The following is a 72,089-nucleotide window of genomic DNA, read 5'->3' on the forward strand; positions in this document are numbered from 1 at the left end:
AATATTACAATAGCATATATGCAATGGAATTTATATATATATATAATGGAATATTACTCAGGCATCAAAAAGAATGAAATCTTGCCATTTGCCATGACATGGATGTAACAAAAATGTATTATGCTAAGCAACAGGAATGATTTTAAAGGCTTTTGTTTCTTGTAATAATTTTTTACCCAAAACAAAAAATCATCAGTTCAGATCTTCTAGAAATTTTTAACTTGCTTGAATCATAGAAACAGTTTTTTCAAAGTTTCACTCATTCATTCAGAAACTTGAAATAAAGTGACTACTATATGTCAGGGAGCTGGCTATATTCTATGGGGACCTTAAGGAAATAGATGTAAATGTTATCTTCAAATAGCAGATCCTTACTTTTAGATCAAATTTAGACAGTATTTGATACTAATGCATTTTATATGTTTACATTATAACACAGAAGGATCCTTCATAATATTATTTTCTAACTTAAGTTATTAAATCATTAAGTCACTTTTTCTGAATTCATAGCTAATTTGAGCATAATTTAATGATTTTAATACTTAATGCATGGACATATTTTCTTATTGACATATGTGATGAATTGACACTCTGGTCGGTAATTTATATGACACTTGGTCCTGTATGGAAATGTACCTTTCAATAAGTGTATAATTTCAACAAGAAAAACAGAATCTAGTCATATATATCATATTTTTCACAATTATACAATGGATCAATTGCAGAACTGGTGAGATATTTTGACACAGAGTTTGTTTTTTATGATAATGAGAATCAATACTGAGGTTCAACTGTATTTTTCCAGTTTTGTTCATTTTTAGCTGATATGTGTCAAAATTATTTTCTACTATTCATTTTTCTTATTGTAACTTTTTATATTGAAATAGTTTAAAACTCACAAGAATTAGTAAAAAATATTTTAGAATCTTCATATACCCCTCACTCAGCATCTGCCAGTTATCATATCTTCATTACCATTTTACTGGTTACTCTTTGAAAATCTTCAAGAATTTTTCTTCCCCCAAGATTATCATAATTTTATCTAATCCATTTGCATTGCATTTCTTTATATCTCTAGACCATCCCTTAAAGGAAATATACCCAGAAGAATCTTGAAATTTCATTATCATTGTAGTCCTTTTTTAAAGAAATATGGAGTGATCTTGAAAACATTAAATTATCTGATGATATTTATTTTTTTATTATTATTTTTTGATATTCTTTTTTTAATTTTATTTTTTATTTTTTAAAATTCACCTCCAAATTAGTTAGGATATAGTGAAACAATGATTTCAGGAGTAGATTCCTTAATGCCCCTTATCCATTTAGCCCATCACCCCCTCCCACAACCCCTCCAGCAACCCTCAGTTTGTTCTCTATATTTATTAACAAAAAACTAAGTTGGACACAGAAAAACAAATACTATATGATTTCACCTATATGTGAAATCTAAAACAGAAAACAAATGAATAAACAAAGAGCCAAAACACACCTATAAATACAGGGAAAAAACTGATAGTTGCCAGAGGGGAGGGTGGGTGGAAAGGGATGGGCAAAATGGGTGAAGAGGACTGCGAGATACAGGCTTCCAGTTAAGGAATGAATGAGTCACAGGAATAAAGGCACGACACAGGGAACATAGTCAGTGGTATTGTGATAGCGTTGTATGGTGACAGAGGGTAGCTACGCTTGTGGTGAGCACAGCATAACATATAAACTTGTTGAATCATTATGTTGTATACCTGAAACTAATGTAACACTATGTGTTAACTCAACTATTTTTTTATAAAGGAAAAATAAGTGAGTTTTATAATCCTAATGGATTGTATTTTCCTTTTCAGAAAAAAAATTATCGGTACTTGACACTTCAAAACAAACTTAGTTGTAGTAGGATTTCTTTCCTTCCTATTTAAGTACTAATTTTTGGTAGAAGGAATAATTTTAATTGCAACTCATGTGGAGAGGGAATATAGTAGAGAATGTCATTGCTTATCAAATGATAACCATGATCCATTTTTTCTACCAGATGAATTATTTTTCCTACTATGACCCACTGCGTTGACTTTACTAAAATTATTATTAGATGCATAACTAATTACGTAGTAGTTTTTTAGGAGAAAGAAAACAAATTTTTGTTCTGAATCGCTGAAATCTATTAAACTTTCTTTCAACCTGTGTAGATTGCTTCAAATAAAAAAAAATGTGTTTTCTTTTTGTTCAGGCAGAACACCTGCAATGTATAGTACTGAAATTTAAATAATCAAATTTAAATAATGTATGTTAATGATGTCATTTTAGCCCTAAAGAAACTGTTTATATCACTTTAAGTGACTCCCTTGTTTCAGTGTGTAGCCACCAGCACCACAATCAGCGCACAGGCAGATGCCTAAGATTGGGTACAAATTCCGGGATACGGTTTGGATCCTGAACTCTAACACAAATCACAGAATATTGCTGAGCAAACCTAGAGGTAACAAAGGCTTTACTGAAGAAATATGATATGCTATTCTTACTTTATTAATTTAACTTTAAGTATAAAATAACCAAGAACAGTTTTGTTGATCTTAGCAGCTAAATTCCCCTCTGTGTAGTCATAAGAATGTACCGTGGTAGATGGCCCGAGAAAATATTTCAGAATTGCAATGGCTGTCAGTAATATCAGCCTAAAATATTCAGTGTTCTGTGATATTCACTGGATATTGGAAAAGGCATAACAATGGTCAATTTTCGATAGAGTCTTCTGCTCCCTGCAAAATTAGCTCTTTGCTTACCTATCTCCTGTATAAAACAATGAGTGCCTCAGAAATAAAACTCTTTCGTGTTTCCTTCCCCATTACTGCAAAATACCCTGCATGTATCAAATGATCAATAAATATTTACTTTTTGGTTGGATGAAGAAAGGAAGAACGAAGGAAGGAAGGCAACTAAGGCAAGATAACCACTCTAAAAACAGAATGCATGGTTGTTCCACTTAAGAAGTTTTAAGTGTAAGGGAAAAGTCACTCATCTCATCTCAAATATGAAAAATTCAAGAGCATTTGACAGTCCGAAATAAAACAGCTCCAGAAAGCAGTTTCTACTCCATCTTATTGTAGGCCTCTAATTATCCCTGCTTCTCTCTATGCCCCTGCTTTGTTCAACTCAGCCAACAGGTATTCTCTGTTCCTTGGTAGTTCCAGCTACCTCGAATCTGAAGCTTTCATCTGGCATTTCAAGACCTCTCTGGTCTTGACATCTCAACTGTGGTTTCCGACACTAGTGGCCTGATGTACTCAGCATGTGTCTGCATCCGTTTAGCCGGGCTCACGGTAGTCTCACTGCATTATTCGGTTTGCTGCTCTCAGCGCTCATGGGTAGACTGTGCTGAACACCAACTCCAGACAGAGTAAGCCGTGTCTCGCCAGCCTTGCTTATATGACCCGCGTCCTCCTACTACTTCTCAACCGCCCTTTCTCCTTTGTACTGGCTTTCATTTTTGTTTTCATGAACTCTGCTGAAATGATGTCCTTTTGGTGTAACAGTCACCGTGAGAACTTGAAAAATCAAGGGCCATGTAGCCATATACCGCACAGAAATTCTTCTAGAACTTTTCTGAGAGCCATTCAAATTAAGTCAAAAGTTATTATTATTCATAGAGGAGATATATTTTTGATTAATGTGGTTAATTAATTTTGATGAATGTGGTTAAGCATCTTCTGTGAACTATAAAAACCATAGTGTAAAGGGAGAAAAATGTATAGTGATTAATAAAGCAGTACATTTAGATACCTGAATGAGTCTAACTGATCCCTGGATTGGATGGAATACTTTCCATGGACTATCTTCCTTCAATTTTGGCATATAGAGAGATACAAAATTAAGTCGTCAGGAGTTTCTTTGAAGAGATAACTAAATCCAGTTTGTATTTATAAATTAACTATCTCATTTGAGGACATTTTAAATTTATTTCTCCTACCTGTTACAAGCATAGAAATTAAAAGAAAAAAACGGATTGACCTTATTGATTGAATCAGTAATAAACCATAATTTTGTGTTAAATGAACTCTAAAAAATAGTATCCTCACCAATTTTTTAGTGTTTATTTATTTATTTTGAGAGAGAGCGCATATGTGCAAGTGGACGAGGGGCAGAGAGAGAGGGGGATGGGGAATCCCAAGCATGCTCCCCACTGTCAGTACAGAGCCCCTCATGGACTCAATTTCACTAACCGTGAAATCATGACCTGAGCCGAGATCAGGAGTCAGACACTTAACTGACTGAGCCACTCAGGCACCTCAAGATCCTCATTAATATTTTAATTAATCCAAAATAAGTTATGATTTACTTTTTAGTGTGGTTAATTTAGATGTAATAGTCATTTGGCTTTCAAACTTTACCAGGATGCATTAGATATACACAAATACTATCTTGAAGAGAAAGTAATACATTGTATTATTTATTTCTTTGGACTACTTGCTCTGGGAACTAGCAGTCCTCCAAAACTGTAAATTGAGCTATTTTTGAAATTACATTGTCTGACATTTGAGGGAAACTACGAGCTAAAGAAAGAGAGAATTATATTGTTCAAATTATCGTTAATGAATCCGAATTTACTCCAGGCTCTTGAAGTCAATTTAAGGGGAATAGTTTGGTCTTTGTCTTCTGTTATACTGTATGCAAACACTACACTACATACACACACACACACACACACACTACAAATTTGCACTGTAAGTCGGTCTGTGACTGGTTTTCCCTTGTATTTTTCTATATTACCATTTTTTTTAATGGAGCGGATGCTCTTCTGCTTGCTTTCACGAAGTTTAACAACCATTAACTCTTCTTTCATTTCAGATTCTTCTTTCAAAATGCCGCAGTTTTAAAATTCTCAGCCAATTCAAGGTCTGTGTCATTCACCCCCTGAGTTGGCATAGTTATTGAAGTAAGAGGTGATTACTCTGTTGGTGTTCATTCTCTACTTAACTATCTATTGAAAACTGCTAATAATCCAGTTAGCTTTACTTGGATGTTTATTCTAGCACCATTCTGTTGCTAAAAAATTAATATACTCTTGTAGTAGATTTTTTTTTTAATTCTGAGGCAGAAATAATGTTCTTCTCCATCATCTGGATACTGCTGTGACTTTTAGTGCTGTGCCTTGGATACTCAGGCACATAAGGGTGTCCAGGAACCTTATATAGTGCCATTAAGCTATTTCCACAATATTTTCAAAGTATTCCTTAAATTTTAATTGAAACTTACCTGGCAAGATTTGTGGCATATACTCTTTTCTAGAGGAAAATATTTTTTACTGAAAATCAGTTGCTTCTGTATTTGTTTATTTGTGTGGTAAAATTTACTGTACTTTAAATCAAGTTTTATGCTGGAGTTTTAATTGTGATATTTATTCACATAGGGCTGGTTTCATAGGGCCTAGTAAGCTCTTCCTCAGGGATTCTAATACCTTCTACCTTCTAAGATTATTTAGCCTTAAGCTTCCTCACATAAGAGATTATTAATTGCATTAAGGAAGCTAGTAGATAGACCCATTCAATCTAGTAGCCATAAATTATGGTGGTTAGATGTTGTGTATGTGATTAGAGTGTAAGAAAGGAAATAAACTACTAAGAAGGGAGACAATATTTGGGATTGGGAAGTAAACGAAAAAAGAAGATCGTCTATTAATTGACATACATTAGATTCCTTCTCTTTCTCTTTGTGCCCAATCTTTGCATCCTCTCCATAACAGTCAGGGTTGTTTCAGGATTCTTGTATTCTTGGGAGCCACTAGAGTCCTCACTACTGTGGTGTTTAGATAGGTCACATCTATACATATGTAGTAGATCTTCATTATCCATTATGGTCAAAGAAATTGATTTTTCCACAGAAGCGCATACTCTTAACAGTGTTATTGCCATTCAAGTCCTACTAAAAATATTCTCGATGGACACATTTTAACATAGTTTCAAAGTAGTTTAACTATTTTTGATGACTCATATTCGTTATTAAAAATTCAGTGGTTGGGGCGCCTGGGTGGCGCAGTCGGTTAAGCGGCCGACTTCAGCCAGGTCACGATCTCGCGGACCGTGAGTTCGAGCCCCGCGTCGGGCTCTGGGCTGATGGCTCAGAGCCTGGAGCCTGTTTCCGATTCTGTGTCTCCCTCTCTCTCTGCCCCTCCCCCGTTCATGCTCTGTCTCTCTCTGTCCCAAAAATAAATAAACGTTGAAAAAAAAATTAAAAAAAAAAAAAATTCAGTGGTGAGCACACAATAGTACAGTTGTGTGTCAACCTCCTTGTCCCTTCAGAGAAGTCATGCGTCTTCTGTATCTGATACATTTAAATGATGTCTGCTAAATTCTGGACATTCAAGAGTGCTCTGAAATGTGAGTGTGAAGGGCCAGAATGCTCAAAAATATTTGATCAGTTTGACTTAAACTGTTAACAAATAGAAACGTTGTCAGAGTCAATTTTTTTGACAGTACATAAAAGTTGAAATTAGAAATAATAGTTATTAATTCATTGAGTGATATGTGAGGAGCCATAAGTTTGAAACAAATAATATATATTAGGTTACTGATATTTTGGGACCAATTAGAAGAAAAGGCAGTACTGTGTTTTAGGTTAATAAAATACAGTTTCTTTTATCTTCACAATTATTTTTTTCTTAGATATGTTTAGAATAGGCATATTGTTTTTATGAGAGTTCAAATGATTATGTATAATAGCATATTATGCAAATGAATGTTTTTGTCTACTGAGAAAGGTGAAGATACTTATTTAGAATCTTTCAGGTTAATGGGGCGCCTGGGTGGCGCAGTCGGTTGAGCGTCCAACTTCAGCCAGGTCACGATCTCGCGGTCTGTGAGTTCCAGCCCCGCGTCGGGCTCTGGGCTGATGGCTCTGAGCCTGGAGCCTGTTTCCGATTCTGTGTCTCCCTCTCTCTCTGCCCCTCCCCCGTTCATGCTCTGTCTCTCTCTGTCCCAAAAATAAATAAACATTGAAAAAAAAAAAAAGAATCTTTCAGGTTAAGCGTTTGGCAGATTAAGGATGTTTAAATATTTAAATGTGTTTATGGGGTAGAATGCCTAAAACCAGGCATTGCCTATTATGCAGCACTTATGCATTCCTAGTTTATAAAGTAATTTTTCTTTAATTACTATTCCTGATAGGAAACTGAAAAGATCCAATTTCCATGTGCACTGCAAATTTTGAAAACATGTTTCTGCAAAGGGGCATTGGTACGTTTAAATGTTATTATTGTCTGCAGTGAAGATGAGACTAAGGGAATGCTTGAGGAGTGAAAGTCAAAAGCTTCAAGCAAAGCATTTCTAGAAGAAAGATAGACCTACAATAGTTGCTAAAATTGTTCCATTCCTCCCAGGAGGCACGTTTAACACGCACACCTCAGGAAGCATGTAGAAATATTAGGGTGAAAGCAAGGGGATTTTTCTTTTGGTAATATGGGCATATTAACATTAAATATCTGCACTGTATATTTAATGCCTTGTATGTAGGCCTGGTCACCTGAAGAGTAATCCTAGACGAAGGCTAATGCATCTGAGTGGAGTTCGCTACTGAGCTGATTGAAGCTGACAGCACTTTGCTGTTTGCGAGGAAAACTTCACGGGGAGTTAGGAGCAGATGCTAAACAATATGGCACATTTGATTTCATGCTGCTCACGCATGCCAGCCCCTGGCAGTCTTTATGAGGTCAGAGGATTAGTAAAATTGCAGTCAGCAGGAATACAGGGCCTATAAGTAGAAAGAGCCAAGCAGGTGTGCTAAAATGAGTTCGAGGTGGGCTTTCCCCAGGTGTGTCTGACTTGCCCTTCAGCATATGGCTGTAGGATCATAGGGGAGAAGTTAATGCTTAGAGAATTCAGTCCAAATAATGCAAGCAGTTAGAGTTTTATACATGTTGAATATGAAATATACATGTGTGTCGAACTAAACATATGCGGAAGTTAATTTTAATGTTTCCTTAAAAGTCTAAATTTTGATGATTATTCATAAAAATACATCAGTATAAAACAAGAAAATATGTTGATGACAAGGAATTCAATTTTGGTTACCAGTCATTTTTTGTTCACATGGTTCTGGCTTTTATGGTCTCAATTTATTAACCTATAAAATTAGGATATTGGAATGAATGATATATAAGATTCAAAGATCCCTTCCACAGATGAAAAAAAAATGCCTGTTTTATAATTCTCAGTATTAGAGTTGGCTTTGTTAGTTTTATTTATTTATTTGATTGGTTGGTTGGTTGGTTCTTGTTTTGTTACATTAGACAGGGGTGCAATTAACCCAGTGGTTATCAGCTTGGAGAAGGGAGACATTTGGACCAGAGAAGTAGGGCCTTGTCATCCTCTTTCCACTATAAATGTCACTTTTGTCCTATAAGTTATTAACGGAATTCTGCTCTGTAGTTTGGTTGTGTTTAGAGCAAGGAGCTGGGGGAATAAAACTGATAACCACTGAGAGAGTTTATTTTAAATAAGAAGAAACTAAGTCCCCAGATAACTATCACAAAGCTAGATGGCAACACATTCGGAGTTTATATGACATTAATTTGGTAAGTGTTGTTCTGTCCCACACTGGCTCTTTGAATCTTTCTGAATCTTTCTGAGATCCTAAACTGAGAGAAAGAAGTGGTTTGGAGTGGAGTGACAAACGCCACACACATATCAGCTACGATCTCAATATAACAATGTTACTGAAGTCTGTTCCTATCTTTTCATCTGCTCTCTGCTGTCTCCTGCCTCCAGGGAGCAACCTGTGCGAAGGAAAGCAAAAAGTGCAGATGGCATAATTCATTTACAAATTCGTTGTCGAAAACTCATTCCTGCTCTTTTTCCTAAACTTGAGCAGGTTTTGGTTTGCAGTGGCTCCTTTGGTACACATGACATAATTTGGCATCAGTCTGTTGCTTAGGCTTCTATTCTATATGTAAACGAAAAACAGAGAGGACTCTGAACGGAAGCATCATGTACAGCAGCAACATACGGGTGGATTAGAATTGATTTTGTGATACTAAGAAATGAGATACATTTAGGAGATGAGTGAGAAGTCCCCTCTCCTCTACACTTGTAGCTATTTTTGAAATGTGAAAATTTACCCTTCACAAGCAATAGCTTCACAAGTGTTGCTGCTCACAGGGTATTCCTGAATAGTCTCTCTCTCTCTCTATTTTTTAAAAATGTTTTTCTTTTACTAATTTTACTAAAGATGATCACATGGTAGAAGTTGCTAGAAGCTCAGTTTGGTTGTATGTGGTACGGATCTGTCTTAGAGAAATTTTCCGGTCTCAGTCTTAAGGAGAAAGGACACAAACCTCTTGAGAACAAAGAGTTCACATACTAGGAATTTGTGTGACATTTCACACCATCAGAGCAATGAAAGTACCAGTCAACAGTTTTACTCAAATATTCCCTGGGTAACAAAAAAAGGCTATAAGAGATCAAGAAATGCACTCACTTGAAAAACAGATATGTATCTTTTGCACAGAGGAAAATAATTTTTTTATTAAGTGTGTGTAGATAAATATAGAGAAAGAGGACACAAATTATATTTGAAGTCTGCCAATACTGAAATTCAAAGGTAACACTGGTGTAAACGATATTTCTAAACTGAGGTTTACAACATTTCCATATACTTGAGCTCTTTGTGCAACGGTAAGTTTTATTAGTTTCTTTCACCATCCGTTCTGAATTTTGGGACACCTTGCCTCAGAGAGAAAACAGTTATGGCTGTTGTATGTCAATTACTAAAATTTCATCATATACTGACAGATCTAGAAATAGAAAAGAGACACAGCATATCAGGATTATGTGAAAACTTTAAGATTTCTGATCAAATTACTGCTAAGTATTATGCACTATATTATATTAGTTCTAGGCATGAGAAATCAAGGTTAGTAAATTTTATAGGAGATAAACACAACTAATGCCTGTAAGTTTGGTGGCATAAGAAGCATTAGCTCATTGTATCCTCTTATCAAAATTTCTGTCAGGTATCAAAATACAGTTTTAGAATATGGTCAGAAAAATATCTTACAAAAATTTCCAACTAAGCATTACAAGGACCAAATATTAATGCTTTGCGGTTATTTTTTTTTAATTTTTTTTTCAACATTTATTTATTTTGGGGACAGAGAGAGACAGAGCATGAACGGGTTTTTGCGGTTATTTTGTTGACAGGATATTCTACCTTGGCTGCCTCTAACTTTGGCTTGTTTCTATTCAGGGTATTAATAGCTAGAGACTAGTAAAATACATCCTTTTTTTTTTCTCTGCAAAATAATGTCCCACGACTACATGTTCAGGATTTCTGGATCACCTTATATTGTTCTACGTCTTGTGCCTGTCTGGCTTGTGGGGACAGCTTGCTACCTCTTTTAGGGTTGATTGTTATTCACAATCAGCTAATCAACCAGTGATTGAACTCTAAGATTTTTAATTAGCTAGAGGACATTACTTCTTCCCTTGAGAAGGTCCATTAATTTGGGTTATATTTGCTTTTTTTTAATGTTTATTTATTTTCAGAGAAAGGGAGAGAGTGCAGGGGAGGGGCAGAGAGAGACAGAGAGAGAGAATCCCAAGCAGGCTCCACACTGTCAGCCCAGAGTCTAAGGCAGGGCTTGATCCCACCAACCATGAGATCATGACCTGAGCTAAAATTGAGAGTCAGACTCTTAACCGACTGAGCCACCCAGACGCCCAGATATATTTGTTTTTTAATGTGTTGGTTAATGTTTTTTTCTTTATGTTATGACCAGGTAACTATATAAGTAAACATACATAAATGGAAAGATGTGCAAATACAATTATAGGGAATAGATGTGAAACAATTTTTTTAAAAAGTTGTCAACTTTCTCATAAGATACAACAATTACCCTTACATGTAAGCAGAACTTTATTTTGCTCAATTAATAGTTATATATTAGGAGTGTGCTAGAAAGATGAAAGTAAAGTACAAAATAAGGGTACACTTTTTTTTTTAAAGAAAATGTTCTGAGTTGCTTCAGAAATGTTGGAATCAGTTTCTAATAAGATGGGGGAAGACTATTTTATTTTCCAGAAGAGGACATAAATTTTAGTCCACGTATTTCAGGAACACAAAATAACAGGAATATCTGTCTCAAGAAGCAGGAAGCAAGGGCTTTTCTTTTCTTTTCTTTTGTTCATTCTATCTATCTATCTATCTATCTATCTGAAAAAAGGCAAAAACCCCAAGCAGAATGATACTGAGTCAAACATACACTTGGAGTACTAATTGATTTCTTAAATTATCTTATGAGAAAGCTTGATAAGGGACCCACATTAGGACGAGAAGAGAATCTTGATGAGTGAGGTCAGAATTATATTACTATTTTTTTTAATGTTCATTCAGTTTTGAGAGAGAGACAGAGAGACAGAGAGAGCATGAGCAGGGGATGGGCAAAGAGAGAGGGAGACACAGAATTCGAAGCAGGATCCAGGCTCCAAGCTATCAGTACAGAGCCCAATGTGGGGCTTGAACTCATAAACTGTGAGATCATGACCTGAGCCAAAGTCTGATGCTTAACTGACTGAGCCACCCAGCCACCCCCAGAATTATATTACTTTCAGACAAACTATATTATATACTTTACAAAACAAAAAGTAGATATATAATGATTATTAACATTAATTATGTAGCCTTCCACCTTTTACCTAGTCCTGGAACTAAGTACAACTAGAAATCTTGAAGAGTGGTATTATGGAAGGTGCAGTGGGGCACTGGGGTCAGGTGGGAAAGAGACTTCTGCTCTAGTATCAGTGAAGGTGTGTGATGAACAGTTAAAGGAACTTCAAGCCATAATGTAGGGGAAGTATCAGTGGGGACCTAGTGGGAAAATAGAATCCCTATCCCTGCTCAGAGTGATGAGGACTTGCCTCAGTGGAGGAGAACCTGGGCTGTCAGGCCTGCCTGAAATTAATGAGGCAGCACGTGCCTTTTATCTTGCTTGTGTGGTGTCAGAGAAAGCTAACTAAAACAGATTTAAATAGAAACCCAAATCTCATAACACAGTACTAAAAATGATCGGGTTTTAATCAGAGATCCTTCGGGACACCTGGGTGGATCAGTCAGTTAAGGGTCCGACTTCGCCTAAGGTCGTGATCTCAAGGTTGGTCAGTTTGAGCCCCACATCAGGCTCTGTGCTAACAGTTTGGAGCCTGGAGTCTGCTACAGATTCTGTGTGTGTCTCTCTCTCTGTCCCTCCCCAGCTTGCACTCTTTATCTCTCAAAAATAAATAAACTTTAAAAAAAAGGTATTAGAGATCACTCAACATGTCAATAATCAGGAAGATATTAAACTACAGTAAAAAGACAATCAATAGATGACAATTTTGAGATTACATATATGTTAGAATTACCTGACAAATCTATGAAACCAGACATAATAAAAATGGTTCAGTGAGCAAATATGAACAAAAAACATACAAAGTAGCCTCAGTAAAGAAAGAAAAAACCTTAGCAATGAGTTAGAAAACATAGACTCAAATGGAAATTTTAGCATTAAAAAATGAAATAAGAGAAATAAAGTCAGTGAAGAGCCTCAACAGCAGAATGGACAGAACATAGAAAAGACTCAGTAAACTCAAAGATAGAAGAATGAAGGAGTATTGGGAAAGAACTGGTAAACTTAGAGTAGAAATTGCCCAATAGGAGAAACAGAAAAAAATAAACTGGAAAAAAAAACAGAGGCTCAAAGACTATTTCAGTTAAAACAATTTATTTGCCCTTTGTCTCATCACTATTCCTGGAGGAAGAGGAGAAAGTGGGCTGAAAAATTAGTGGGAGAAATGTCTAAAAACTTATTTTAAAAAAAGTTTATTTATTTATTTGAGAGAGTGAGCATGAGCAAAGAAGGGCACAGGGAGAGGGAGAAAGACAATCCCAAGCAGGCTCTGCACCATCAGCATAGAGCCCAACATGGGACTTGAACTCATGAACTGTGAGATCATGAGTGGAAATCAAATGCCAGACACTTCCACCTGAGCCACCCAGGCACCCCATGATTGAAAATTTATTAATATTAATATATTAACATATAATATATTAATAATATTATAATATAGTATTATATATAATTATAATATATAATATATTATATTATATTAATTATATTGTATTATAATATAATATATTAATATATAATTAATATATAATAATTAATATTAATATAGAATATTATTAATATATTCTATAATATATTCTACAATATAATATTAATATAATTTATACACATACACACACACACACACACACACGAAACCATGGAGGAAATAATGAAGTGCTATAATACTTTTTTAAGTTCTGGAGGAGGGGCAGGGGGGAGGTACAAAAAAAACACCAAAAATACCATGTCAACCTGGATTCCTATTTTGAATGAAAATACCATTCAGGAAAAGACGGGTAAATAAAGACATTCTCAGATGGAATAACTGACAGATCTTTCTACAAAAGGCTTGTTTCTCTATCCTAAGGAAATTCTCTAAACAGAAAGGTAACATAAAAGAAGGAAATTTGGAACATCAAGAAGGAATATGGTAAACAATAACGTGGGTTAATGTAGTAGACTTTTCTCTCTTCTAGAGTTTTAAATTATGCTTAGTGGATGTAAGAAAAATTACAGTATTAAAATGGGATAAATTATGTATATATTGTAATACCTTGAACAACCACTAAAAAGAAAAAAAAAACCCACACAGAGACACAGATTCAATATAGATAAATAAAAATAGATTTATACAAATGAAAATATAACATATCACATTGTCTGGAACTCAAGTAAAACACTATCCAGATGAAAACTTACAGCACTAAGTGACTACATTAGAAAGTATCACCGTTGGGATGCCTGGGTGGCTCAGTCTGTTAAGCATCTGACTCTTGATTTCTCCTCAGGTCATGATCTCATGGTTGGTGGGATTGAATCCTGCATGGGGGTCTGCACTGACAGAATGGAGCATGCTTGGGATTCTCTCTCTCCCTCTATTTCTGTACCGCCCTCTCCCCAACACACAAAATAAATGAAAATAAAGTTAAAAAAGAAAAGTATCACTAATATCAATAATTACACCTCCCACCTTAAGAACCTAGAAAAAGAAAAGCAAAATAAACACAAAGAAGCAGAAGAGGACTAATGGAGATAGAAGAAATCAGTGAAAATAAAATTGGAAAAATAATACAAAAAATACAAAGTTGGTTCTTTGAAAATATTGATAAAAGTGAAAACTTCTAATAAGACTAATACAGGGAAAAAAGAGAAAAGACACAAATTACTAATGTAAGGAATGAAACAATAGGAAATACTCTAGATGCTGCAGACACCAAAAGTATATAAAGAGAAATAATATGGACACCTCTCCTCACAGTTGAAATAGACCAATTATTTAAAAAACTCAAGCTACCAGAGTTCACTGCAATTAAAATAGTATATTTGAATAGCCCTATAACTATTAAGGAGATCAATATTTTTATTTTGAAAGTGCAGAATTATATGTCTTGTCCAAGATGTTTTCACTGGAGAATTATACCAAAGATTTAAAGAGGAATTAACACTAATTCTACATTATCGCTTCTAGAAAATAGAAGAGGGAACACATGTAAATGTATTTCATGACTCTATTATTAATCTGATACCCAAACCAAACAAGGACAGTGCCAAAAAATAAAACTACAGACCGATACTCCTCATGAATATAGACATTAAAATCTTCAAGTAAATATTAGCAAATACAGTAATATTTGAAAAGTATTACACATCATGACCAAGTAGGGTTTGTACTAAGGACTCAAAACTGTTTCAATATTTGAAAATGAATTGATGTAATCCACTAAACAGACTAGAGATGCAATGTCATGTGATGTTATCAGTGCAAAACAAGCATTTGACAAAATTCAACACATGATTAAGCCTCCCAGAAAAAAACAGAAATAATGAGGAACTTTTTCAACCTGCTAGAGAACATCTATGATAAACCTATAGCTAAATGTGTACTTAAATATGAAAGACTTAATGCTTTCTCCCACAGATCAGGAACAAGGCCATAATGTTCACTCACCATTCCTATTTAACATAATGTTGGAAGTTGTAGCCAGTCCAGTAAGGCAAGAAAAGGAAATAAAAGTTTAGGAAGGTTACAAAAGAAGAAATAAAACTGTCATTTTTAAATGACATGAATGTCTATGAAGAAAATCCCAAGAAATCTTAAAAACTCATAGAACTAATAAATAAGTCCAGAAAGGTTATAGGATATAAGATAAACATGATAAAATATTAATATTTTTATACCATCAAGTGGATATGTTTACACGAAAATTTAAAATATATCAATTATAATGGCTCAAAAATGAAACGCTTAGGTAGAAATATTTTTTTAAATGCACAGTACTTGGGACACCTGTCTGGCTCAGTTGGTAGAACATGCGGCTCTTGATCTTGTATCATGAGTTCAAGTTCCATGTTGGGCACCGTGCTCACTTAAAAGAAATGTACAGCAGGGGCACCTGGGTGGCTCAGTTGGTTAAGCGTCCAACTTTGGCTCAGGTCATAATTTTGTGGTTTCCACGTTCAAGCCCTACGTCTGGCCCTGTGCTGACAGCTCAGAGCCTGAAGCCTGCTTCTGATTCTATATCTCCCTCTCTCTGCCCCTCTCCGATTCATGCTCTGTCTTTCTCAAACAATGAATAAAATATTAAAATTTTTTTTTAAAAATACAGCATTTGATGCTGAAAAATACAGTGACAATGAAAAAAATTAAAATATCTAAATAAAGGAGAGACATCTTATTAATGGATTGGAATAAACAATATCAAATATGTCAGTCCTCCCCACATTGATATGTATTTTAACAAAATTTCTGTTCTTGGACATATGGTTAAGATTCTTCTAAAGTGGATTTAGAAAAGCAAAAGAAATATAATAGCTGCAACAGTTTTGTCAAAGAATAAAAAAATGAGAGGAATCAATCTTACTTTTTAGACTTAAATAGCTACTGTAATCAGGGCTGTGTGATATTTACATAAGGATAGATGGATGCATTAATGCAGTGAGAAAGAGAAACCAGAAATAGATCTACACGAAATATGCCCAAGTGATTTTGACAAGGATGTAAAAGCAAGTTAATAGAAGATAGATATGCTTTTCCACCAATAGTGTTGGAGTAATTAGACATTCATAGAACACGACCAACAAAAAGAACCTAGACTTATGTTTCAAACTTTATAAAAATGAGGTGAGATCACAGACTTAAATATAAGATGTAAAATTGTAAAACTTCTAGAAAAAAAGAAAATGTTCAGGACTTAGGGCTGGTCTTTAGACTTGCCACCAAAAGCATAATCTCTAAAAGGAAAAATTCATTAGCTGAGCTTCATCAAAATTAAAAACTTTGCTCTGCAAAAGACTCTGTAAAGTGAAGCAAAAGAGAATCTGCAGACTCAAAGAATATATTCCCATAACATGTACCTGAGAAATAAGAAGTATCTGAAATATATGTAGCATTCTCAAAACTCATTAATAAATATATACACACACAATCACACACAAACACACACACATGCACACACACACAAATGAGAAAAGGACAACACATTAAAAAAAACATTTCATTGAACAAAATATATGGAGGGAAAAGATGGAAAGATGTTCAATGCTATTTTCTGTAACTGAACATGGGAAGATGTTCACTGTTATTTTCTCTCAGAGAAATGCAAGTTAAAGCCACAATTAGTTATTGCTGCATAGTTGAATGGCTAATGTAAAAAAAAAAAATAGTGTCACTACCAAAGTAGATGAGAATATAAAGAAGTCGGATCACTCCATTGCTGGTGGAAACCAAAAGTGGAACAGCCACTCTGGAAACTAATCTAGATGTTTTTAATATAAAACAAAGTATCTGACTATCAAATAGCGTAATTGCACCCCTGAGCATGTATTCTAGAGAAATGAAGACTTATGTTCACATGAAATCTGTACGTAAAGGTTTACAGTAGCTTTATTTGTACTGGCCAAAATTTGAAAACAGCCCAGTTATCTTTCAATACATTCATAGTTGAACAAGCCAGAGTACCGCCATACTGTGGAATACTACTCACCAGTAAAAAGGAATAAATTATTGAGACACACAAAAACCTGGATGAATTTTCAGGAAATTATACTGAATGAAACAAGCAAAAGGACCTAAAGTTGTATTATTTATTATTCCCTTCATATAACATTCTTGAAATGACAAAATTATAGAAAATGGATGAAATTGAGGTGACCAGGTATTACAGAGGAGGGAGTCAGTAGAGAAACATGTGAAGCTAACACAAGCAACATTCAGGATTCTTCTAATAATGGAAATGTTCTGCATCTTGAATGTTCAATGTCAATATCCTGATTGTGGTATTTACAGTTTTATAACATCTTATCATTGGGGGAAGCTGAGTATAGGGTACACAGGAACTCTGTATTATTTTTTACAAACCTGCGTGTGAATCTACAATTACCTCAAAGTAAAACTTTAATTAAACCAATCAATCATTTGATTTTACTATCGCTAAGTTTAACTGTTTTTTTAGCAATTGCAAACATGCTTATTATATAATGTCGATTTTTGAAAGTAGAACTCAAAAATGTATTCTAATTATTACAAGGAGAGAGAGGCAGAGAGAATGAGGAAAAGAGAATGTACCAAAATAACATTTCTGAATACAATAATAAGGTCCAAAGAAGGCTAAAATTAGCAGAAGGTTCCTTTTGAATGTTTCAGATTGAAAATGGTTCATTCTAATATATATTTTTCATGCTCTCAATCCTTTTGTGTCACATCTCTTTTATTTTCATGTAGAAACCTATTATGCCTTCATTCTTGCTTCATTCATTTTGTTAAGTGACTGTTACATGACAATTTTTGTTTCAGAACTGTTGCATCTAGGAAGGAAACTGATGTGTTTTGTATTGTTATTTTCCTTGCCGAATTGTGTTTTTACCTGATTCAGCATTCATTTATTAACATATTTGGATATTTAGCCAACCATGTGCCAAGAGATGTGTCTAAAGCACTGTTGTCTGACACCTTTGTGAAAATTAAATTTTCATGTTATTAACATTTTCAATTACCGTTGATTACAACATTCACAAGTTTCACTGGGCTGGCATGAGATACAACAACTGTGAATAGTAATAGCTGTTTTCACGAACAGAAGATCCCTGTGGGGAGGCTGTCATTAGAAACCCTATGACTGCCAGAGAACACTTCAGTATGTCAATTCCCCAGTGTTCTGTAGTCATCAAGACAAAATCCTACTTTGTTTTTGTAGTACCGACACATTGTTAAACAATGTGAACCAAGTTACAACTTGCTAATATCCCATAAAGGATTTTTGGGGTTGTGCTATAAACTACCATGGGTCTAACTTGCCATTGTAAAATAATTGTTATTCAAATATTTGTCATGATGAATTCCTTCTTAGGATAAATTTATCATGACTCCTTTGTTTTAAGGTTTCTTAAAGGAGAATGAATTCAGTGTTGTCCTCACAAATGGCACATCTTGAGTGAACGCAGTATTTTGATCACTGCGACTTATGTTGGTAATAGGCAGCAGGACGTGACCAGTGCACAAGGAGCTAAGTTTGAAGGGTGCAAGAAACATAAAATACATATATACATATATAAGCTTATGTATTACATATACACATATATATTATATATAAGCACAAAATAATCAAGGCTATGCCATACTTTAAAGTGTTTGTAAATAGAGCTCATGAAATAGCTGATTATGCTTATGGAGAGTCAATAACAAAGCCTTGAAAAATAAGTAGAGAAACACAAGAGGGAGATTACTGTAGATGTAGGACAGAAAAGAATGGATTTCTAAGGTATGAAAATGCAAGAAGAAAAATAGAGGAAGCCATAAAATGTTTAGTCCCCCATCGATTCTTAGCTTAGTGGTTATCCCTAACGTTCTCAAACACCATAGATGATTTTTGACAGAAAGTTAATGTATTAAAAAAATATATAACATGTGTTTTCTAACATGAGAATTAAAATATATACCCTCTTCTTTTGGGATGAGCACTGGGTGTTGTATGGAAACCAATTTGACAATAAATTTCATATATTTAAAAAATATATATATATGCCCTCTTGATTTTTTTGTTGAGATTTTCATATATGGCCTTTATTTTGTTGAGGTATGTTCCCTATAAACCTACTTTGTTGAGAGTTTTTTATCATGAATGGATGTTGTACTGTTATATACTTTTTCTGAATCTATTGAGGGGATCATATGGTTCTTAACCTTTTTTTTTTTTAACTTATGTTGTGTTTTTTGTTTCAACATATGGAATTTATTGTCAAATTGGTTTCCATACAACACTTGATATTCTTAATATATAGTGTTAAAGCTTATTTGATTACAATTAGATTAATTAGAAATATTATAATACATTTATTTTTTTATTTTTCACATCAAAAACGCTTCCATGCTTTTTCCATCATGAAGTTTTATTTTGATTTCTTGAATACCATCTATTTTATGTTTTCTCTTGTGCTGAACATGGATCCAGGAAAGAGATTAATTGTCACTGTAAGCAATACTTCTAGATACTTGTAAGTAAGGTTGAGCATGTTTCAGGAAAAAAAAAAAAAGGCTTCCTGAAGAACAAAAATCAAATAGCATTCTATGAATACTACACTAATAAAAAAATTTATTTTGGGGCTTAATTGATGTAGTTATCTTAAAACAACTAAAATCGTGTGGGAAAAGCAGACACAATACTATATAAACTTGCTGAGACACGAGCGAGTGGTCAGAATTTAAGAGAATAAGCTACCGTTTCTTTTGCCACACTGCACGCAACTGAATTGTACTGCATGCTATGTTGGCCACGTTCTTATGGTAAAGTTCCAAGATGTAAATCAATGTACAAAAAAATGCTTTGGGAACTTAATGGGGGATTTCAGTTCCAACGCGATGAGAAATTTTAGAAATAGTTGTGTTCTCTGCCACAATAACTTTGACGGGATCTTAAGTGAAGTTTCCAAATTCTGTAATCTGCTACCGTAGCACATTTTAAGATTGGCTTTATTGAAACAAAATATTAATCGATGTGCGTTTTTATCTATGGGCCAATATTTTTCAGTGTGTAGTATCACGTTCTGAGAGCACTGTGTGTACACACACACACCCATTAAGACCAGCAGTAACGTGTAAATACTATATTTATGTTGTTTTCCTTGCAAATTAACATATTTGAGCTTTTATTATTTATTTACTTATTTACTTATTATTTACATTATTTTTACAATTCTTTCAAAATTCAATAGTAATGTTTGGAAAACAGGAACAGCAAACTTTATATTAATAGGTAATAGTTTTATTAGAAATCTGTTTGCTTTTGGGGCGCCTGGGTGGCGCAGTCGGTTAAGCGTCCAACTTCAGCCAGGTCACGATCTCGCGGTCCGTGAGTTCGAGCCCCGCGTCAGGCTCTGGGCTGATGGCTCAGAGCCTGGAGCCCGTTTCCGATTCTGTGTCTCCCTCTCTCTCTGCCCCTCCCCCGTTCATGCTCTGTCTCTCTCTGTCCCAAAAATAAATAAACGTTGAAAAAAAAAATTAAAAAAAAAAAAAAAAAAGAAATCTGTTTGCTTTTGTGAAATGTGTTTCCAGGGTAAATATATATTTTTATGGAGAGAGAAAAAAATTCTATTAACAATTACAATTGCAGATTTTTTATTAAATTAATTAATTTATTATATTTACATGAGAGCTAGTTTAGCATATAGTGCAACAATGATTTCAGGAGTAGATTCCTTAATGTCCCTTACTCATTTAGCCCATTCCCCCTCCCTCAACACCTCCAGCAACCCTCAGTTTGTTCTCTTTATTTGAGAGTCTCTTATATTTTGTCCCCCCTCCCTGTTTTTATATTATATTTTATTATGTTTTTTGCTTCCCATCCCTTATGTGCACTTGTTATGTATCTTAAATTCCTCATGTGAGTGAAGTCATATGATACCTGTCTTTCTCTGACTAATTTCGCTTAACATAATACTAGTTCCATCCACATACTTGCAAATTACATGATTTCATTCTTTTTGATTGCTGAGTGATACTCCATTATATATATACCACATCTTCTTTATCCATTCATCCATTGTTGGACATCTGGGCTCTTTCCATACTTTGACTATTGTCAACAGCACTGCTATAAACATTGGGGTGCATGTGTCCCTTTGAAACAGCACACCTGGGGACGCCTGGGTGGCGCAGTCGGTTGAGCGTCCGACTTCAGCCAGGTCACGATCTCGCGGTCCATGAGTTCGAGCCCCGCGTCGGGCTCTGGGCTGATGGCTCGGAGCCTGGAGCCTATTTCCGATTCTGTGTCTCCCTCTCTCTCTGCCCCTCCCCCATTCACGCTCTGTCTCTCTCTGTCCCAAAAATAAATAAACGTTGGAAAAAAAAAAATTAAAAAAAAAAAAAAAAGAAACAGCACACCTGTATCAAATTACAGGGTTTTTTTAATGTTTATTTATTTTGAGAGAGAGAGAGAGACAGACAGACAGAACATGAGCAGGGGATGAACAGAGAAAGGGGAAGACACAGAATCCAAAGCAGGCTCCAGGCTCTGAACTGTCAGCACCGAGCCCGAGGTGGGGATCAAACTCACGAACCGTGAGATAATGACCTGACCAGAAGTCAGGTGCTCAATCGACTGAGCCACTCAGGTGCCCCTAATTACAGTCTTTATATTATGTATTTTCAGTAAAATTAATTACAGTGCCTAAAAATATACCCCGCTATTTTCTTGGATTTATATGTTCTTAATACATAACACAATATAACATACAAAGCATATTAAAAGAATAGACAACCTGTAGAGTTGAACAATGAAGTTAAAATAATAAATAAACTTTAGGAAATTCTACTTAGAAAAAATGAAATAAATTTCATTATGAAACATAATGGATGTAATTATGAGGAAAAATTGATATTTTTAAGAATATCATATATAATTTGGCCAATTAATTTCAAATGTAAGTGGAAAGCATTTTCCTGGGAAAATACAGATGTCATAACCATATGATAGAGTTGAAAACATGACTATAGCATTATTTAAGGTCAGAATGAAAATATAGTCAGACACAAAAGGCGTATGTGAGAAAATTTTTACAAACTTTTCAGAATTTTGCCAAAGTTTTCAAAGAGAAGTTAATTGCCTTGTTTTTAATATTTTTATGAAGTCTATAAAAATACCATCTTCTTAATTCATTCTTGCACCTAGAAAAAAATTAAAGCACATTCTCACAAACAGGTTCAATAATACTGTTAAAAACCCATTCCAGCACTTTGTTGAAATCACTATACATTATGATCAAATAATGGTTACTCTTGGTTTACAAAGGTTGTTTGTGCGGACCTGAGAGATTGTCTCTAAAATACACATACATAAAATATTATATATATTATATATGTAATAGCATGCATTATTAAATGTATATTTTAAAAGATGTTCAAATCTGATTTGTTAGTTGATATAATGTTTGCTGCACTCAAATAAAACAGAGTATGTAGCCCTATTGTCAAGAGAGGCCCTTCAGAATCTTGCCTAGATTCAGTTTTAAGTCTGTGCCATCAAAGGCTTCTTTTGATAAATTCCTGTGACTTGCTTTCTTAGGATTTTCGTGTTAGCTTCCAGATGTCACCACATGTCCAATTTACAGCGCTCACATGTCCAGCACTCACATGTCACCTTTATTCTTTATTTCTCATGTGATGCTCTTGAGTCAGAACGGAGTCTTTTTATTGGTTTGTACAAAAAATGTACTCCCATAAAATATTTTGTAATATATCAGTATTTCCTGAAAATGTAGTGGTTATAGGAATAGTGGTGCACAGTACATCCCAGTCTCCTAATCCCTGGATATACCCTCCCTGTAATTACTTTCTCTTTCCTGAGACTGTAATAACCATGAACAAACCCTCCAACCACTTCAAAGACAGCAGTGTTTCCGTATCCTGAATCTCAGCATTCAGTTTTTATCTCAGATAGTTACAATACACAACCAAAACTTTCCTCTATGTATAAGGGCTTAATGGAGAACAAACTTTCTCAAAATTATTACCCATGAGTGGCATAGATTCAAAAGATGTCTGCCATTCAAAAGGTCTCTGAGTGTTGGCCATTGTTCATTTTATACATATATATTGGCACAGTCTCCATACTAACTAATAGTGGAGAAAGTAAGTCATTGGTAAACAAGAAGTTATTTTATATAGAAAACCGATATAGCAGATTTACTCTATGGTCTTTCATTTAGTACTAGGACCAAACTAATTTCTCTGAAAGCTAATACAAAGTTTCCTTAAATCTTTGCAGTCATCCTGTGTTTCTTCTTTTATTTAAAAAAAAATTTTTAAATACAGTCATCCTGTGTTTCTATGGAACAAAATGAGCCATGTAAATAAGGAAAACCCAGAAACACCAATATTTTTTTAAGTTCATTTTTATTGGCCCTATAGTTTGAGAAAATTCTGATTCTGTAATTCTTCAATTCAGAATTCTTAAATTCTGAATTCTTTAAATTGATTGTTAACTTAAGTTTTAAATTTTATTGTTGTTTTTACTCCTTTCTTGGCCTTCACAGACAAGTTAGTGGGAAAAGGAAAGAAGTTCCATCATGAGCATCTAGGAGGTACCATTTTAAAATCCATTCACGTTGTTTCAAACAATAATACATGAGCTGGAGAATTGGACATATTATTCTTAAATAAAAAGAACTATCCCTTATTTGGTTCCTGAGTGATAGAATTAGATTTAAAACTAACAAATGATGTAATAACGTTAAATATATATATTCAAAATCATTAATTTTCAAAGCAAATCTTAGCAAAGCACTTATTTAGCTGGAAAAGATCAACATTTTTAGTAAGTAATGTTAGCTAAAGTGTTGGGAAATTGGCTCACTCATATACCATTATCAGATGCATAAATTAATATGCCCACATCAAATTCCAATGGACCATACTCATCAATATTTAAAAGAAAATACATAGCACAAAGACCCAGAGATTTTGTTTCTCACACATAGACTTGCAAATAAGCACAAAGGCATTTCTATAATAATGTTTATTGTATAATGGTTTACAGTAAAATTATTAAGTATAAACTCAATGTACATTAACAAGGCAAGTTGCATGTCTTCTGGTGAACTTCTAATATGAATATTCATACAGAAATGAGGTTCTGTTAGTTCCTATGAGACTTAGTGTGTAAATCTGGACAGGGCATTGTGTGAAAAGAGGAATTTGGACTTGGTCAGCTTTTCCTTGCATATCCCTGATGATAAGAATTACTAGGGATACTTACTAACAATATAAATTCCCAGGCTTCATTTACAGGATCATAATCCTCAGGAAGGATAGTTGGGAATATCTATGTCTGAGAAGCACCTACAAAAGTCTTTAATGAAATTGGAGAAGCACCAGAATAGACAATTCCTAAAGTTTCTTAAAGTTCTTAAATTCTAAAAATCTAAAGATTTAATTTGAACATCAGTTATGATCTACATGCTACACAAGGAATTATGAGTGAGCAGGAAACACACCAAAAGAAAACAGAGTAAGATATATTGGCAGGCAACAGGGATTTTTGATTTAGATGGAGATCTGCACATATTTACTAATGGGACCTGCTTGATGTATAAATACATCTTCTTACATTTGTGTAATTAATCATTCAGCTTCCACTTGTTTATATTAACAGGTACTCCAGATCTCTCTTTCAAAGCCCACTTTCCACTTCCCAAGCACCCATCTTACTGAGATAGTTAAGGTCAGTCCTATTTCCAAACAGCGGGCAAAATACCTGGAGATCTTGAAAACAAGGCTAAGTTTTAGTTGCTATGACATTATTTATTGCTAGGTTGATGGATGCTTTACACCCTAGAGAGTTCCACATTCTGTGAGGGTTGCTCTATAATAAGAACTCCAATTTCACACATGCTTTCATTTACTCAGAGTTTAGCAATTGTTCCAACTCTTTTATACAGATTATTTATATGCCTCCCAGATTTTTTAAGTTATGATTAATAATATCTAGACAATGCTGATGGAACTAGGTGTAATCCAGGGATGCTTTGTTCTTTGAGAGTCAAGAGAAATGGACCAGTTCAAACATCCCTCCTGAAATCCTAGGACTAGTGGTGGGGAATTATGTTATCTTTTGGCTCCAACATCTTATTTGAGAACCTGGATTAAGTTAGCTATAGTATTTTTAATGTCCTTTTCTTTCCTAAATTCTTTCATATTGCATTTTTGCTCAGTTTTTTAGTTTCTAAAATAGACAGTGCAGGTTTGTTTTTATTTCAATAAAACAAAATCTTAAGATTTTGAAATCTTGAAGGACTTAAAATTTAATTAGGATATCCTTGTTTTAGTTTAGACTATCTTCCCCCTGGAAGTTTCTTGATAGCCAACATTTCTAAGCAGGTTCTGGCATCCTACCATGTTTGCTGGTCCTCTCATACTTACTCTTCTCTTGAAATTTGTTCTCAGTTTTTCTTAGGCAATTATGCAGCACTGAGACTACCTCTTTGTTGGACAGTCTCTTTACAGTATGACCTATGGACCTTCTAAGGAAATAGAAGTAAAATCAAAATATGCTTTCAACTTAAAGAACAACCAAACAGGGACACCTGGCTTGTTCAGTCAGTTAGGTGTCCAACTCGTGATTTTGGCTCAGGTCATGATCTCAAGGTCATGAGATTAAGTCCCATGTCTTGGCTCTGCACTGGGCTTGAAGCCCACTTAAGATTCTCTCTCTCCCTCTCCTCCTCCCTGCTCCTGCACTCTCTCTCTCAAAAACAAACAAACAACACAAAGGTCCTTGATGTTTACATCTCAAAGAGATGGCTCTTAGGACCTTCAGAAAAATACATTGTTGGGGCAGTACAGCTGGCAAATTTATTTAGCTTGTAAAAAGATTTACATACATCTCAAAGGAGCAGAAAAGAATTCACAACTGAATTCACAATTTAGGTTTTCTAAAGTAAAAGCTTTAACCAAAAGGAGAATTTCTTTCCTTTTTTGAACCAGGGAAAACTAAATATTTAATTTTCTTATTTTTTAAAGATTTTTTAAATTATTTTTTTTTAAGTTTATTTATTTTGAGAGAGAGAAAGAGACAGAGAGCAAGCAGAGGAAGGGTAGAGAATGAGGGGGAGAGAGAGAATCCCAAGCGGACTAGGCACTGTCAGCACAGAGCCTGAGGTGGGTCTGCAACCCACAAATGGTGCTATGGTGACCTGAGCTAAAATCAAGAGTTGGGCGCTTAATGGACTGAACCACCCAGGCACCCACTCCCCTTTTTTAAATGTTTCTTTTTGAGGAGAGAGCACCAGTGGAGGAGGGGCAGACAGAAATGGGGACAGAGGCTTCAAAGCAGGCCCTGTGCTGACAGCAGAGAGGCTGATGCGGGGCTAGAACTCACAAACCATGAGCTCATGACTGGAGCCAAAGTCGGACGCTTAACTGACTGAGCCACCAAGGTGCCCCATGCTCCCCTTTTTAAAATTTATTTAAGTAATCTCTGCACCCAACTTGGAGCTTGAACTCATGACCCTGAAATCAGAAGTCAAATGCTCTCTGACTGAGCCAGCCAGGTGCCTCTTAATTTTCTTATTTTTAATTTGGATTTGTTCTTACAGGCCTCAGCCTTCAAAATGGTCCATCAATATGTTTTACTGACCAAAACCATATTATAGGATAATTACAGGAGGCAAAGGTGGCTAGAAATGGTTTAAATTTAAATTTTAAATTTAAATTTCCTTTTTTTTCTGTTAATAGATTACCGTTAAATTTCCTTTTTTTTTTTCTGTTAATAGATTACCATTAGATTAACCAGGTTCTAATATCTGTAGTGTCTGTTGTCACAAAGAAGTGTTTTTGGTATGTTTTTTTTTTCCAGAATACACAGGTAAAATTTAAAGTAATAAGTTTTGAAACTGGGAAACCTTTACAAATTAACAAAGCCAATAGCTTTTATTTTTTGGGTGTGAGATAAATTAGTGTGTCTAGTTAGTAACAAAACTTGAACTAGCACTTGAGCCTTTTAATTATCAATCCACTTTCCACTACACGTTTCTGCCTCTTATTTTACTTTTATAAGATCTTAGTTTCATATAAAGGAGGCTATTCATGATGATAAGCCCCAAATTTCTTAGGCATATTAAATATAAAATAATATTTTCTAAGTGTCCCAAAGGGAATTTCTCTGGCTGAAACTGGCCTATATTCCTAATGGTATGGCGAATTATTTTATTGGGCAAATACATGAAGCTAGAAGTAATACAGTAGTCACAACTGTTGAAATGCTATCTGAAATCATGACAAGTTACAGCATTTATCTAATTGTTTAGGAAAATTTGTAATATTGTAGTACTAGTCAGCAGATGTACACAGTCCTCCTAGTGAAATGTAATTTTCTCACAGTTTATACACAAATAAGTCTCAAGTTTTAAATTTCAAGTTTTTAGCCAAACTCATAGAATAATTTTCCTTCTGTAGGTGTCCACCTGATTTCTTTTGCGTTGCCTCCATTTTGACAAACTATGAAAAGCTTCAGTTTGGGGACTTAGATAACATCGACATGCCTCCTGTGAAGAGTTGTAGGCTTCCTTGCCCCATCATTACTTTAAAATCTTCACAGTTGCTGCTTCTACAGATTCTAATCCTGTATAACTCCATTTTTATAATAGCTCTCCACTGGATTAAAATTTTCCCAGTAATCATCTTCTGAATGCAGCAACATTACATTTACTTCAAAAATAATCCAATGAGGGGCACCAGGGTGGCTCAGTCGGTTAAGCACCAGACTTCGTCTCAGGTCATGATCTCACGGTTTCTGGGTTCAAGCCCCACGTCAGGCTCTGTGCTGACAGCTTGGAGCCTGCTTCAGATTCTGTGTGTGTCTCTCTCTCTCTGCCCCTCCCCTTCTTGTGCTCTATCTCTCTCTATCTCTCAAAAAAATAAACATTAAAAAAAAATTTAAAAATCCAATGAATTCTCCTACCAGGAGAGCATTTAAACATTATTGATAATATAGCCTTGAAACCTAAATGGCTATCAGTTTAGGGCTTATCTTTTTCTGTATTTAATTGATTGTCAAAAAGAAAAAAAAATGATTTGTATTTCCTTATTTTATTTTGCGTACTGATATTTTAAATGCATTAAGATGTATATCTGCAATTCATTATGTTCTGAGTTTAGTGTTTATTCTATCAAGGAGTTTAGTCTGATTGCACATTTCATATGTATTGAGTCTAATTTAGCCACTTGCAAGTTCTGTGAGACTGAAAAGGCCTCTGGAGCTGTCTCACCTTGGACATGGCTGTTGATGTTTCTCTGGTGAGAAATTACTTTCACTTAAAAATTTCAAGTCTGTTAGCCTACCTCGACTAGAAGAGTGTTGTGTGTGGAAGCAGGGATTAATGTTTCAGCAGCAAGCAAATCAAATCATTTAAATTTTTACATGTTGATTCTTCTGGAAGCAAAGGTAAAAGTCATATCCAAAGCAATTATGACAAGGTTTTAAAGGTGTTTATGTGGTTTTTTTGCCATTTTAATTCAAAATGCAAAAGTAGCATTTAATTTCAGATAGTATCAGAGAAAACTTGATTTGATAATAATGTTTTCTATTTTTTTATTATTTAAACAAAGAAGCAAAAGTCAAATTACAGATAATAGCTGTGTTCAAAATGGCAAGTGTTGTCTAATAAAAATCTTGGAAACGGTAAATTCCGTATCATTCTATGAAATGTAGAAACTTTAAGGTAGCACACTAAGAAAAAAATAACAATTATATCATATTTATATTTTTAGTTTTTATTTACTATAAATTAATCCTTACAACATGTCCATGGTGTTAATCCCAGGATCTAGTCATAGTGCAAAAAGGTTTTGAACATGCTGTGTTAACACTAAGAAAAGTTATATTAATATTTAAATATGTTTTTGTTTCAAATACATACTTCACATTTTCTTTAAAGTTTGTGAAATATAAGGCAAATTAAAATACCTTATTGTCTCTATATTCATTTTCTTAATCTTAATTATGTTTAAGCATACAAAAAGGTATTTATTCACATAGTACAGTGATACTGTTTTCATTTTATTCTTAGAGTAATTGAGGAATTTTTTAAAGTTTATTTATTTATTTATTTTGAGAGAGAGAGAGAGAGAGAGAGAGAGAGAGAGAGACTCTGTGCTGTCAGCATGAAGCCTGACATGGGGCTTGACCCACGAACCACGAGACCATGACCTGAGCCAAAACCAAGAGCCGAATGCTTAACCAACTGAGCCACCCAGGTTCTCCTGAAAAATATTACTATTCTTCAAAAAATACTTGAATTAGGATAAATCTATTAAAATTAATTTAATCTAAAACTTGATAATCAACTTGGCTGACATTCCAATGTAACCAGTTTTAACTAGAAAGATACTTTGCTCAATGCCATGCTTCTCAAATAGGTATCTGATAGCATTCTACTCAGGAGAAAAGCTACAGACCCACTATGGCATATTCCTGGCATTTTAATTTTCCTCAAAGACTTGGAGAAATTTATCACAGCTCTTATAAAAATGAATATGCATTGCTGAAGTAGTAGAATGAAAACTATTAACAGCCTGAGGGCTCTATGGGTTCTATCTCTGGAGCCTTAGTTGTGATGGGTGGACATTACTTCTCTGCCTTTACAATTCTTTTCTTAAAAAGACAACGTTTAAATGCCTTTAGTCACTGATAGTATTTTTAAGTTCTTAATAAGAGTTTTCTATTTCGTTCATTCACTCCTTTAGCAAAAATACCTCTAGTAGTCCTAATATTTACCAGACACTGTTCCATATGCTGGAAATAGAACAGTAAGCAAGAGTCACATATCCTTGGTCTCCAGACATTGAGTTATGGGGAGAGAGCATACGAGAAATAGGTAAATTATGTAGTATGGGAGATATTAATAAATTCTTAGGAAAATGAAGATGAGAATGGTTTGCAGTTTGAAGGACAGGTGTCACTGTATGCATTAGGACATACAAGAACTTATATAAGGATCCATAGGGAAAACTTGGGGGCATTGCATTGCATGTGGAAGGAACATTAGCAAAGACCTGAGATAGGAAACGCTCTGCTACGTTCTAGGCACAGGGATGCAAACGCTGCTGAAACAGTGAGTGAATGGTAAAGATTGAGACATGGGGTCATAGAATCAATAGGGTCCATTCATGTTGGCTCCTGGTAAGGATCTTGGCCTTTATTTTGAGTTTGGATGACACTGGCTATCTATTTATTTTAAAGGTAGGTGACATATTTTTGTAGAATCACTGTCGCTGTTGCATTACAAATAGACTCTAATGGACAAAGGAGAAAGTAAAAAGACAAATGAGTAGATCTTTTTTTTTTCTTCAATATATGAAATTTATTGTCAAATTGGTTTCCATACAACACCCAGTGCTCATCCCAAAAGGTGCCCTCCTCAATACCCATCACCCACCCTCCTCTCCCTCCCACCCACCATCAACCCTCAGTTTGTTCTCAGTTTTTAAGAGTCTCTTATGCTTTGGCTCTCTCCCATTCTAAACTCTTTTTTTTCCCCCTCTTGCATGGGTTTCTGTTAAGGTTCTCAGGATCCACATAAGAGTGAAACCATATGGTATCTGTCTTTCTCTGTATGGCTTATTTCACTTAGCATCACACTCTCCAGTTCCATCCACGTTGCTACAAAGGGCCATATTTCATTCTTTCTCATTGCCATGTAGTACTCCATTGTGTATATAAACCAAAATTTCTTTATCCATTCATCCGTTGATGGACATTTAGGCTCTTTCCATAATTTGGCTATTGTTGAGAGTGCTGCTATAAACATTGGGGTACAAGTGCCCCTGTGCATCAGTACTCCTGTATCCCTTGGGTAAATTCCTAGCAGTGCTATTGCTGGGTCATAGGGTAGGTCTATTTTTAATTTTCTGAGGAACCTCCACACTGCTTTCCAGAGTGGCTGCACCAATTTGCATTCCCACCAACAGTGCAAGAGGATTCCCATTTCTCCACATCTTCTCCAGCATCTATAGTCTTATGATTTGTTCATTTTGGCCACTCTGACTGGTGTGAGGTGATACCTGAGTGTGGATTTGATTTGTTTGTCCCTGATGAGGAGCGACGTTGAGCATCTTTTCATGTGCCTGTTGGCCATCCGGATGTCTTCTTTAGAGAAGTGTCTATTCATGTTTTCTGCCCATTTCTTCACTGGATTATTTGTTTTTCGGGTGTGGAGTTTGGTGAGCTCTTTATAGATTTTGGATACTAGCCCTTTGTCTGATATGTCATTTGCAAATATCTTTTCCCATTCTGTTGGTTGCCTTTTAGTTTTGTTGATTGTTTCCTTTGCTGTGCAGAAGCTTTTTATCTTCATAAGGTCCCAGTAGTTCATTTTTGCTTTTAATTCCCTTGCCTTTGGGGATGTGTCGAGTAAGAGATTGCTACGGCTGAGGTCAGAGAGGTCTTTTCCTGCTTTCTCCTCTAGGGTTTGGATGGTTTCCTGTCTCACATTCAGGTCCTTTATCCATTTTGAGTTTATTTTTGTGAATGGTGTGAGAAAGTGGTCTAGTTTCATTCTTCTGCATGTTGCTGTCCAGTTCTCCCAGCACCATTTGTTAAAGAGACTGTCTTTTTTCCATTGGATGTTCTTTCCTGCTTTGTCAAAGATTAGTTGGCCATACGTTTGTGGGTCTAGTTCTGGGGTTTCTATTCTATTCCATTGGTCTATGTGTCTGTTTTGGTGCCAATACCATGCTGTCTTGATGATTACAGCTTTGTAGTAGAGGCTAAACCTGGGATTGTGATGCCTCCTGCTTTGGTCTTCTTCATCAAAATTACTTTGGCTATTCGGGGCCTTTTGTGGTTCCATAGGAATTTTAGAATTGCTTGTTCTAGTTTCGAGAAGAATGCTGGTGCAATTTTGATTGGGATTGCATTGAATGTGTAGATAGCTTTGGGTAGTATTGACATTTTGACAATATTTATTCTTCCAATCCATGAGCAGGGAATGTCTTTCCATTTCTTTATATCTTCTTCAATTACTTTGATAAGCTTTCTATAGTTTTCAGCATACAGATCTTTTACATCTTTGGTTAGATTTATTCCTAGGTATTTTATGCTTCTTGGTGCAATTGTGAATGGGATCAGTTTCTTTATTTGTCTTTCTGTTGCTTCATTGTTAGTGTATAAGAATGCAACTGATTTCTGTACATTGATTTTGTATCCTGCAACTTTGCTGAATTCATGTATCAGTTCTAGCAGACTTTGGTGGAGTCTATCGGATTTTCCATGTATAATATCATGTCATCTGCAAAAAGCGAAAGCTTGACTTCATCTTTGCCAATTTTGATGCCTTTGATTTCCTTTTGTTGTCTGATTGCTGATGCTAGAACTTCCAACACTATGTTAAACAACACTATGTTAAACAACAGCGGTGAGAGTGGGCATCCCTGTCGTGTTCCTGATCTCAGGGAAAAAGCTCTCAGTTTTTCCCCATTGAGGATGATGTTAGCTGTGGGCTTTTCATAAATGGCTTTATGATGTTTAAGTATGTTCCTTCTATCCTGACTTTCTCAAGGGTTTTTATTAAGAAAGGGTGCTGGATTTTGTCAAAGGCCTTTTCTGCATCGATTGACAGGATCATATGGGTCTTATCTTTTCTTTTATTAATGTGATGTATCACGTCGATTGATTTGCGAATGTTGAACCAGCCCTGCATCCCAGGAATGAATCCCACTTGATCATGGTGAATAATTCTTTTTATATGCTGTTGAATTCGATTTGCTAGTATCTTATTGAGAATTTTTGCATCCATATTCATCCGGGATATTGGCCTGTAGTTCTCTTTTTTTACTGGGTCTCTGTCTGGTTTAGGAATCAAAGTAATACTGGCTTCATAGAATGAGTCTGGAAGTTTTCCTTCCCTTTCTATTTCTTGGAATAGCTTGAGAAGGATAGGTATCTCTGCTTTAAACGTCTGGTAGAACTCCCCCGGGAAGCCATCTGGTCCTGGACTCTTATTTGTTGGGAGATTTTTGATAACCGATTCAATTTCTTCGCTGCTTATGGGTCTGTTCATGCTTTGTATTTCCTCCTGATTGAGTTTTGGAAGCGTGTGGGTGTTTAGGAATTTGTCCATTTCTTCTAGGTTGTCCAATTTGTTGGCATATCATTTTTCATAATATTCCCTGATAATTGTTTGTATCTCTGAGGGATTGGTTGTAATAATTCCATTTTCATTCATGATTTTATCTATTTGGGTCATCTCCCTTTTCTCTTTGAGAAGCCTGGCTAGAGGTGTGTCAGTTTTGTTTATTTTTTCAAAAAACCAACTCTTGGTTTCATTGATCAGCTCTACAGTTTTTTTAGATTCTATATTGTTTATTTCTGCTCTGATCTTTGTTATTTCTCTTCTTCTGGGATTAGGATGCCTTTGCTGTTCTCCTTCTATTTCCTTTAGGTGTGCTGTTAGATTTTGTATTTGGGAATTTTCTTGTTTCTTGACATAGGCCTGGATTGCGATGTATTTTCCTCTCAGGACTGCCTTCGCTGCATCCCAAAGCGTTTGGATTGTTGTATTTTCATTTTCATTTGTTTCCATATATTTTTTAATTTCTTCTCTAATTGCCTGGTTGACCCACTCATTCTTCAGTAGGGTGTTCTTTAACCTCCATGCTTTTGGAGGTTTTCCAGACTTTTTCCTGTGGTTGATTTCAAGCTTCATAGCATTGTGGTGTGAAAGTATGCATAGTATGATTTCAGTTCTTGTATACTTATGAAGGGCTGTTTTGTGACCCAGTATGTGATCTATCTTGGAGAATGTTCCATGTGCACTTGAGAAGAAAGTATATTCTGTTGCTTTGGGATGCAGAGATGTAAATATATCTGTCAAGTCCATCGAATCCAATGTATCATTCAGGGCCCTTGTTTCTTTATTGACAATGTGTCTAGATGATCTATCCATTTCTGTAAGTGGAGTGTTAAAATCCCCTGCAATTACCACATTCTTATCAATAAGGTTGCTTATGTTTGTGAGTAATTGTTTTATATATTTGGGGGCTCTGGTATTCGGCGCATAGACATTTATAATTGTTAGCTCTTCCTGGTGGATAGACCCTGTGATTTTATATTATGCCCTTCTTCATCTCTTGTTACAGCCTTTAATTTAAAGTCTAGTTTGTCTGATATTACTATGGCTACTCCAGCTTTCTTTTGGCTTCCAGTACCATGATAAATAGTTCTCCATCCCCTCACTCAATCTAAAGGTGTCCTCAGGTCTAAAATGAGTCTCTTATAGACAGCAAATAGATGGGTCTTGTTTTTTTATCCATTCTGATACCCTGTGTGTTTTGGTTGCTGCATTTAATCCATTTACATTCAGTGTTATTATAGAAAGATACGGGTTTAGAGTCATTGTGATGTCTGTATGATTTATGCTTGTAGTGATGTCTCTGGGACTTTGTCTCACAGGATCCCCCTTAGGATCTCTTGTAGGGCCGGTTTAGTGGTGACAAATTCCTTCAGTTTTTGTTTGTTTGGGAAGACCTTTATCTCTCCTTCTATTCTAAATGACAGACTTGCTGGATAAAGGATTCTTGGCTGCGTATTTTTTCTGTTCAGCACATTGACGATCTCCTGCCAATCCTTTCTGGCCTGCCAAGTTTCAAAAGAGAGATCAGTCACGAGTCTTATAGGTCTCTCTTTATATGTTAGGGCACGTTTATCCCTTGCTGCTTTCAGAATTTTCTCTTTATCCTTGTATTTTGCCAGTTTCACTATGATATGTCGTGCAGAAGATCGATTCCAGTTACGTCTGAAGGGAGTTCTCTGTGCCTCTTGGATTTCAATGCCTTTTTCCTTCCCCAGTTCAGGGAAGTTTTCAGCTATGTTTTCTTCAAGTACCCCTTCAGCACCTTTCCCTCTCTCTTCCTCCTCTGGGATACCAATTATGCGTATATTATTTCTTTTTAGTGTATCACTTAGTTCTCTAATTTTCCCCTCATACTCCTGGATTTTTTTTATCTCTCTTTTTCTCATCTTCCTCTTTTTCCATAATTTTATGTTCTAGTTCACCTATTCTCCCCCCTGCCTCTTCAATCCGAGCTGTGGTCGTTTCCATTTTGTTTTGCTTCTCATTTAAAGTGTGTTTCAGCTCCTCCTGACTGTTCCTTAGTCCCTTCATCTCTGTAGCAAGAGATTCTCTGTTGTCCTCTATACTGTTTTCAAGCCCAGTGATTAATTTTATGACTATTATTCTAAATTCACTTTTTGTTATATTGTTTAAATCCTTTTTGATCAGTTCATTAGCTGTTGTTATTTCCTGGAGATTCTTTTGAGGGAATTCTTCTGTTTGGTCATTTTTGATAGTCCCTGGTGTGGTGCGGACCTGCAGGGCACTTCCCCTGTGCTGTGGTGTATAACTGGAATTGGTGGGCGGGGCCGCAGTCAGCCCTGATGTCTGCCCCCAGCCCACCGCTGGGGCCACAGTCAGACTGGTGTGTGCCTTCTCTTCCCCTCTGCTAGGGGCGGGATTCACTGTGGGGTGGCGTGGCCCGTCTGGGCTACTTGCACATGCCAGGCTTGTGGTGCTGGTGATCTGGCGTACTAGCTGGGGTGGTCGGCAAGGTGCACGGTGGAGCGGGGGGGCAGGCTTAGCTTGCTTCTCCTTAGGTGATCCACTTCAGGAGGGGCCCTGTGGCAGCGGGAGGGAGTCAGATCCACTGCCGGAGGTTTGGCTCCAAAGAAGCACAGAGTTGGGTATTTGCACGGAGCGAGAAAGTTCCCTGGCAGGAACTGGTTATCTTTGGGATTTGGCTGGGGATGGGCGGGGGAGATGGCGCTGGCGAGCACCTTTGTTCCCCGCCAAACTGAGCTCTGTCGTCCTGGGGCTCAGCAACTCTTCCTCCCTTTGTCCTCCAGCCTTCCCGCTTTCCAAGCAGAGCCGTTAACTTATGGCCTCCCAGATGCTAAGTCGCACTTGCTGTGGCAACACACTCCTTCTGGCCCCTCCGCTTTTGCAAGCCAAACTTGGGGGCTCTGCTCGCCCTGCCGGCGGCCCCTCCACCCTGGCTGCCTCCCACCAGTCCGTGGAGCACGTACCGCCTCGCCGCCCTTCCTACCCTCTTCCGTGGGCCTCTTATCTGTGCTTGGCTCCAGAGACTCCGTTCTGCTAGTCTTTTGGTGGTTTTCTGGGTTAGTTAGGCAGGTGTAGGTGGAATCTAAGTGATCATCAGGACGCGTGGTGAGCCCAGTGTCCTCCTACACTGCCATCTTCCTATTTCGTCCCAAATGAGTAGATCTTAATTGAAAGATAGTTTTCTCAATGCTCTACATCTCCAATAGATATTTAACAGAACACTAAGGATGGAAAATGCTAACGTAACTTAAGAAAGATGTTGGCTTTTATCAAGCTGGCAGCAATGGAGCTGTTGAGAAGAAACCACATACCAGATATACTTTGAATATAGAGCTTATTTAATTTGCTGATCCGATGCAGTGTGGGAAAGAGAAGAGTCAAGGATGAATACACAATTCCAGTACTGAGCAGTTGGAAGGACAATTTGGAGGTTAGGGAGCGTTAGTTTTTGGCATGTTCATTTTGAGGTGCTCACTTGACTTTCAAGTGGAGCTATCAAGAGATCAGACATGCATACAATGTATTCAGAGTTGGGATTCCTTAGCGTATTGATGGTCTTTAAATCTTTAAGGCTAGAAAAGATTGACAGGGGTGAGGCTTTCGCGGGACAACAACAAATTGAGCCCCAGTAAACACTTAAGTTTAAAGGGCAGCCTGCAAAGATACTGAGATATGGCTGACCTAAATAGTAAAACTAAGAGTATATGGTCTGCTTAAAGTCACATAAACAGTTTTGCAAAGGAGGAGAGATGTACCTACATCAACTGCTGCTGTTGATTTAAATAAAAAGAAAATTTGGAATTGACCTTTACATTCAGCAACATAGAAGCCTTGGGGTCCTTGATAAAAGCAATTTAAATGGGGAAGGACAGACAAGAGCATGATTAGAGTAGATTCAAGAGAGAATAGGAAAATAGACATTTGAGACAGAGAGGAAAGGCAGTTCTGTCAAGGATTTGCCTGCAGGGGGGAAGAGAGAATTGGGTTTATTGTATATACCTGGAAAGAGATGTGAAATAGGGAGTGACATGTTTTTTAAGAGATTATTTTCTTTAAACAAATAATGTTTGACGTTTGATACAAAAGAGAGGGAAAATGATGATGTAGAATGGAGGGTAGCTTATCTGGAGCTATTCCCTTGAATAGGTAAGAGTGGATAGGATCTAATGCACCAATGGAGGAGTTGACCTTGGCTGGAGGTATTATAACAGAGAAGGTAGAGGTTATGAGCCCATGTGCTTTTATGTGGTAGATGTGGTAGGAGATTGGTGGCAAAAGATGTTTTTTTAATCACTTCTCATTGAAACAGAGAACAAAATATGATGAAGCAAGTTTGAAGCTTGAGAAGGGTATATGGTCACATGGGCACATGAGAGAGTAATGCGTTAGGACAGAAGTTCTCAATAGTTATCACTGAATATATTTTTAAAATTTTATTCATTTAAGAGCAAGAGAGAGTGAGCCTGAGCAGGGGAGGGTCAGAGAGATAGGGAGTGAAAGAATCTTTTTTTTTTAATTTTTTTTCAACGTTTATTTTATTTTTGGGACAGAGACAAAGCATGAACGGGGGAGGGGCAGAGAGAGAGGGAGACACAGAATCGGAAACAGGCTCCAGGCTCCGAGCCATCAGCCCAGAGCCTGACGCGGGGCTCGAACTCCCGGACCGCGAGATCGTGACCTGGCTGAAGTCGGACGCTTAACTGACTGCGCCACCCAGGCGCCCCAGGGAGTGAAAGAATCTTCAGGCTACATGCTGGCAGCACAAGCCCTGTGCAGGGCTTGATCCCATGAACTATGAGATCATGACCTGAGGCAAGATCAACAGTAGGATGCTTAACTAACTGAGCCACGAAGGTGCCCCAAATAAACTTGAGAGAAAGAAAGGAAGGAAGGAAGGAAGGAAGGAAGGAAGGAAGGAAGGAAGAAAGAAAAAGAAAGAAAGAAAGAAAGAAAGAAAGAAAGAAAGAAAGAAAGAAAGAAAGAAAGAAAGTGTTGGCAAGGACATGGAAGAAAAGGAACTTTTGTGCACCGTTGGCGAGAATGAGTATAAATTGGTGCTGTCACTGTGGACAATAGTACACAGGTTCCTCAGAATAAAAATATGAATACCATATGATGCAATAATTCCACTAGTATTTATCAAAAGAAAATGAAGACACTAATTTGAAAATATATATGCACCCCTATGTTTATTGAAGCATTTTTTACAATAGCCAGATATGGAAGCAACCTAAGTGTCGATCAATAGCGGAATGGATAAGGAAGATGTAGGGTGTATTTCTCTCTCTCTCTCTCTCTCTCACACACACACACACACACACACACACACACACACTGCAATATTGCACAGCCATAAAAAAGGATAAAATCTTGTCATTTTCAGCAATATGGATGGACATACAGGGTATTACGCTAAGTGACAAGTCAGACTGAGAAGGACAAATACAAAATGATTTCACTCATGTGTGGAATATAAAAAACAAAGCAGAATAAAATCAGACCTATAAATACAGAGAAAAAAACTGATGTTTGCCAGAGGAAGTGGGGTGAGAGGATAAGCAATTGGTTTAAGGGGAGTCACAGATACAGGCTTCCAGTTATGGAATCAATAAGTGACAGGGATGAAAGGCACAACCTAGGTCATACTGTCAGTGATATTGTGATAGTGTTGTATGGTGACAGAAGGTAGCTACACTTGTGGGAAGCATAGCATAACATGTAAAGAAGTGAATTATTATGTTTTACACATGAAACAAATGTAACATTTTGTGTCCAACTTTTCAAGTTAAAAAAATAGAGGGGCACCTGGGTGGCTCAGTTGGTTCGGAGTCTAACTCATGGTTTTGGCTTGGGTCATGGTAAATCAACAAGATCCATCTATATGCTGCTTCTAAGAGCCTTGGTTTAGACCAAAAGACACCTGCAGATTGAATGTGAGGGGATGGATGAGTCACCTGGATGACTGAGTTGATTAAGAATCCAACTCTTGATTTTGGTTCAGCTCGTGATTTTACACTTCATGAGGTAGAGTCCTGTGTCAGGCTCTGCAATGACCAAACAGAGCCTGTTTGGGATTCTCTCTCTCTCTCTCTCTCTCTTTCTTTCTCTCAAAATAAATAAACAAACATTCAGAAAAAAAAAAAAGAAAGTGAGGGAATGGAGAACCATCTATCATGCTAATGGATATCAAAGAAAGCCAGGGTAGCCACACTTACATCAGTTTAAAACGAGGACTGTAAGAAAAGATGAAGGAAATTATATCATAATTAAGGGGTCTAAACATCAAGAAGATCTAACAATTCTAAATATTTATGCTCCTAACTTGAAAGCACCCACATAAAAAAATGATAACAAAATAAAGAAACCCTTTGACAATAATAGTAGGGGACTTTAAGACCCCACTTACACCAATAGATCATCTAAGCAGAAAATCAACAAGGAAATAATGGCTTTGAATGACACACTGGACCAGATGGACTTAACAGATGTATTCAGAACATTTCATCCTAAAGCAGCAGGATACACATTCTTCTCAAGGGCACATGGAACATTCTATAGAATAGATCACATACTGAATCACCAGTCAGTTATCAACAGGTACAAAATGATTGAGATCATACCATACATATTTTCAGATCATAACACTATGAATCTTGAAGTCAACCACAGGAAAAAAAATTGGAAAGGCCTCAAATACATGGAGGGTAAACAACATCCTACTAAAGAATGAATGGGTTGACCAGGAAATTAAAGAAGAAATAAAAAATACATCAGAACCAATGAAAATGAAAACAGTACACTCCAAATCCTTTGGAATACAGTAAAGGCAATCCTAGATGGAAAGTATATTGCAACCTCAAGAGGTAAGAAAGGTCCCAAATATGCAATCTAACCTTAAACCTAAAGGAGCTAGAAAAAACAGCAAATAAGGCTTGAGCCAGCAGAAGAAGGGAAATAATAAAGATCAGAGCAGAAATAAACAACATAGAAACAAATACCAGAACAAATTAATGAAACTAAGAGCTGCTTCCTTCAAAGACTTAACAAAATTCATAAACCCCTAGCCAGACTTATCAAAATAAAAGAGAAAGTAGATAAAAATCTACTTTTTATCACAAGTAGATAAAATCCCAAATGAAGGAGTAGAGATCACAACCAACACCACAGAAGTAGAATTATGAGAATACTATGGAAACGATATGCCAACAAACTGGGCAATTTAGAAGAAATGAACAAATTCCTGGAAACATACAAACTATTAAAACTGAAACAGGAAGAAATAGAAATTTGAACATACCCATAACCAGGAAAGAAATTGAACCATTTATCAAAAATCTCCCAGCAAACAAAGTGGCTTCCCAGGAGAATTCTACCAGATATTTAATGAAGAGTTAATACCTATTCTTCTCAAACTGTTCCAAAAAATAGAAATGGAAGGAAAGCTTCCAAAGTCATTCTATGAAGCCAACATTACCTTGATTCCAAAACGAGATGAAGACCCCATTGAAAAGGACAATTACAGGTCATTATCCCTGATAAAACTGGATGCAAAAAGTCTCAACATGACATTATCAAATTGAATTCAAAATTAAAAGAATTACTCACCATAATCAAATGGGATTTATTCCAGGACTGCAGGACTGGTTCAATATTTGCAAATCAATCAATGTGATCTACCACATTAATAAAACAAAGAATAAGAACTATATGATCATTTCAATAGATGCAGAAAAAGCATTTGAAAAAATACAGAATCCTTTTTTGATAAAACCCTCAAGATATTAGGAATAAAAGGAACATAACCTCAACATCATAAAGGCCATATAGAAAGCTAATATTATCCTCAATGGGAAAAAACTGAGAATTTTCCCCCCTAAGATCAGGAAGATCAGGAAGATCAGCAGGGATGTCCACTCTCACCACTGTTGTTCAACATGCTACTGGAAATGCTAGCCTCAGCAATTAGACAACACAAAGAACTAAAACATACAAATTGACAAGAAAGACATCAAACTTTCGCTCTTTGCAGACCACATGTACCCTATGTGGAAACCCGAAAGACTGCACTGAAAACTGCTAGAACTGATACATGAATTCAGGAGAGTCACAAGATACAAAATCACTGTACAGAATTCGGTTGCATTTCTATACACCATTAGTGAAACAACAGAAAGGGAAATCAAGGAATTGATTTCATTTACAATTGCACCAAAAATAATAAGATACCTATGAATAAACCTAACCAAAGAGGTAAAAGATCTGTACACTAAAAACTATAGAAAGTTTGTGAAAGAAATTGAAGAAGACACGAAGAAGTGGAAAAACATTCCTTGCTCATGGATTGGAAGATAAAGTCTTGTTATAATGTCTATAGTACCCAAAGCCATCTACACATTCAATGCAATCCCTATCAAAGTAACACCAGCATTCTTCACAGAGCTAGAACAAATAATCTAAAATTTGTATGGAACCAGAAAAGACTCCAAATAGCTAAAGAAACATTAAAAAAAAAAAAAACCACCAAAACAGATTGGCTCAGTCAGTTAAGTGTCTGACTTCAGCTCAGGTCATGATCTTGCAGTTTGTGAGTTTGAGCCCCACCTTAGGCTCTGTGCTGACAGTCCAGAGCCTGGAGACTGCTTCAGATTCTGTGTCTTCCTCTCTCTCTGCCCCTCCCCCAGTCACGCTCTGTCTCTCCTTCAAAAATAAACAAACATTAAAAATTAAAAAAAAAAGAAAGTGTAAATATCTGAATTAATGCAAAATATTTCACAAAACAATAACAATTACATTATGTAGATTATATATCTCTCTCTCTCTCTCTCTATATATATATATATCTATATATATATAAAAGAAAATATGCACAGCCACAATAATGCAATCGGTGCAAAGGGATAGATATTAAAGAGTATAAGAATCTAGCATTCTGAGGAAGAGAGATAATAATTTGTGTTTGATTTTAATTCTTCTGAGTTGAATAGTGTAATGGCTAGTACAGCCACTGAGATAATAGCACATATATGTTTAACTAAAATTTTAACAAAAGGAAAATATGGACTGATGTAAGGTTTACTTAAGGAAAAAAAAAGTACCAAAAGGATTGAATAGAAAGAATAAGGAAATTACGTGAGTAAATATAATAGATTATTCATCTCTTTAGCTTTTAAAGGTATTTTTGAGATCAAAAATAAAACACTTTCTGATATAGGTCTCAGTGTATGTTTACGTATTATCTATGCTAATAACTTGTAATGAGGATATAGGAAAGAGAGGAATTTGTTGACACACACATGAAGTGATAAAATGTTGACACTAATAGAATATGATAAGTTATAATAAGTATGTTAAGTTTTATCAAATATATGATAAGTATGTATGTTTTAATCCCTAGTTCAACCACTAAAAAAAGTAATACAAAGAAATATATCTAAAACACTATATACTGAATTACTTAAAAATATTTAAGTAATCCACAGAAATCAGAAATTGGAAAACATAAATGAAAATTGAGGGTGACCAAACACAAAATAATAAAATAGACTTAAATCTTGGAGGGGTTTTGGGAGGGGGGATAAGCTAAATGGGTAAGGGGCACTAAAGAATCTACTCCTGAAATCATCATTGCACTATATGCTAACTAATTTGGATGTAAATTTTAGAAAATAAAATAAAAAATAAATCTTAAGTAGCAGTAATTATATTAAATTTAAATGATCTAAATACACCCATGAAAAGACAGAGATTTTTCAAAGTAGACTACAAAAAATGATCCAATTATATAGTGTACCTAAGAAACCCTTTGCAAATATAATGATATGTATATGTTAAAAATAAAAGTATGGCATAAATGTATATCATGCAGACATTAAATAAAAGATAGCTAGAATGGATAGGTAATATAAGACAAAGTACACATCAGAATATAGAAAATGATCAGGAACAAAGAAGCATATTATAAAATGAGTTCAATTTGTGGAGAAGACATAATAATCCTAAATTTGAATGTATCAAATATTAGAGCTTCAAAAATGACAGAACCGGAAGATAAACTTGACAAAAACACAATTATCATTGAATACTTAAACATCTCTCTTGTAATCAATAAAACCATAGGTTAGAATATCAATAAGGATATAGAAAGATGGAAGGACACCATTAACCAATGAGATCTACTTACTATTTATAGGACATTCCAACAAACAATAGTAGACTACACATTTTTTAACTGAACATGAACGACTCAACATGATAGACTATTTTTTTTTTATTTTTATTTTATTTTTTTTTTTATTTTTGGGACAGAGAGAGACAGAACATGAACAGGCGAGGGGCAGAGAGAGAGGGAGACACAGAATCGGAAACAGGCTCCAGGCTCTGAGCCATCAGCCCAGAGCCCGACACGGGGCTCGAACTCACGGACCGCGAGATCGTGACCTGGCTGAAGTCGGACGCTTAACCGACTGCGCCACCCAGGCGCCCCGACTATTTTTTATTATAAAAGACAAAAATTGCTGGAGGAGAAAAACAAACCTACAGGAAAATTGAAAGTGAAATTATGGAAAAAGCATACTATATAAACCAATTAAAGAAAATTGATATGTCTACAGTGAGATCAAACAAAGTAGACTTCAAAGATGGGAAGCACTAGCAGAAAGAGTCATGTTTTGTTATGTTAAAGGGGCCTATTCACCAAAATATACAAGAGTTGTAAATCTGAGTAAGGGCCCAAAAGAGACTTTGGTATGGATGTATGCTTAATAAAATATTTTATAATTAAAAATAAAAATATGAATGGGGCGCATGGGTGGCACAGTCGGTTAAGCGTCCGACTTCAGCCAGGTCACGATCTCGTGGTCCGGGAGTTCGAGCCCCGCATTGGGCTCTGGGCTGATGGCTCAGAGCCTGGAGCCTGTTTCCGATTCTGTGTCTCCCTCTCTCTCTGCCCCTCCCCCGTTCATGCTCTGTCTCTCTCTGTCCCAAAAATAAATAAACGTTGAAAAAAAAATTAAAAAAAAATAAAAAATAAAAAATAAATATGAACTAATTTCAGAAGGAGTAAAAAATGCATGAGGATTCATTTCAACAAAGAATGGCATATACATTATATGATAGATTAACAGAAGTTGCTTACATTACTAATATAGGCAAAATTAATATTGATGTTCAAATCAACAACAAAAAATTTAGTAGGAAAATGGACAAAAATATTCTAAAGTGTCAATAGCAATCTGACATGCCAATGTCCACAAATGAAAACAGATACATATTTCTACCATATTCTTAGACAATATAAGATTCCTAGATGATATTTTTTGATGAAGATACGAAGGAAAATACCACTTATGGGCAGTGGATGGGAAATTAAATGGTTTTAGATATTTTGGAAAATAATCTATCAGGACAAATTAAAAAAAATAATGCTCATTCATTTTTGAGAGACAGAGAGAGACAGAATATGAGTGGGGGGAGGGGCAGAGAGAGAGGGAGACACATAATCTGAAGCAGGCTCCAGGCTTCGAGCTGTCAGCACAGAACCTAATGCAGGGCTCAAACTCATGGATGGTGAGATCATGACCTGAGCTGAAGTCGGACCCTTAACTGACTGGGCCACCCAGGCACCCCTATCAGGACGTATTTAAAAATAAGCATAGATATGATACTACCTCACCGTCTCCCTCTCCATATAGATAACAAATTGTGACACTCAATCCAAAGGCATATTTATAAGGATCCTGTTTATGTAAGTTGATCTTTTGATAGATGGATATTGGTATCCATTTCTCCATGGAATTGGGTAAGTGAAATGTGCTGGATTCACTTTACTTGAAACTATGCAGCAAATAGAGAGGAATAATAAACTTAAAATAACCTATAGCATTGTGGTACTATATTAATAACACTATGCTGAATAAGGAAAAGTTAGAAATTGAATTAGGCTTATAGCACAACACTGTTTATGAAAAAATTATATAAACTCTTGTTTAAACACATACATGTTCAGTAAACAACTTTTTATATTTTGTAAGAATTTTTTAGGGGCACCTGGGTGGCACAGTCGGTTAAGCGTCCGACTTCAGCCAGGTCACGATCTCACGGTCCGGGAGTTCGAGCCCCGCGTCAGGCTCTGGGCTGATGGCTCAGAGCCTGGAGCCTGTTTCCGATTCTGTGTCTCCCTCTCTCTCTGCCCCTCCCCCGTTCATGCTCTGTCTCTCTCTGTCCCAAAAATAAATAAACGTTGAAAAAAAAAATTTTTAAAAAAGAATTTTTTAGATCCAGGACAAATATAATATTAGAGAACCTACCTATTAGGGGATAGGGAATAAAAGAAAATAAATATATAAGTAAAACCAGATAGAAACATAGGAAGCAATGATAACGTCTCCTGAACTAAGGAGTATGTTTAATTCCTTGCAATTCTGATACAGAAACAATTATACCTACAATTTTAGTAAATTATCCTGTGTATAACACAAAATCTGATTTTCAGAAATAACTGAATAAAAAACAGATTAGATGTTATCATAGTATCCCAAATTAGAGATGATGATGGACTTGAATCCATTGATGATGATGAAGATAGAAGGAGAAAAACTGATTCGATAAATATAAAAGGTAAAATCCAATAATCGTTGGTGACAAAACTGGAACGCAAGGGAGAAGGAAACATGAAGGGTGACTTTTCAGTGTCTGATGTGGGAGAGGTTGGTACCATCCATGCAAAAACAAGATAAGGAAGATGGAATGAATACAAACTTTAGAGACAGGAAAAGTCATCTGGACTGGTTAAATTATCAAAAAGGGATTTTTTCCCCCAAAATCTAAAGAAAATTAGTAGGGTTGAGCCTCAAAGCAGAAGCGATATGATGGTGGCAATGTAACATCAGAATTTAAGTAATGACCTGGGAAGTTTAGTTTGGCTTGGAGTAGACAAAGAATGAAATACTTGAATGGAAAGAGCTTTCTTATTTCATCCTGGAGTCTTACTCTCCTTGAAGGATTAAATGTTTGGGCCTTATTCATATTTTCAAACTTAGGTAAGCCCAAAAATGAATAATAAATAGTGTAAAATGAAACCAGTTCACCTGAATTGCCTCTGCTCAGTTTTATTCACTACACGGTTGTTGAATTTCCTTCATGTTTAAGTAATATGATAGTCATTATATGGTAACCATTTTATTAAACGTTTTTTTGTGTTTGTATTAGTACATACAGAAGTATAATTTCATGTGTAATATTGCTTTTACTTTATGCCAATCCTTATTCAGTACTCCAGTTCATTACTTTAAATAATTTCTGTGAGATTATATTTTTAAATTAACACAGTGTTTAAAAGGCTATATGAAATCTTGCCACTTGCAATGACGTGGATGGAGCTAGTGAGTAATATGCTAAGCAAAATAAGTCAGAGAAAGACAAACACTGTATGATTTAACTCATGTAGAATTAAAAAAAAACAAAACAGAAGAACATAGAGTGTGAGGGAAAGAAAACTATAAAACAGACTCTCAATCATAGAGAACAAATTGATGGTTACTAGAGGGAGATGGGTAAGGATGGGTTAAATGGATGATGGGGATTAAGGAGGGCACTTTTGATGAACATTGGGTGTTGTATGTAATTGATGAATAGCTAAATTCTATACCTGAAACTAATTCCACACTGTATGTTCAGTAACTGGTATTTAAATAAAAACTTGAAGGGGAAAAAAGATACACAGATTGTTTACAAAACTAAAAATAGAATAAAGTAATAAAATAATACAAAAGGCTCTAATGATGCAACTGCTGATGTAGTATTCAAAACACACACTTAATCAAATTTTCCTGAACAATTCCATAATAAAATCTTAGAATAAACATTTTTGTATTTCTCTTATTATTCATGTGATTTATGAAAAATTTGGCTAGCTCTATTTCTATCAAAGTAAGTTCATATCTAGTTTTTCATTCTTAAGTAGAAATGATTGTATTAATTTTTGCAAGATGAACCATAATCACCCATGACTATTTATGTCCATATTGTCTTATATTTGTTGAATAATCCCTATGTACCTGATGGCTAGTGTTTTATCATTCTATGATAATAAAGGATTTACGGTATCCAGGTTTCTGACATATTATTGAAAATTCATTTCTATATGGGTCAGAATTTAAATGTCAGTGATACATGATCCCATCACATAAATTCTCCAAGATGAGCTATTAAAATGGAATACCAAAGAGGTTCTGCAAGACACTAAGTTATAAAGTGTATATGCAGCGCTGGGTTAACTAGACCGAAGTGTAGGGTAAAGATCAGTACTTTATTTCTTGACTTCTTTTCCCTAAGATTTTTTTTTTTTTACTTCTAGTAACCTAAAGAAAAGGTATATCTCAAAGGAAAATGAAAAAACAAGGTATAAATTAAAATATATTCATATTAATATCAGCTTTGCTTTACTTATTACAGTGTATAACGAACTTGAAGTTTTCAGGATCTTATAACTCCTTTTTCATTGGAAAGTACATAAATTATTTAAAAAGCCCAAGAGGTCTATTTATTGTATTAATAAAATAGCGTCCTGCCACCAGTTAGATAGCTTAGCTCTCAAATAACCTTAGAAATGTCTGTACACTGACCTCAATTGAATACTCCTAATAAGTTATAGGAGCACGTAGTGCACTAAGAGATCCCTGATGTATAGTGTCTTTTACATTAATACTACTGTATCTTTTAATCCATTAGAGTGTGTGTGTATGTGTGTATGTTTGCATGTGTGTGTGCATTGTGATATGCATCTGTTATGGACTGGCCATTAGGGATTTGGTGAAGAGAGGATCATGAACCTCCCTATATACTCATTTTAAGACATGTACCAAAAATGGTCAAAAGTAGTTAAACCAAGTAAACAAAATGGGCATTAATTAATTTGAATGCTGGACAGGAAAGAAGTCTCTAAGTTCAAGCCGAATGAAGAAATGCTGCACTGTCGGTACAGAGCCTGACATGGGGCTTGACGTCACAAACCATGAGATTATGACCTGAGCCAAAACCAAGAATTGGACACTTAACCAAGTGAGCCACCTCAGGTGCCCCTATCTCAGGAATGACTTCTTAAAAGGGGTAATTTTTTTTCTTTCTGATTCTGGCTTCAAAAGATTTTTAGCAAAGTTTATATGAGAATCCAAAACATTAAAATAAGATGTCTGATTAAAAAAATAAAAAAAAAGTATATATGTATTTCTATTGTGTGCCTGGACATAAAGAAAAAAATCCATTGATTTCCAAGCTGTTATCTAGAACATAGCCTGGCTTGTAATACTCACTTGATAAATGGTTGTTGGATGATCAGATCTACACATTGATTCCATAAGTTTTCATTTTGCTGAAAACAGATTTCATCCTCCTCAGAGGGAGAGAGGTAGGAGAGAAGGGGAACGGAAGGGAGATACTGAGACTAAGGAGACTAGGAGACTAAGGAGAATCAGCAGGCACCATTTTGCAGTGTATATCCTACTCTGTCATGGACTTTCATTTCTGCATAAAGTAAAACCTATGCTTTGATGCACTTTGGGTCATACTCAAGCAATATTGGTGTTTATTAGGCAAAATATAGAAGACCAAAGATATTCTACATTTCATACTACAATAAATAAGTTTGATGCACAGAAAACATATGAGCATATTACTCATTCCATTTATGTGAAATGTAGACAAAGTTCTGTAAGCAATATGTGAGACAATGGTCAGTGACCAAGCTGGGTGTGGCTCTGAGATCCAATCAAATGTATTTGTTTCACATTAAATGCTCATGAAATGCAAATTTTAGGTATTTATTTCCTAACTTGTAATACTTTGTTTTCACTACACCATTGTTTCTTAGTACATATGCATTGTGTATAATAAAAATGCAACTAAGTTAGCTCATTCTCCTGCATCTACCTTCCATTTCCACCCCAACTGCCATTTACACACACATACTCTGACCAAAATGAATTCATATGGATAAACAGGGTCTTTAGGGCAAACAGTTAATTTACATTAGTAAAGTGCCATACTAGTTTGAATTATATTTGCGCTCCTTTTAATAAGAGAGATTTTGCTTAGTTTATTGAAGAGATTAATTCGTATCCATTTCTTAATTTCTTGGCTACTAAAACAGATTTGTCCACCCACAGGTGCAGTGAACATAACAGGTAATAGTTTAAAATATTGAAGTTTTACAAATCATTGTTCTTATTCTTATTTATTTATTTATTTATTTATTTATTTATTTAGAGAGGTGGTAGGGGCACAGAGAGACAGGGAGAGAGAATCCCAGGCAGGCTCCACCCCCCCAGTGCAGAGCTGACACAGGGTGTGACATCCTGACCTGAGCGAAAATCAAGACTCAGATGCTTAACTGCTTAACTGACTGAGCCACTCAGGTGCCCCTCACTGTAATCTTTTAATGCAACCATAGGCTCTTAGAAAGTGGCCTTGTTAATCTAATTTGGTGATAATGAAGTTCTAAGTAAAATGGGAATTCTGAAAGACATTATATTGCTCTTTATATATATATTTATTTATTTTTTTTTTTTTTAATTTTTTTTTTCAACGTTTATTTATTTTTGGGACAGAGAGAGACAGAGCATGAACGGGGGAGGGGCAGAGAGAGAGGGAGACACAGAATCAGAAACAGGCTCCAGGCTCCGAGCCATCAGCCCAGAGCCTGACGCGGGGCTCGAACTCACGGACCGCGAGATCGTGACCTGGCTGAAGTCGGACGCTTAACCGACTGCGCCACCCAGGCGCCCCTATTGCTCTTTATATTTAATAAAATTAGGAGCCTGAAAGAACCAATATGTTTTATAAAACTGTATTGCTTTCTATGCAGTTCCATTGTTTTGTGGTATTTTATCTTTATATCAAAAAAATATAAGTGACTGTTGTTGAAAATTTTTCATCTAAAATACACCACTTCACTTATGAATAAAAAGGCATAAATCTTCAGAAACTAATTAAAATTAATCTTTAGTTAAGTGTCAAAGAAAAATTGGCAGAGGTTAAGGAAGACTGTACTCAAGACTATTGCAATAGAGGTCGAGATTATTGTGATAGAAGAGAGAGATTGAGCTCAAGTATTTTGAAACACAGCGGGGATGAATTTTTAAGCATTTATATAAGCTAATGGAATCTAATGGAGGACGTTAAGAGAGAGGTTGGTCAATGTGATGAGTCCAAATGTGTTTGCTAATTGGTGCTTATGAAAGTTAGGCTCCTGCATTTCCACAGAGACTGGGAGACAGGGATGCTATCTTTCTTGATATTTACGTTTCAAAAGGAGGCTCCCAGGTCCTTGAGAAAGACATTCCTGTGTTGTAAAAGTGGCAAGAGTCTCAGAGAAGATTTGCATCTCCAATGGGCAGAAAAAGATTTTCCGATTACAAATTATCTAAAGTAAATGCTCCAAGAAAAGGAAGGTGGCAACCCAGAGTCAGGAGGAAATCTACCTAAAGTTTAGTCAAGCCGAGGGAGCACCTTATTGCTTTTTTTTTTTGGTCATAAGCCACAAGCCAAAAACAGTTTGTTGTAAAGGTAATGATGGGACATAGAATATTATTTCAAACTTTTATTCAAAATACAATATAAGACAAGGAAGATGTGGTATATATATTCAAAATATATTACTCAGCCATAAAAAAGAGTGAAATCTTGCCATTTGCAATGACATGGATGGAGCTAGAGAGTATTATGCTAAGTGAAATAAGTAAGAGAGAGAAAAATACCATATAATTTCACTCATGTGTAGAATTTAAGAAAGAAAATAAATGAGCAAAGGGAAAGAAAAGAGAGAGAGAAAGAGAGAGGCAAGTAAAGAAACAGACTCTTAACAATCGAGAATAAACTAATGGTTACCAGAAGAGAGGTGGGTGGAAGGATGGGTTCAAAAGTTGATGAAGATTAGAGTGTACTTGTGTACTGAGCACTCAGTGTTATATGGAAGTGTTGACTCACTACATTGTACACCTGAAACTAAGATTACACTGTACGTTAACTAACTGGCTTTAAATAAAAACAAAAAACAATATCAGTTCATCAATCTTCAGATTGTAATGTGAGTATAAAAATATTATTAATAGTGTCAAAGAAATAATTAGATGGTAGGGAAAAACCAGGCTGTGATCCAAGAAAGGAACAGAATAAGCCAGAAAGATGGATCTAGCATTGAGATATCTTTTCATTTTGGGGTATTTGCCTCTGTGGAGGAAGCAGCTGATAGGCTAAGCTGCATATTCAGGAGCTTCATGGACTTAAGGGGAGAAAAATAGGTTTTTTTGTTTTTTGTTTTTTGTTTTTTTATAGCACGTCAAGAGTGGGGACTCTAGTTAACTACCTAGGGTGGTCTTGTGAATCCAAAGGACTATGTCCTAGGAGAAAGAAAAAATCAGAAATAAACCCATCACTACATTCACTGTTGTGTGGAAACTTTAATTGTAACTATTAAGATTCTGACTTGGGAAACACATATACTAAAATTGAAATGATATAGACAGGGTTAGCATGATTCCTCATGATGTAAGGATTTGTGATACATTCCATATTAATGTCTTTCTATCAATATCTATATATCATCATCTATACCTATCTATATGCATATCTAAATCCATATTTATCTATCGATGAAGTGAGTCTGAGATTAATAGTTCTCCCACTGCTTGGCAAAGGAAAATTATCTCCAGGCTAAGATAGTATCAGCTGAGGGATCAAAAAATTTCTAGATTTTAAACCACCTCCAACTAATGAGTTTTGCTCCTATAAAATATAATTGAAATAAATTTTCAGTAAACAAAATAGCAATAGTTTGAAATAATGAACGTTTGAAACTCAAACTCTTGGAATCTAGAAGAAACAGATACAATGCTAATCACATTTTTGTGACATAAAAACAAATAGAAAGGAAGTTAGTGTTCTGGTAGCCATATTGCATAAAGTGTTATAGTTGGCTGTACTTAATTTGTCCTGTAAGACATATTCCTCATCACTAGATGTGATTTAAAAAAAAAATCAGTACATGTGTGGTGAGGGAAGATGGTGGCAGTGAAAGAGGACCCTAGGCTTGTTTTGTACTATGAATACAACTAGATAACTATCAAATCATGCTAAATACCCCAGAAATTGACTTGCAGAGTGGCAGAACAAACTCCACAACTAAAGGTAGAGAAGAGGCCACATCAAAGAAGGTAGGAAATGCGGAGACACGGTTTGGGAAAGAAGTGGATCGTGGCTGCTGCCATGGGGAGGGAACTGTGGTCTCAGAGAATGGTGAGAGACAGACTAGCACACAGGGGAGCACACAGGGAAAACAAATCCCCATAGCAATTGACTTGGAAAGCAAGAGGACTAAATTTTATCAGTTCTTGCAACTAATGGGGCTTAAAGCTTGTAGTTTTAAACATCAGTGTGCTTGACTATAGGAGAGCTTGGAAGGCATTGTCTGGTTCTTAGAGAAAAGGCGGGTCAAATACCTTGGCAATATAACAGCATGGAAATAGTGATCTGACGATCACTTGGGACACAATGCCAAGGTTATTTGCTTATTGTAGAGCATGTCCCAGAGAGACCTCATTCATAGACACCTCTATAAATAAAGGAAATGGGAGGCACCATTTCCTTCCCCCCCCCCTCAGAATAAGCACAGAGTCACCTGCAGGAACCAGTGCAGCACTTATATTCACTACCTAATTGCTTACACCAAGCCCACCCAACATGCTCTGGTGGAACCACCTTCCCAGTCAGGATTGCCTCAGTCCCAGTTTGGCAGACCCCCTCTCCCAGAACACCAGGCCAAGCCCCTGCCAACACTATATTTCCCCACACCAGAGTTTTTCAGGGCCTCGGTTCTGGTGGCAGCATTGACAGGTCTTATTTCACAAGTAGACCAGAGCACACCCAGTTAAAAGACACCACGCATAGGCCAGGAACTAAATACTGCCCACAAAAGACAAAGAGAGTCTCTGTAGATGACTGGCCTGAAAGACAAAGTGGCCAGGACAAAATAGCAGAGCACAGGCAGCACACATAGGAGACAGTGCTGGAAGCTACAGGCCCTGGTCAACTACAAGGCAGGCACTATAGGACCTATTCTTCACAAAGCCATTAACCTCAAGAACAGGAAACACAACTGACTTTCCTAACACAGAGATGGAGGCACAGAGACTTAGACAAAATGAGAACCCAGAGAATTTTATCCCAAATGAAAGAGCAGGACAAGGCCACAGCCAGAGACCTAAGTGAAACAGATAAAAGTCACATACCTGATAGAAAACCTAAAGTAATGATCATGAGGATACTATTGGACTTGAGAAAAGAATGGAGGACATGAGGAAAACCCTTTATGTAGAGATAAGGAATAACACAGCAGAGATAAAGGGCACAATAAATGTAATGAGAAACATACATGATGGAATAAATAGTATGCTGGAAGAAGCAGAGGAATAAATTAATGACTCAGAACATAGAGCAATGGAAAGTACTCAAACTGAACAAAAGGGAGAAAAAAGAATTCTGCAAAATGAGAATAGACTTAAGGAATTCATTGACTCCATCAGATATCATCATTCATATTATGAGTCCCAGAAGGAGGAGGACGAAGAGGGGGAGGAGGAGGAAGAGGAGGAAAAAGGGGAGCAGATAATTTATTTGAAGAGATAATAGCTGAAGACTTCCCTAATCCAGAGAAGAAAATTGATATCCAGATCCAGGAGGCACAGAGAACTCAAACCAAAATCAACAAAGCAGATGCATACCAACACATATTGTAATTAAATTGGCAAAATATAGTGTTAAAATTTTTTTAAGACAGTAACTTACAAGAAAACCAAGAAGGCTGACAGATATTTAAACTGAAACTTTCCAAGTCAGAAAGGAATGGCATGAGATATTCAAAGTTCTGAATGGGAAAAGAATCGTCAGACAACAATACTCTATCCAGCAAGGCTATCATTCAGAATAGAAGGAGAGATAAAGACTTTCCTAGACAAATAAAAACTAAAGGAGTTCATGACCACTAAACTAGCCCTGCAAGAAATATTAAAGGAGAAACTTTGAGTAGAAAGGAGAGACCAAAAGTGACAGTATAAAGGTAGGAAACACAAAAAGCAGTAAAATAAGTATTTATTTAAAAATCAGTGAAAAACTCACAAAATAAAAATATATAAAATATAACAGCATATACCTAAAATGCAGATAGGAGAGGAATAAAGAATAGGTTCAAACTTAAACAACCATCAACTTAATGTAGACTGCTATATGTACAAGAGGTTATACACAAACCTAATGGTAACCATCTATCAAAAACCAGTGTTAAACATACAAAGAATAAATTGAAAGAAATCCACATATATTACTAAGGAAAATCAGCAAACCATGAAAGACATAAAGACAAGAAAGGATTAGAAGAAATCTCCAGAAACCACAAAAAAATACATACCTATCAATAATTACTTTGAATATAAATAGACTTAATGTTTCAATCAAAAGACATAGGGTGATGGAATGGATTAAAAAGCAGTATCCGTCTATTTCCTGCCCAGAAGAGACTCATTATAGACCCAAAGCTACCTGCAGAATGAAAGTTAAGGAATACAGAAACAACTATAATGAAAAGGGATGTCAAAAGAAAACTGGAGTAGCAATACTTATATTGGGCAAGAAGACTTTAAAACAAAGACTCTACAATAGACAAAGAAGGACAGTATATACTAATGAAGAGGGAAATCCAATAAGAAGATCTAATAGTTATAAATATTTATGCACCCAGAATAGGAGCACCTGAAAACATAAAACAGTTAATAATAAACATCAAGGAAGTAATTTATAATGACATTAGTAGGGGCTTTAACGTCCCACTTACATCAGTGGACAGATCACCTAAACAGAAAATCAACAAGGAAACAGTGGCTTTTAATGACACACCGGAACGGGTAAATTTAGCTGATATATATAACCTTCCATCCTAAAAGAGCACACAGAGCATTCTTCAGAATAGATCACATATCAGCACACAAAATCGGCCTCAACAAATTTAAGAAGATCGAAGTCATACCATGCACCTTTTCTAACCACAGTACTATGAAACTAGAAGTCAACCACATGGAAAAATTTGGAAAGATCACAAATACACTGAAGTTAAATAACATACTACTAAACAATGAATGGGTCCATTAGGAATTAAAAGAAGAAATAAAAAAGTACATAGAAAAAAACATGGAACTAAAAAAGTACATGGAAACAAAAATGAAAACAAAAAGGTCCAAAATCTCTGGAATGCAGGAAAAGTTGTTCTATGAGGGAAGTTTATAGCAATACAGGCCTACTTCAAGAAGCAAGAAATGTCTTAAATAAACAACCTAACCTTACACCTAATGGAGCTAGAAAAAGAAAAACTAACAAAACCTGGAACCGGCAGAAGGAAAGAAATAATAAATATTAGAGCAGAAATAAATGATATAAAAAAAAAAACAATAGAAAAGATCAATGAAACCAGGAGCTAGTTCTTTTAAAAAATCAATTAAGTAGATAAACCTCTAGCCAAACTTGTCAATAAAAAAAGAGAAGGGAATCAAATAAATAAAATCACGAAAGAGGAGAAATAACAGCCAACAACACAGAAGTAGAAACTAGTTGTAAGAAAATATTATGAAAAATTATATTCTAACAAATCAGACTACCTAGAAGATAAATTCTTAGAAACATAGAAAGTGCCAACACTGAAACAGAAAGAAGTAGAAAAGTTGAACATACCAATAACCAGCAAAGAAATGGAATCATTAATCAGAAAAAAACTCCCAACAAACAAACTCCAAGACCAGATGGCTTCATAGGCAAATTCTACCAAATATTTAAAGAAGAGATGATACCTAGTCTCAAACTATTCTGGGAAAAGGAAGGAAAACTTCCAAATTCATTCTATGAGGCCAACATTAACTTGATAACAAATAAAAACTGCACTAAAAAACAGAACTACAGGCCAATACTCCTGATGAACATAGATGCAAAATTTCTCAATAAAATACCAGCAGACTGAATCTAGCAATACATAAAAGAAATCATTCACCATAATCAAGTGGCCTTTCTTCCCGGGTTGCAAAGGTGGTTCAATATTTGCAAATCAATTAATGTGATATATCACATCAGTAAGGGAAAGGATAAGAGCCATAAGATTATTTCAATAGACGCAGAAAAGGCATTTGACAAAATACAACATTCATTCATGATGCAAGCCCTCAGCAAAGTAGGTTTGGAGGGAACATCCCTCAACATAACAAAGGAGATCTCTGAAAATCTCACAGTGAACATGATACTCAGTGGTGAAAAACTGAAATCTTTTCCCTTAAGGTTGGGAACAAAACAAAGATATCCACTCTCACTACCTTCATTCAACATAGTACTGGAAGTTTTAGCCACAGCAATCAACAAAAATAAATAGAAGGCATCCAAATTGGTAAGGAAGAAGTAAAACTTTCCCTATTTGCAGATGACATGATACTCTGTATAGAAAACCCTAAAGACTCAACCAAAAAACTGCTATAACTGATAAATGAATTCAGTAAAGTTACAGGATACAAAATCGACTTACAGAAATCTGTTGCATTTCTGTATACCAATAATGAAGTGGCAGAGAAATTAATAAAGTGGTCTCATTTATAATTGCACCCAAAATAATAAGGTACCCAGGAATAAAGCTAACCAAAGAGGTGAAAGATTTCTACTCTGAAAACTATGAAACACTGATGAAAGTAATTCAAGATGACACAAAGAAATAGAAAGACATTCCATATCTGGGTTTGAAGAACAAATATTGTGAGGGCGCCTGGGTGGCTCAGTGGATTGAGTGACCAACTTCGGCTCAGGTCATGATCTCACGGTTTGTCAGTTTGAGCCCAGTGTGGAGCTCTGTGCTGACAGCTCAGAGCCTGGAGCCTGCTTTGGATTCTGTCTCCCTGTCTCTTTCTGTTCCTCCCCTGCTTGTGCTCTCTCTCTCTCTCGCTCTCTCTCTCTCTCTCCCTCAATAAATAAACAAACAAATAAATAAATATTAAAAAAACAATTAAAAATAAAAGAATTGTTTTACTTAGTTGTATGTATTTGAAGTTCCTCCACACCTTTTCATGGCTTGATGCTCGTCTCTTTTTAGTGTGGAATATTTCGTTGTCTGGATGTACTATGATTTATTTATCCATTTACCTGCTCAAGAACATCCTATCCTGGTTGCTTCTAGGGTCTGGCAGTTATGAATAAAGCTGCTGTAAACAACTAAGTATAGGATTTTGTGTGGACATAGTTTTTAATTTGGCTAAATATCAAGGAATGTGACTGAAAAAAATTGTATGGTGAGAATATGTTTAGTTTTATGAGACACTGCCAAACTTTTTTCCAAAATGGCTGGACCATTTTGTGATTTCCACCAGCTATATATGAGAGTTTCTGTTGTCCCATATTCTTGCCAGCATTATGTGTTGTATTCCCTCCATTTTCATCAGGCTCTTTCTCAAATATTTTCCTGTACATATTCTTAACATATCTTCAACAAGATTGTCTTTGTGAACAACCTAGAGTAATTTCCTTAAAAATCTCAAAAAAAATTAAAAGAAATAAAGTAATAAAACAAAAAAAACACATAAACAACACAAAACTCCAAGAAAAAAAAAGACAAAAAGAAAAAAAAAAGGTTAAGCATATATTAAGAGCCAAAGAAGGCAGAGTAGAGGAATAATAGTAAATTTGTGATATGAAACCTCATTAGCTACAGATCTACATTTTCTTTTCTTTTACATTTTTTTTTTAAGTTTTTTGGAAAGTTTGCTTATTTATTTTGAGTGAGACAAAGAGAGAACACAAGCAGGGGAGGGGCAGAGAGAAAGAGAGGAAGAGAGAGAATCCCAAGCAGCCTCCACATTGTCAGCGTGGAGCCCAAAGTGGCACTTGAACTCACAAACAGTGAGATCATGACCTGAGCCGAAATCAAGAGTCAGACGCTTAACCGACCGAGGCACCCAGGTGCCCCTCTTTTACATTTTTAAATAAAAGATAGTCTGGAATGTTTTGTACTGTGAGGAAAATTAGAACTCTTCAAAGAAAAATGCCATAATGTTAAAAAATTTAGGACACTTAGGCCTAACATTTTCAGGTTATTAAACCAGAGTAGACTTTGCTAAACAGAACCATTTATTAGTTGTGCATATTGTTTTAGACAGGTTTACTAGATGATAAACTACTGAAGGAAAATAAAATAGTGTAAAACAACTATGAAGAGGTATCTAATAAAAATAAGATAATTGTGTCATTTCTACCACCCAAACTCAATTTAGAATACTAATGGGGTAATAAAAATCACTAGTATGTAAAACAACTCACAGTGGTAAGAAGCACAAAAATATAGGTAGTAAATTTCAATGAAGAATATTAACATTCATTAATGAGCTCATAAAATCAAATGCTTAAAACCAAAGTACTTCAGTATCTCAAAGTTTGTTTTAAAGGGTTTTGCCTGCAGGTTTGGGCTTTTTGTTATTAATGAAATGCAAAAGTAGCATGCCAGTAGAAATTCATACAAGTGATTTTATAGAGAGACATTTTATGGAGTTACAAATTAATAATAAGCTTCTAATTTATTACTGTAAATTATTTACAGAAGTGAAAAGACACAGAGGGTGAACTTGAAAAGAATGAAATATGTGCAGTAGAATAAACTGAACACAAGTCATAAATGAGAGGAGTAAGCTTTATCACTGCCTGTACTTAAGAGATTTTCCAAAGGGAACGAAATCTGTTTAGGTCACCTTATATTTTTATATATTTTGGAAAGCACAAATAGGGGAATGTAATACTTTGTTAATGAATAGGTGAGTTTTTGCCTCCTTTTGAAAGTGCATAGGGGAGTTTGGAGACTGATGGTCCAAGACAGGGAGGCACAAAGCAAAACGTAGGAAGGTAGTCATTACATGGCCTGGAGATTAGTTTTGGCGACAGACTCTGGCTGTTAACTTGTTACAACTCCATAAGGTCCTTTGAGAGTAGCTGTTAGTAACTACTCCATCAAGCTGCAGGAACCAGTGTACTGGCATTCATGATGAGATTTGTGCAAGGTTCAGAGTATAGAAAATATTCAGTAAATGGGAGCATATTATTCTTTTTAAACTCTGATTGACCATTAGCCATAGAGAAGTGTAAGTGCTCTCAAGAGTTAGAGATTCGCTATCATTTGGGCTTTGTTGTAATTTTAAGAGAGTACGTAAATTTAAGAGAGTACGTGATGATTTTTTAAAATTATTGCAATAAATTATATACATACATGCATGTACATGAATATCCAGTATTGCACCATTTAAATTAATACATTTGTTGTGCATATATCACATTTATGGATGTTATTATTTACTTCCTTAAATTGGAATTATTTCTGATTATTTGTCCTCTAGTTAGGATCCCAATTATAAAATACTGGAATATTGGGTTAGGGATTTTAGTTTTATTGTAATGTCAACAATTTCTAAAAGAAAGCTGTTTTTGTACATAGCAAACAATCAATTACTATGTGAAATAAGTTAAATTATTAGCTTTATTATAAGCCATCATACATTTTCACCAGACGTATTTCCTTCTGTTTTAATAACTTCCACTTATTAAAATGAATCATTCATGGATATGGCAGCTGTTTAAATGACAACAGAATGAAATTTGTATATAAAAATTCTTAATTCAATAATTATTGCTACACTTGTACTTTGCATTTGAGTTTTATTACTTTTGCAATTATGTATCCATTATTCCAATTCTAGTCTGGCACTTATCCCCTAATTATTATACCTTTTATATTGGAAAACATTGCATTTATATATGAATATAATACTTAGACATTGATATGTACATGGAATAAAAAAGAAAATAAAACTACTTTCATTGGTGATATTATTAAAATATGATTCTTCTGCTAATACCACAAAGTGGGGTAATATAATTTGTAATATATTTTTGTAATAGAAAATGTAGAGTTCTACCACTGTGTTCTTTTATTGAAATATTCCATTTTCTAAGACAATGGCATAATAGCTCATTGAATAAGTTTGCATTATGATGTCAGATTGGTGAAGAAAACATATATCTGAACACTTAACTCTTCTGGCATTCAGCATAGGTATTTGGCAGCTTCCACTATAAGGAGGTCCAAAGAACAGTTAATATAGAAGATTTGGCCTTTTCAAATTTATCTCACATATTTTGGAATGATGCATTTGTAAGATTAAAACTGTCTGTGACTTAAAAAAAATTTCAATGTCTCTTCGATGGCTAAAATCATTTGGATATAATAAAAGGTTTTGTCAAGGGCAGGTAATTGATTTTTCGATGTGAATCAAAATCTAACAGTAAATTTAAGTATTTTAGCCTCTGACTATAGTTTCAAAGTTCTTTAGAGGAGAATGTCTGTAATATATAATTTATAAAATTGTTCTTTTGTCTCTAATGGGCAGGCAGATATATTTTAATTTTGTGTGAAGGACTAACTAGTATGATTTATCTTTTCCATTCTTTAAATTAATCCACACAGCTCTCTATAAAGTAAAAATATGCCTAAACATTGAAAGAGAATTATGATAATTATCACTACAAAATATATTTCTGATATTAATCAAATAGGTTTAAAAACTAATGTCTAGCATCTCTTTCTGTGTGAATGCATGAGTTTATATGTGTGTTCATGCATGTGTGTGCCTGTGGACTTGGGAGTATATATTTTAAAAAATATCTCAATCATCTACATTAAATTTGGAAGACTTGAAAAATGATTCAGCAGTTCAGATATTCATATGTGCAGGAACTACATTAGGTATTATAATATCTGAATTGACAATAATTTGATTACTCACTTTTGTATTTTACAGAGTATCTTTAATACTTCAGTTTTGTGTGCAGAATAAGTTTATTTAGGTAACATAAAACATGTTGTTAGAGCTCATTCTTCCTATAACAGACATCCTTTCATCTGAAATCTTTTCCTCCATGCAAAGACTCAAAATTTGACAATGATTATTACTACAGATGATGAAATTATTCAAAGATATTATTTTTCATAGAAGGCATTTTTACTTATGTTGAAATATAGTTAGGCAAAGTCAATTCTATTCATTTATGAATTTTCATCAAGTGTATTCACTAACACCTATGTAGTTAAAAATATGGAAAGAAAATTTATATTATTTTTGGCAGAGTTTTGTTCATATAATGAATTCATTATTTTCACATTTTATACATTTTTTGCCTAATATTTATTTCAGAGTTGAGGTTAGGAAATTGACAATGTTTTTAATGAAGTAATCTCATATGTATAATGTGATAATAAAATTAAAGAACTTTGGTTTAACATGAGGGCAGTAGTAGATTAGGGAAAAGTTTTCTTATTCCTAATGATCGTGTACATAAAAATGTAATTTGAAAATAGTTATAATTCTAAGCTATTATCTTAGTGAAATAGAACTTTATTTCTGTAATAAGACATAAAGAGAGTACTTCATAAACCACTGTAATATATTTTAGTATGTATGGAAGAAGGTGGGAGTTTTATTTTAGATTTAATTATGGATGTAGTAGACTGTAAGAGATTACTTCCCTTGGTTCATCCTGAATCACTGTAAGCCCTGTAAAAAAGCACGGGGTCATTAAAATGAAAGTTAGTCAAATAGTTTTTCACATCTTAAATAAGGAATTTTCAATTCACATTTTTGGTGGTTTCCATATTTGTCAATCATTTTTGTCAAATCATATTTGTAAAAATCATTTGTATACACAGTGCTTTTGCAGTGATTCACGTTTCGCAGAGTGGGAATTTAAGTGTCTGTGTTCGTGTTCCTGGCTAAGGTGGAACAGGGGGACTCCTTGTCTCAGTGTTGTAGCTCTCGTGTTATAAATATGCATCCTTTTTGTGATCTATTTAGTGCGAGTTTGTGCGTGTGTGTGTGTGTGTGTGCGCGCGCGCACACACACGCATGCACATGTGCGTATGCTTTTTTTTTGGTAATGAAGCCATTTAAAATGACCTAGTGCTGAAATGCTGCCCGTTGGTCCTAAACACAGGAAGGCAGTGAGGTGACTTATGGATAAAATACATAAGTTTTAGGTAAGTTTCATTCAGAAATAAGCTATAGTGCTGTTGGTCAGGATTCAGTATTACTGAATCAAAAATACATATTTGATATGGTGCGTTAAAAAGAGAAACACACGTTAAACAAGGTTATGGACTGAAAGATTGATGAAAATATTGCAACCAGAGCTTTCAGGAACTTACCCCTGAATTTCCCCTAGGAGCAATGGTTCTGAATTCACAAACTGAGTGTTCACAGTGACCTTATAAGTGACCTTATAGAACATTAGTGTAACTTACGAGAATTGACTATATTTAAGATTCGCTATACTATTGTATGATGGTTATCCACATTTTATTTTCTCTGATTTATCCACTCTTAACACAAATAAATTTCTGATATCTTAGGAGAAGTAATATCACTATGTTTCTCTTAACAGAATCATAGAGAAGTAAATCACCACATCTGGAGATATAGCTTATATTTGGAAAAGCTTATGGGTATTTCTAATTACTTTAGATACATTTATCCAAAATAATTAGTTTGACATGGATATATTAATTTGAACCCTTTGTGAATTTACTTATGTACAAAGTATATTCACTTATTTATAATCATCATGCCAACAATTATTGGCATATTAAAATGTGGAATAATGTATTGAATTTGCCACTCTTAAATGGGCACTGAGATGGTTATTTTCATTCATATATTTCCTTATTTACAATATTTACTAAATAGTTAATTGACTTTCAAATTTTGTAGGTGGGGTGACATTTCTCAAATGTGGCAAATTACTTTTGTGGCAAAATTTGTGGCAAATTACTTTTCAGGTGAGTTGGTAATAATTATAGGATGTGTTGAATAATTTATTAGCAAAAGGGATCTTCATTTGAAGGAATTTATATGAGAGGCACAATCTCCATTGAGATATTCAGTCCAAAAATTAGGTCTTCCTTGTATATGTCATTAAAATAATTGAAGTTTATATCATATATCTAATGTTAGGTTGGACTGATAAGTGTGGCTGCTGCCAGAAAAACAGTATATGTTTTATGGATATTAATTAACATCTCTAATAATATAGTATATTATTAGAATAATATAGTATTATTATTAGCTCACCAAATGTAAGCTTCATGTACATATGCCAATTCCTGTATTTATTGTCACTGCAAATTATTCACTGTTCTGTAATACCAAATACACTAAATGAGTTGAGTATAATAACATTCTATATGTCACAGATAGTCTCCATTTTGAATCATTTAATAACTTGAGGAGATGTTAATTTATCAAGCTTTAGTCTGTTACATTTTTAAGGAAAACCCAAGTTATAAAAGGCTTATTACAGTTTTTAAAGGTAATTAGTATTCCATTAAACAGGTTATGATATATATGTTCTATTTAAAGAAGGTTTAGATAGAAAATTTAATTTAGAGGTAAACATATCTGTCTGTATGGGAATGATATTTTTTTCCAAAGGATTTAATGAAATCAAAGGGTTTTTTTTTGTTTTTGTTTTTGTTGTTTTTTTTGTTTTTTCTACAGACACTCCATCAGTCAACCTCAGGTTGTTTCTCTCACTGGCACTGGTGAAATGATCATTGCACCGGGAACCTAGATTATTAAAGATTGAATAAGTGAATGCCATTGTTAGACCACTTATTACTCGGTAGTGCAACCATCTAAATATGCTGGAGGACTGACTATTTTGGTATCAATGGAGTGCTATAGCAACCCATCTTTTCTCATTTCTCTGTCCAAATGACTTTCTTTTGAGCTGTTGTATGGAGGGTGATTTTATCCCTAGCACTTTGAATTCACACCTTTATATCCTCAGCTCTCTCCTGTATCAGAATGGTTCTCAGTTTAATTATTGATTATCCCCCATCATCACATTCTCACTCCTCATTTTGTGCTCAGAGATACTCTCAGGCAGAAAATAGAGAAAATAAATATATCAGAAGTAGTCTCCTAGACGTGATTTTCCAAGAGATTATCCAAGAATACAGGAGCTAAGAGCATTGGATCCAGAAATGATTGACTTTAACTCTTGCTCTGGCACATTTTAGATGTGACTTCTGACATGTTTTCCTAAATTATATAAGAGTTTGTCCCTTCACTTTTAAAATTAAATTAGGGACACCTGGGTGGCTCAGTCAGTAAAGCGTCCAACTTTAGCTCAGGTCATGATCTCCCAGTTTTAGGTTCGAGCCCCGTGTCAGGTTCTGTGCTGACAGCTCAGAGCCTGGAGCCTGCTCCGGATTCTGTGTTTCCCTCTCTCTTTCTGCTCTGCTGCCACTCACACTGTCTCTCTCTCCAAAATAAATAAACAGTAAAGAATTAAATTATGAATAGTATCTACCTCATATACAAAATGAAATTAGATTCTTTAATTCCTCCAACATATATTTATTGCACACCTACTGTGTGTCAGCAACTTTGCTAAATACCAGTGATTATAAAACGGAGGAAACCAGAACAAAGAACTGATCTTTAGGAAGACATTCATTCATCAGATAGTCACACAATCATTTGTAGATTTGCAATTGTGGCAAATGCTACGAAGGAAAGATTCCTGCCATTTTCCATGAAGATAGGAGAGGGATTTGGGAGAATAAGTAGGTGAAATAAGATATACCCCGAGTAAGTGATATTTAAGCTCAGATCTGAAAAGTGAGTAAAAGTGAAGTAGGAAAATGCAAAAAGACAGAACAGATGAGCCAGATGGAGAAAACAGAACTGTATTCCAGAGTAAAAATATTACAGGGAGTGGACGGAGTGAAAACTGAAACCTTGGTATTTAAACTCCAAGGCCCTTATATGTAATCTTTCTACCTAGTCCACTGATTCTCATCCAGGAGCAATTTTGCCTGCTATGGGATGTTTGGTAATATCTGGAGACATTTTTGGTTGTCACAGTTGGGTGTCACTGGCATCTAGTGGATAGGTGGCAAGGATGTTGCTCAACGTGTACAATGTCAACAACCCTCCATGAGAAAGAATTATTTGGTGTAATGTATGACTAGTGCCGAGGTTAAGATACCATAGTAGTCAGGTTGTGGGCTTCGTAAGTCACTTCAAGGAGCTCTGTCTTTCCCTGGAAATGACAGTCATTGAAAAGTTTTAAAGAAAAGCTGGAGGAGTAGGAACAGTGGTGGTGGTGATTTGGTCACATTTCCATTTAGAAATGATCTTTGATTTGGGGTGGAGAACTGAGTGGGAGAAAATGGGCTGCAGATATATGAGACCAGTGAATAAGTTATTGCAGGGGAAACAACACGAGATAACGGTAGATTGAATTAGGGTGACAATGGATTGCAGATAAAGTCGTTGCATACACATGGTCTAAATATATTGCGTGTTAATTAGCATTGTATTTTCACATGTTGTCAGGTGATGGAGTATTTTATTTTACTGAGGTAATTTGAGCTGGTATGCTTGTTAGACAATAACTTGTTTCTTTTAGTGTATATTTATTTTAAGAGAGAGACAGTGCACGAGCAGGGAGGGGGTGATGAGAGGGGGAGAGAGAGAGAGAGAGAGAGAGAGAGAGAGAGAGAGAGAGAGAGAATCCCAAGCAGGCTCCATGCTGTCAGACCAGAGCCCGACTCTGATCTTGACCTCAGGAACCATGAGATCATGACCTAAGCCTAAATCAAGACTCAGGCACTTAACTGACTGAGCCACCCAGGAGCCCCTCCAACATTTTATTTTGAAAAACAGCAGACCGATTGTGTGGAAAGTTACTGAGAATCTAGATAGACCCCATTTCTTTTTCTTTAAAGATCTGCATGAAATTAAAAAGATCACTTAAGCTTTCATAGCCCAGAGTTTATTCATCCCTTGCTTAAAAAAAGTGAAATAGATACTTATTTAAATCTTCATTTAGTGTAAACTTCAGTGATGTAAAACATCTGTTGCACGTTTGCCACTGCAGAGTTAGATGAGGCACTGCCTTTGTTCACAAGAATAAAGGAGAAGGTGAGAGCAGACATGTATGAAGATAATTATCAGTCATTTTAGGAAGTGACATAGAATAAAACTTAATTTCTTTAAATTTTTTAATGTTTATTTATTTTTGAGAGTGAGACTGACAGAGCACAAGCAGTGGAGGGGCAGAGAGAGAGGAGACACAGAATCCAAAGCAGGCTCCATGCTCTGTGAGCTGTCAGCACAGAGCCCGATGTGGGGCTCGAACCCATGAACCTTGAGAACATGACCTGAGCCGAAGTTGGACACCCAACCAACTGAACCACCTACGTGTCTCAAAACTTTTGTTTTTAATTTTCTCTTAATGTTTATTTATTTTTGAGAGAGAGAGCGAGAGAGCGAGCATGAGCAGGGAGAGGCAGTGAGATAGAGGGAGACACAAAATCACAAACAGGCTCCAGTCTCTGAATGGTCAGCACAGAGCCCGAGAAAACTTTTAAAAGTACACAAAAATTCTGAAAGGTAACATCTACTGGTTATTGAGGCAAGATAGTATAAAGTAACCTAAAATTAAGTACATCATGAAAGTTAACTCCTTTATGCTTTATGTTTTAAAGACGGATGGTGATTTTAGTGTGGTTTTTGTTTGAATTCTTTGAAGGATCTCGTAAATGCTGCAGATGACTACTGATGCTTATAACCAAGTATAGACGGCCCCTGGGAACAAGAGTAGCACAGGTGCTTCTATGGCCATTTATTTAGCATCTATCATGCTTAAGTTCGAAGCCAAGAACTTTACATGAAATGGTTCATTTGGTTTCTATAATCTTGTACAACACATAGCATACTATCTTCAGTGTACAGATAAATGGAAGCAAAGGAATATTACATGTATGCAGTGTAATGTGGCTAGAAAGTGACAAAGTCAGGATAATTATACAGTTCTCCTGGAGCCAAAACTATGTGCTGCGCCCCCCTCTTTAAGGGCATTTGTTGTGGATGAAATGTAAATAAGTTCAGGTGAGCTTTTTTATTTCCATAGATTTTAGGCCAAGAGTAGACTATTTTTGATCTAATAGTTTATTGAACTCAAACTAGTAATTATGTATGTTTTCCATTTCCCAGAAAAGGGAATTCTATCCCTTCAGTATGTGCTCAGTTTTCACTCTGAGAGTAACTGCATCTGTAGCATGTGAATTAAGGGGATGCCATTTCTATTAAAGTCTACTTAAGTAATTTGAAAATATCGTGTTATGTGCTCTTTACGTATTAAGAGCTCATGGAAATTTTATAAATGCACAATCACCTATGTGATCTACTCTGCATACACCTCTGTATATTTATTCGTTAGTTTAGCTACTTATTTACATTTATGTCTCTCCACACATTTGTAAATTTCTTGAGGTCAAACGCTAAGCATCATTCTAATCAGATAGAAGTCAAATGAATGTCCCAATGTTAAAGATTTAAACTGTGTCTTTGGAAAAAGAGAGAATTTTTCTGGAGGATATGAAAAGATTTTCAAAGAGCTAAGAAAATTATGGCTAACTAGAAATAAATTTATTGTATAAATGAAGTCATTGATAATTCAATGATCTAAACAGTATAAAAATCTTTTCCAAATACCCTCTCAGTGTCAAAATATTTCCAAGAAGGAGAAGTCACAGAGAAGGTTCTCACTGAAGATATTTACAAAAGGTTATGCTATGTCATCTATGCCAATAATTCCTTTGTCCTGACCCTGAAAGAGATTATTATCAAACAGAAGGTATACATGGAGGCTTGTTTTGTTAGGGCATTTTTTCAGAAAATGTTCAGAGAAGTCAGGTCATAGATATATTTTAAATATCTTGACAAGAAAATTTTTAAAAAGGCATATATGTAAGCTATATTTATTAGAACTTTACATTGAATCTTGCAACTCTAAATCCTTTACGTATAGTTTATGGAAGATCTCTGAAGCAAGCTCTTGCAGGAAAATTCTTCAGGGACGCTGGTGGCAACTGGCCTTTTAATATGGTACTTAAACTGCCATAGTGACTCATCTAGGCCAGTGCATCTTAGACCTTAACAGTAAATGAAACATCTGGGGATCTTGTTAAATGCAGTTTTTGATTTAGTAGATCTGGGCAGGGCCTGGGATTCTGCATTTCTAACAGGCTCTGTGATCCACACTGTCAGTAGCAAGAGCTAGCTGTGAAAAAAAATACATGCATGTAAGCTGGTGAGAGTCACTGGGGATATTACAAATGCAGCTATGAGCACTAGCTGGAAAAAGCTATATTCTTTCTAGAAAGGACAGAATGCTAAAACTCAGAGTTGCTCTGAATGAAAGCCATTCGAATTGGAGAAGATTTATCCTATGGGACTAGGTGTTGAGTACAGCTGCCAAGACAAGTTATCACCATTGAGAGAATCATGTACAAGGGAAGTGGGGGCTACTGTTACCGGAAGCTGACTGTGAATTCCGGAGCCAGCATGCCTGCTAAGAGGACCTTATTGCATAAGATAGCATTCCAGTCCACCAATCCCCAGTGTCACTTTCCTCATCTGTTATCAGGGTAGCATGTTGATTTTTCAATATGCTAAATAATGAAGAACAAAAGTAACCTGTCCCTACTGGGAAACGTATCGAGATCAATCAAACTTCACATTGGTTATCTGACTCGTAGAACCCTCTGATTTTAACAAGAGGATATGTACCGAGTAGAAGTGTTATCATTTTACCAACATATTAAATATAAATTTAAATAATTAACAATGCTGTTTTGAAACATGTTTCTGAACTGAATAAGAACCTTGCACTGCCAACTTTAGCTTCCAAGCTCTAGCTATAGAGTTAGGCAAGATGTCAGCACTCTGCCATTGTACCTTTTGAAACACTGCATAATTTTATCTTTCTAAATCTAATGAACAGGACCAAGTAGTGAGAAAATCTACTCCTTCAGACTTAGAAGGCCTTTTTATATTCCATTCAGTGTTTCCCAGTAAATGAGAGTACTATTGGTTTGGAAATATCAGTTGTTACTGTATAAAACTTCCCTACAAGCTACAGAGATATTAGCATCGCTGGGCCCTCCCACTAAATATCAATGATCCAAGTAATTTGGGGGCACCCCCTGATTCTGATTTCCATCCACTCAGAGTGAGTACTGACACCCACTGGCAGCCGTTCTGTAGTTAATGCAAAATGTCTGTGTAATTCAGGGTTTTTAAGTTTTTGAATTCTCTATGTTGATTGACAACCTATAGTATTCTAAACATCGTATAAATATTTTGGCATGTATTTTCACAATTCAGGCTTGTAAGTTTTGAATTATGCCTGGGGGTGCCACTGTGTAACCTTATGCAGTTTGAATTACCTTTTCTTGCTCAATTTCCAAATCTTAAGTGTTGATTAAAAAGTATATTATTTTTAATGTCTTACTTTGAGACAATTTTGGACTTACAGAAAAGTTACATAACTAGTCAAAAGAGTTCATATGTACCCTTTGCCAAGCTCCTCCTAATGCCTAAAATTTACATAAGCATTGATATATTTATCCAAATTAAGAAATTAATATTTGTGTAGTACTATTAACTAAACCCACTAAATACTACAATTTGAATTTTATCATGTTTTTCACTAAGGTCTTTTTATGTTCCAGGATATAAATCAGTATCCCAGGTACCACCTAGTTGCGCCTCTTTTTTTCTTCCAAGGTTTTATTTAAATTCCAGTTAATTAACATACAGTGTAACATTAATTTGAGGTATAGGATTTAGTGATTCATCACTTACATGTAACACCTAGTGCTCATCACTAGTGCCCTCCTTAATACCCCTAACCCATCTAGTGGACCCCCCACCCACATGCCTCCATCAACCTTCAGTTTGTTCTCTGTAGCTCAGAGTCTGTTTTATGGTTTGCTTCTCTCTCTCTTTTTCTCTTTGCACATATGTTTTGTTTCTGAAATTCCACACATTAGTGAAATCATATGGTATTGGCCTTTTCTGACTGATTTATTTTGTTTAGCATCATACTATCTAGCTCCATCCATGTTGTTACAAGATGCAAGATTTGATTCTTTTTGATGGCTGAGTAAAATTCCATTATATATATACCACATCTTCTTTATCCATTCGTCATCCGATGAGCATTTGGGCTCCTTGCATAATTTGACTATCGTTGATAATGCTGCTATAAACATCAGGGTGCACACATTCCTTCAAATCAGTATTTTTGTATCCTTTGGCTGAATACCTAGTAGTGCCATTGCTGGGTCACAGGATAATTATACTTTTAACTTTCTGAGGAACCTCCAAACTGTTCAGAGTGGCTGCACCAGTTTGCATTCCCACCAACAGTATCCTTTCTCTGCACCCTCACCAACACCTGTTGTTTCCTGAGTTGTTAATTTTAGCCATTATGGCAGTTGTGAGGTGGTAACTCATCATGGTTTTGATTTATATTTCCCTGATGATGAGTGATGTTGAGCATCATTTCATGTGTCTGTTAGCCATCTGTATGCCTTCCTTTGAAAAAAAATGTCTATCTCTTTTGCCCATTTTTTAACTGGATTATTTATTTTTTGGGTGTTAAGTCATACAAGTTCTTTAGATATTGGCTACCAGCCATCTTTATCAGTCATTTTCAAATATCTTCTCCCATTACGTCTGTTGGCTTTAAATTTTGTTGACTTTTTCCTTTACTTTGCAGAAGGTTTTTTATCTTGATATAGTTTAGTTTTGCTTTTGAGTCTCTTGCTTCTGGAAACATGTCTAGTAAGAAGTTGCTATGGTGGACATCAAAGAGGTTGCTGCCTGTGTTTTCCTCTAGAATTTTAATGATTTCCTGTCTCACATTTAGGTCTTTCATCCATTTTGAATTTATTTTTGTGTTTGAGGTAAAAAAGTCATCCAGTTTCATTCTTCTGCATGTTGCTGTCCAGTTTTCCCAACACCATTTGTTGAAGAAAATGTCTTTTTTTCTATTGGATATTCTTTCCTGCCATGTTGAAGACTAGGTGACCATATAGTTTTAAGTCCATTTCTGGGTATTCTATTCTGTTCCATTGATCTATGTGTCTATTTTTGTACCAGTTCCATACTGTCTTGATCACTACAGCTTTGTAATATAGCTTCAAGTACGGAATTGTGATGGCTCCTGACTTGCTTTTCTTTTTCAAGATTGCTTTGGCTCTTCAGGGTCTTTTGTGGTTCCATACAAATTTTAGAATTGTTTGTTCTAGCTCTGTGAAAAATGGGAGTAGAATTTTTATAAAGATTGCATTAAATGTGTAGATTGCTTTGGGAAGTACATACATTTTAACAAAATTTGTTCTTCTAGTGCTTCCCCCCCCCCCCCCGTTTCTTTGTGTCATCTTACATTTCTTTATCTGTGCTTTATGTTTTTCAGAGTGCAGATCTTTTACCTTTTGGTTAGACTTATTCCTAGGTATCTAATGGTTTTTGCTTCAATCGTAAATGAGATTGATTCCTTGATTTCTCTTTCTGCTGCTTCACTACTGGTGTATAGAAATGCAACAGATTTCTGTACATTGATTTTACATCCTGCAACTTTGTTGAATTTGTGTAACAGTTCTAACAGTTTTTTTGGTGGAGTCTTTTGGGCTTTCTACATGGAGTATCATCTACAAATATAGTTGTGTCCCTTTAATGTTCTCCATTTTGGGACACATTGGCTCTTATGTCCTTTGGACATTCCCTCACCTTTTTCTGAGTACTTCTTTGCTTTCTGGAACCACAAGATACTCTAGGCTTAATTTGTATTTTCCCTCCCTTAGGTCCAGATCAACCACTTCTCCAAGAAGCCTCTTTTTTGT

Source organism: Prionailurus bengalensis, chromosome B1 (genome assembly GCF_016509475.1).
Source record: "Prionailurus bengalensis isolate Pbe53 chromosome B1, Fcat_Pben_1.1_paternal_pri, whole genome shotgun sequence".
Lineage (NCBI taxonomy): Eukaryota > Metazoa > Chordata > Mammalia > Carnivora > Felidae > Prionailurus > Prionailurus bengalensis.